The 68,237-nt window shown below is 42.7% G+C and overlaps 3 protein-coding genes across 7 annotated transcripts in view; all 3 read right to left on the minus strand.

Annotated features, from left to right (window-relative positions):
- tmem154 (transmembrane protein 154) overlaps window positions 1–5,497 on the minus strand; it is an 8,784-nt gene extending 3,287 nt beyond the window's left edge. For all 4 annotated transcript variants that reach the window (XM_063218398.1, XM_063218397.1, XM_063218400.1 and 1 more), the window contains exons 1-7: window positions 5,337–5,497; window positions 4,333–4,413; window positions 3,959–4,009; window positions 3,695–3,769; window positions 2,703–2,849; window positions 853–907; window positions 1–17 (exon numbers count right to left, since the gene is read on the minus strand). The exon at window positions 1–17 is cut by the window's left edge and continues 60 nt beyond it. In XM_063218398.1, the coding sequence (XP_063074468.1) occupies window positions 1–17; window positions 853–907; window positions 2,703–2,849; window positions 3,695–3,769; window positions 3,959–4,009; window positions 4,333–4,413; window positions 5,337–5,394 (484 nt within the window). In that variant the 5' untranslated portion in view covers window positions 5,395–5,497. The remainder of the gene's footprint in view (window positions 18–852; window positions 908–2,702; window positions 2,850–3,694; window positions 3,770–3,958; window positions 4,010–4,332; window positions 4,414–5,336) is intronic.
- Window positions 5,498–9,914: 4,417 nt separating this feature from the next.
- On the minus strand, window positions 9,915–13,531 carry tlr2 (toll-like receptor 2). Its single transcript, XM_063218378.1, has 2 exons — window positions 13,295–13,531; window positions 9,915–12,838 (listed from the first exon to the last, which is right to left on the minus strand). Exon 2 carries the CDS (start codon window positions 12,818–12,820, stop codon window positions 10,439–10,441), a length of 2,382 nt encoding a protein of 793 aa, XP_063074448.1. The 5' UTR covers window positions 12,821–12,838; window positions 13,295–13,531; the 3' UTR covers window positions 9,915–10,438.
- A 53-nt stretch (window positions 13,532–13,584) lies between these two features.
- Window positions 13,585–60,010, minus strand: tmem131l (transmembrane 131 like). Of its 2 annotated transcripts, none has more exons than XM_063218374.1 (34): window positions 59,790–60,010; window positions 59,013–59,083; window positions 56,949–56,992; window positions 41,608–41,679; window positions 39,280–39,403; window positions 38,775–38,891; window positions 38,434–38,538; window positions 35,768–35,845; window positions 33,717–33,873; window positions 32,094–32,149; window positions 31,902–32,007; window positions 31,696–31,789; window positions 31,399–31,546; window positions 30,276–30,446; window positions 29,739–29,808; window positions 29,498–29,621; window positions 28,732–28,801; window positions 28,373–28,482; window positions 28,200–28,269; window positions 27,907–28,037; window positions 26,848–26,990; window positions 19,949–20,135; window positions 19,582–19,767; window positions 19,269–19,409; window positions 18,526–19,102; window positions 18,177–18,307; window positions 17,585–17,736; window positions 16,883–17,080; window positions 16,265–16,310; window positions 16,037–16,149; window positions 14,888–15,017; window positions 14,672–14,748; window positions 14,424–14,566; window positions 13,585–14,104 (listed from the first exon to the last, which is right to left on the minus strand). In XM_063218374.1, the coding sequence occupies exons 1-34, from the start codon at window positions 59,911–59,913 to the stop codon at window positions 13,814–13,816; spliced, it is 4,557 nt and encodes a 1,518-aa protein (XP_063074444.1). In that variant the 5' UTR covers window positions 59,914–60,010; the 3' UTR covers window positions 13,585–13,813. The 2 variants fall into 2 exon arrangements, with proteins under 2 accessions (XP_063074444.1, XP_063074443.1); XM_063218373.1 differs by having other exon boundaries at window positions 16,265–16,343; window positions 59,790–60,008.
- Between the last annotated feature and the right edge of the window lie 8,227 nt (window positions 60,011–68,237).

The raw sequence follows: 68,237 nt of genomic DNA on the forward strand, positions 1-68,237 counted from the left end.
CATCTTCAAACATTGGCCTGGAAAAACAAATTTGTCCTTTAAATTGGTTGAAGTGTGTTATATACTGTATGTTATGACATAAGTATTGTGTTTTCGGATCCAAAAATATAACCACTGTATCTTGCTTTACATTGGACATAGTTTATATGAACATGCATGCAACCATTTTAAAGAATAAAGTCTTTTCCCAAAACTTGAGGCTGACCATTGAGATACATCAAAAACATGTTTGCCACAACTGGGGCCTATACTACAAAGCTGGTTCAGGATAAGTTAAGGTTAAGTTAAGAGGTAAGTCATCTAATACAAGAGCTTTTCTTAAGAAAATGAGGACCAGGCTCTTCTATCAGATGATTTACCTCTTAACTTAACCTCAGCTTGTCCTGAAACAGCTTTGTGGTATAGGCCCCTGATAAAAATGTCTACACATACTGACTGAAAACCAAAACACACACTTCCTGTTTGTGGCATGTCAATTCATGAAGCTGTGAGTGTGTTTTTCCACTAAGGAAGATTGTTTTCAGTTGATATACAGTGTCAGCTTTGGCTCCAAATAGACTTTCCTATTTATCATGCTTTTCAAGACTATACATGACTGTCCCTCATGTGCCATCATTAAAATACAGCCTAAAACAGTTTGTAAAGCAGACTGTAAGAACTTTAAAAGTTGGTGTATTCACAAATGCAAACTGATAATTAGAAATTGCACTTTATTCAGCCTGTCTGTAACCATTAATACAAGTAGAAAAATAACTATTCTGTGTCTGTATGCAGTAATAGAATCATAGTTAACCCATTAAGTATTTTAATACAGTGTGGCACAAGGTTTAGCTTCTAACTGATGATACTTACATTGGGACCTTTTCTCCCTCACAAGCATCCAAGTACACATCATGATGCGGAATATCTGAAACACATCAAATGGTGTATTGTGGGGCACATATAATCCAAGACTGACACACGCACGCACGCACGCACGCACGCACGCACGCGCGCGCGCACGCACACACACACACACACACACACACACACACACACACACACACACACACACACACACACACACACACACACACACACACACACACACACACACACACACACACACACCAGAATTCTTGTTCTGTCAGTGTTTCTGTGGAGAGTAATAACGATGCTGCCTTCATTTTAAATTAAATGTAATCATCTACAAACCCCAACTCCGGTGAAGTTGGGACGTTTGGTAAACAGTGAATAAAATCAAAATGCTATCATTTTCAAAACATTCAATCTATTCATTAGATGGAGAATAGTGAAAAGACAACATATAAAGTGTTAAAACCGAGAAAAAATATTGTTTTGGGGGACATATGTACTCATTTCTAATTTGATAAATCCAACACGTCTCAAAAGAGTTGGGACGGGGACAATAAATGGCAGCAAATCTCGAGGAAGACTAAAAACAAAACTAAAGACAACACTTAACAGTTAAATACATTAACCGATGAGATGATTTTATATAAAAAAAACAGTGTTGCTTTCAATCTTGGACATGATTTCACCAGCTTAAATGGTGGGTGTATTCCTTGTCATGTTTAGCAATGTTTTCCTTTCTGTAGTGCTTACAGTGTGACAGGTCTTGACCAAAAGCCCACCATTTTATCACCTGCTGGTCCTTATGATGGAGCCAAACTGTTAAAACATAGTAGAGAATGCAATTTGACCTTACTATGTGGCAGTAATCGAAGATCTCCCTTCAAAATATAATGCATGAGTGGCTTTTCATGCTGTTTAAAACCCATTTATACCATTCAGCACTGTATTTAACTCTACAGATGAGTGAGAACATCTTAACCAATGCACTACTGCACCCGCATGCCATCATGGAGGCTGACTTTTGAAGTTAGCACTAACACAAGTTGGATGGTCCATTTTCACTGTAGCACAGGATGTGCAATGCTCTATTATTGTCAAAAAGAATGGACTTCTACAACTTCTGCTGACTTCTGTAAGCAAAGGACAGTTTCCCATGTCTTCTGGGTCTATTTCAAGTGAGCTCAGGTGCTTAGGAGAATGTTACACCCCAATATCATTTGCACGCATTAAGCATTCTTAATATGGTCAATTTTCAATAGCTCTAGCACTCCAGGAATTAGAGTGAGACTACAGCCAATATATATTTCATGATGTCATGAACCTATACAATGATTTTAGTAACAAAAATATGTCTTATATACACTCAATCGTGGTAAATCAAAGGGAATTCAAAAATATATGTAATAACTATGGTAATTATTCCCTTTGCATCTTTAATTCTGAGTGACTCAGCCTCTCTGTGATGATCTTGTACCTGGACACCTATATTGTCCGTCAGTACAATTCATTTTGAAATGTTCTTCTTTGTTGTTTTATCTTATTTGGATGTTTACTAAATTTCACTGATCCCCGTCCCAACTTATTTGAGACGTGTTGGATTTATCAAATTAGAAATGAGTACATATGTCCCCCAAAAGAATATTTTTTCTCGGTTTTAACACTTAATATGTTGTCTTTTCACTATTCTCCATCTAATGAATAGATTGAATGTTTTGAAAATGATAGCATTTCGATTTTATTCACTGTTTATCAAACGTCCCAACTTCACCGGAGTTGGGGTTTGTAGAAGGATTGAGACAGAGGTTTTGTGACATTGTATGTATTGTTGTCATGCATCTGTATTTTACCAGGACTAGGAGCTTTGCTTTTCAACCGACGGCAAATCATCACCAATGCCACCACCGTGGAGATGATGACCAGAACCAGGACCAAGGGAATTATGATGATGACTGGGTTGGGGAAATCTGGGTCCTCTTCAATGCCCATCGGATAATCTGTTAAAACCATCAAAACTTGATCATATGCAGAAACTTTCTCACTTTAAAGTAAGTTTTCCTTCTAGTCAAATACGTATGTGAACTGATACAAAAGATGGAAACCGGTCTATTGTGTTTTCTGCTGCAGGAAGTTTTTCACCAGAATGACAGTCAATGTGCCTGTAGCAAGCATAGAAAGTACCCATCAGGCAGTTATTACAGAGTAAAAGACTGACGATTCTAGACAGGATGAGTACTGTACATGTGACCCACATACTGTGCACAGTGAGACTGCAGACAACTCAAACTGAGAAAGGAAGATGCTTCAGTTTGCAAAGAAAGATCCACCACACCACCATTTGATTCTCCTCAGTCTATTCAATAATGGCAGAAATCGTATGCAGTAGGCCTACATTGACATCTTCACTGCAAATGTGCTTATTTGCATTTCCAAAGTCAAGATGGATTGCTTTATCTGTCTTTATCAGCGGAACAACCACCAATTATGTTCTTTGCATGTCAGCAAATATGGCTCTGTGGCAGTGTCAGGTGAGCTACATAGAGCTGCACATGCAGGCTCCAGTTTGAAGTGGAAAGGGCTTCTGTGGGAAAAGCCATCCCTCATGCTGACTCTCAGTAAAGAGTGTATTCCTGCTGTACTGGCATGCCAGTTACCCGCATCAGGATTGAATCTCTCATTTCAACCATATCCGCGCGGAGCAGTCAGCAAGGGCATCGATTACATACTCTACACATATCCATTGCACTTAATAATAATAAAATCTTAACTTGCATCTATGCTTTTGTGTCAAGATTGTAAGTAAGGCGTTTGCGTGGTGGGGGTGCAACGCAACACACTGTACCTGCTGAGCCTGATCCTGATCCCTCCTCTGTGGTCCCCTCAGGCAGCAGTCCTTCGTCATCTGTAATGGATAAATCTTTTCCACAATATGTGAATTAATTGTACTGATACTGCTATCTAGCTTGAAATGTACAAAAGGTTCTATTTTACAATGACGTTTTCGTCCTGAGGCAGTAGGCCTATATGTTTGCATTCACGACTAGTTGGACTACCGTTTGGAACTTTATGTCTTCTTCTAGGGACAACCAAAGCTGATTTTGCATACCTAGCGATTCTGTTGGTTCAGGTAGCTCTGTTCCTGGTAGTGGCGTAGTCTCTGGAGACATTAAGGCAGGATTAGTTAGGTGTTACATCTAGAAACATCAAGAGGTGTTATAGAATGTTTACATGTGTGTGTGTCACTTAAGAATATGCAGTTATGGGCTTCTGTAATTGAAAGAGAAAAAAGCACGAAATCTAAAAACATCTGTTTGAGTCATGCTTTGAACTCGTAAAGGAGTCTTTCAAAATGCCTTTTAAAGCACCAAAACATATTCTATCATTGATGCTTTTAACATGAAAGCCTGTCCTCTGGTCAATTCACAAGTGGTACACATGGGACCAGGAAGTGAGATATTGTAGGGAAGATAAGACTCTCACCGGTTGTCTCTGTTGGGGGCACTGCTTCATCCCCTCCTTCCCCTCCATCATCTCTATCATCCCCATCTTCCTGACAAAGTGCTGGAATCAAATTTGCACAGCATGCCTTTTGAAAGTGTTTCTCAAAAAGTAAGATAGATGCATGCGGAGGGCACAACTGTCTCAATAGGGGAAGTGATATGGCTAGTTGACATAGGCCGGTTTGCAAACGTGTTCTACCATCTTGCCTGGCTCTGTAAAAGCTCTGTGGGGAGATGTTATCTGTCCTAGCTTGCTTCAGTCTGGTGGCAACATATTCTGAAACACGTCTGAACATAAATGCATACTTTGTACTAAAATGAAACTGACATTTGTATGAACAGGTTTGAGGTGAACATAATCAACACTTAGGTCGATTAGATACATTTTTGAGGACAATACCCATAAACAGAAACTGCGAAGGTAGGTGGTCATAGATCACGCACTTGAGAATTTGAGTAAGAAAGCCTCCAAATGCAGCATCCTGAATTGTAATACCACAAAAAGTTTTCCCTTGAAAACAGGCTGACATTACTATCATAGTATGTATTGTTGGACATCATAAATTACTAGCTGTTAATTTCATATTAATTTATGAATCCTACAAAACAATTCAGAAGTGTTTAGGGTGAGAAAACTATTTTAAGTATGTTTCCCCACAGAACACTTACATAGAACAACTCATTCAGAGCACAATTGTGTAATCTTTCCTCATGCAATTACTTGGTCATGTGTCATCCTATGTGTTATCTCTTTTAAGAGAACTGAAAGACTGTTGTAGCTCAACCTCAAGGACCAACAGGCCTTTACAGTGGGTAAATTGTTTGTAAAGATCTTATTAGACAACCAACAACACACTCCACAGTAACTTCTGAGTTCAACAATCCATTTCTTCAGCAGATAAAGAGGAAGAGTCAAGAAAACAGAAATCCTTTTTCTCTCAAAGGAAAAGGAAAAAAGCGTTTAGTCTCTACTCACACACCCACCTCTCCTTGTCAGGCTGGCTGTCACTGCCAGGAACAGTAGTATCTGTGCTGGAGTCATTTCCCACTGGCCTTAGTACTGTTTATTGTCACCCACACTGGCCAAAGACATGAAGAACTGCCATCGCTTCACACTCTTTCTTTCTCTCTCTCTCTCTCATGACATCCTGCTTCCTGGTTCAGCTTTGACTCACCTACAGTTCTTGGGAGGGGATGAAATACTTCCCTCCCTTCTCTCTCTCTCTCTCTCTCCCTCTCTCTCTCTCTCTCTCTCTCTCTCTCTCTCTCCCTTGTTCACAGGTGTGATGCAATCAGCGGAGAGCTTGTAGCCACAAGTCTAGCAATTCTCCAGCTAGCTGTGAAAACAAATTCCTCTTTTAGGTATGCAGACTGACAAAAAAAAAACCTAAGGGCAAATTGAATAGTGGAAAGGAGCAGACCAAGAGGCGTTCCTGTATTTTACAGTCTTTGAAGGTTTATTAGATAGGGTCATGAATTAAACATGAAATGGCAAAAAAAAAAAAATCACGCACCATAGTCATTACTACACCTCATTGCCCACGTGATACAAAGTACCATTTTGGCAGGTCTGCCTTTGTTCATATTTACAGTACAGTAGGCCTTAATGATTAAAGCATTTGTAAAGATACAGTTTTAAAAAGGAAATGTGATTTGATGTAGATTCAGTTGAATTAAATGTATCAAATGGATTTAACTGGCTCATAAAAGAAAATGTTAGTAAAAGATAAATTGATGAAGATTATTGATAAGCAAGCTGTTGAGTCTGAATGAATTTTATTTGTGCCAGCAACACACACTGTATGTCACATGCTTAATATGTGTAGGTTTGAGTGGTTCATTTCCAGTAGAAAACAATTAATAATACGTAATAAACCTATTTTTCTCTAAGTCAATGTAATTATTGTATGCATTCAGCATTCCCCTGATGGCTATTCGCATGTGAATTGATTATTTATGAACATGTACCAAATATAAATGTATTTTGTTAGAAAATATGCATCATATGTATCTATTTTGTCCTGATAAGATGCAAGAAGATGGATCATCATCTCCATATAAACATTAAAAGACCCAATAACGTACTAGAAGAGTGAAAATGAGTGGAAATCGACATTAAAATGAATGATTCTGGATTATTTGGTTTCACACCCTCAGACAGCAATGACAGCCTCAGAACGTTTCTTGTATTCATCGATGAGCTTCTTGCACTTCTCTGGTGGTATTTCCCCGCATTCTTTCTTTGCAACCTCTTGAACAAGTACAGGATTCTTTCTCCTAGTGACAGATTTAAAATTCCCCCAATTTTCAACTGGATTTACACCTGGAATCATTGCTTGTCATTTAAGAACAGTGTTTTCCCTGTTCCAACCATTTCAGTGTGCTTTGGGCTTGTCTTGCTGGAGCAAACATGATCTTCTCCTCAAACCAAGTGTACTTACACAGGGTTAAACATTTTTCTGTAAATGGTGATACCTGTGATATCTGTCATTATATCTGTGACACGGTCAAGGCCTCCAATACTAGATACAACAAGTAACACAATATAGCCTGATCTCCAAAAATTCTGTGCTCCTGGACACGGATGTTAAGGACACGAAATCCGTGTCCAGGAGCACAGATTTTGCCAAAATTCCGTGCTCCTGGACACAGAATTGTTTTCCGTGGTGGGCACACGGAAGTGCTTTCCATAGGCTATTACCACAGCACTGTGTTAACTCTATCATTAGAAAATACATACCAAATGCTAATCCTAAACAAAATAATGCTATAGCAATTTAAGGTGTGCCCTGACCAAAACATTCCCTAACCTTAACCTGTCATTAAAGACATTTTTGAGAAATACCTTTTCCAGTTGGTTGCTAGGCTATCAAATTCATATAATGAATGAAAGAAAACTAGCTGTGCCCAGACCAAAACAATGCCTAACCCTAACCTGTCAGTAAGAAATGTGGGTTTTTTTTAGAAAAAATATTTGAAATTAGAAAAATCCTGAGAATAGAAAACACAAGACTGTGGAAACACAGAGCGGTGGGAGTATAGAGAGAGCACTTCTGTGTTAGCCTGGGCGAATAGCCGACTGTTGACTCCGTCAATCAGTCTGGCAAAAGCCATGAGGAATCCGTCTCCGTGGACGATGGGAGATGGTCTGATCTTACTCTATCATTTAAATTAATTGAAGTTCCAAACTCAAATTAAAACCCATATTGTGCTTTATTAGCATGCCTGTAACGTTATAGCGTCGCAAAAGCATACAAATAACAAAACGAAAGTGTGAATATAGTTACCTTAACCAATCGTAACGGAGCTCGCCAGTGAGTTCTACGTCACCACTCTCAACTGTTTGCTGATTGGCGAAACACTGAGAGAACCGAGCTGGAAGCTTTTGCCCGACGATGTGCGGAGCCAAAATCTTTGGGTGGAGTACAGAGGATGGCGTCGCGAGGCTACTTCTGTGTGTCCATCACGGAAAATAATTCCGTATCCAGGAGCACGGAATTTTGGCACAGTTCGTGCTCCTGGACACGGATTTTGTGTCCTTAACATCCGTGTCCAGGAGCACGGAATTTTTGGAGATCATGTGTTGCAGCATATTATGGACCGGCATCATTCTTGCTTTTGGTAGGGTGTTTTGCTGAGCATGCAATCATAATGTTTGTGTTAGTGTAAAGGATTGTACTGTGTCTGTATTCTCTCCTAGGAACATCAGGTGTCCCCTTTTCCATCTCCATCCAAAAAGGCCTGCGTTGTGTAGCGCTTGTCGAAAGAAATACCCAAGACTGAGTTGGTTCAAGTTGGACTTCAGGTCTGTAGATGTTTTATCCTGAAGGTTTTTCCTCCATTTGCACCAGTCTTCTATCATACATTCTGTCCCTAACCCCTCTTCCAATGAGGTTCTTTACAGCTGCTGTATATGAACTATGTAGGCCTACGTATGTGAACTATGTATGAGAAGTATGAACTATCTGACCAATAACTATGTATATGATCTATATGAGCACACCACGCAAGATTTGTTGGAAATCTGTCCACAAACAAAAAGTTGTCATTTTGAAAGTGTTGGCCTCCAAAATGTAATTGTTAGGACACAAGATACGGTATAAATCCATTCGACCACTCAACAGTATGCCTCTGGCCCAATACCTTCAGCGGGCAGAGGCAAAAAAAACAAAAACAAGAAGAACTTTTCATCCTGTCACCTATTCTGAAATGTGGTGGTTGTTTGTCATTGACAGCTGTTGCCCATTAAGGGGATACAGAGTTTTGAAGTCTCGCATCCCTGAAATGTGAAATTCCTTTGAAGACATTACATGTAAATTTACATTTCTATCCAGTTTATCGCAATATTTTTTTTCCAAATAGGTGTACCATAGAGATGGATACGATATTTAAGCACTGTATGTTATAGTGTATCTTATTAGAATGTTGCTGCTACAATTAAATTTGAATGTTACTTGCCCAGGGGTCACATTGGCCATACCCATTTAAATATTTACTTGACAGACTGTGTGATTTGCTGCAATGCTGGCTGCAATGCTGGCTGCAATGCTGGCTGCAATGCTGGCTGCAATGCTGGCTGCAATGCTGGCTGCAATGCTGGCTGCAATGCTGGCTGCAATGCTGGCTGCAATGCTGGCTGCAATGCTGGCTGCAATGCTGGCTGCAATGCTGGCTGCAATGCTGGCTGCAATGCTGGCTGCAATGCTGGCTGCAATGCTGGCTGCAATGCTGGCTGCAATGCTGGCTGCAATGCTGGCTGCAATGCTGGCTGCAATGCTGGCTGCCCCTGCGATGTATCCATCTATCCTCTGTGACATGCACCTGTGCTGTTGCTATGCTAGTACTACTGCACTGCAGTAAGCCTACAGTAGGCTAACAAATGAGGCAACCTGTTCATAACCTCAAACTAAGAAATTATGAGGTTATATCCATGCTGTAAAGTATGTCATATACAGTAACATATGTTTCAACAGACCAATGAGCCTGACGTGCCAGACCAGACCAAAACTTTGACATTCAAATGGTCTTACTCAGACCGATAGACGGACCTACAAGCACAATTCAAATGATCTGGCATGTCAGGCTACAGACTGATAGACAGACCTAAAAATCTAGGAGATAGCAAAACTAGCTCAGTTGTTGAATCACCCCTAGATCAATATCAGTGGATGTAGTCATACTCATTTGCAAATGAGGCTATGCTAACTGCGAATGCCACCAAGCCCTTATAGATATGCATCTCTGTATAATTTCAAATGCCCAAAGCTGTTTTTTTGTGTGGGATGTTCAGGCTTGTCGCAGCTTTGCAACAGACTCTGTGTGTCTGCTTGTGACATCTTAATGGCAACCCTGCTCCTAGAGTGACAAGTGGACCGAATCATTGCTCATGTGTTTTGGAAGCCACTAGAACAAATTCAGTTCCTCTCAGCATATCATTGTGTCAGCAGAAACCCTAAGTCACGTTGTTCCCAAACATTGTTGGGATTTTACATTCTACATTCACATTGGAACTCTTGTACTTAAGACTTCAGTAAAGACAAATCAACAAGTCTTTCACAAGTTTATCCAAATCAGCGCAGACAAAATCAGAGCAATCAGAGCAGCTACTGAGCGTACTGTATATCAGAGTAGGGGAACCTTTTTCATTCGAGGAGCCACTTCAAATTCCTCCAAGGGCTGTAAAAGTTCTCCAAGGGCCGTACTATGAACACAAACCAGGCTTTCCCCGTGCACTTTTGGCCTATATTGAAGGAAGCCACCTTTAAAACCGACCCCACCTTCTCTAGGCCCCCTGAAATGTAACTTAATTGTATTGCAAATGTAATTGCTAAGATTCCTTTACAAAACATGTCACATTTCATGTGACGCAGCATAACATTAAAATTATATCGGGGGCCGGATAAAAAGGCCTCAAGGGCCATGAACGGCCCTCGAGACATAGGTTCCCCACCCCTGCTGTATATACACCAATGCTCTCTATGTACAAAGCACATTTTCATTTCATTTCATTGCATTTGCATAGTTAAGACAAAATTGTAGCAGTTGTAGTCAAATCTTTGCAATACTTGAAAACCAACCAAAGATGACTAACGTGAACACAAAGTGTCTCTGAGAGATTGCCAGAATCTGGGTTTGTCGCTGTCCTCCTCTGGCCATTCCAGATAGGTTCTCGAGTTCATGACCTTGCGCAGCTTGCAGAACCTTTTGGGGATTGTGGAGTCGGGGATGGGTTCCAGAAGGATGAGGATGGCTGCATCACTTCCTGCGTCAAACAGGCGGAAGTGGGAGTAGTCCAACTCATAGCGGCACCAGTCACTTTGGACAAAGTGCTGAGAAACTATGAACAGAGTCCTGTGACTCTTCTCTATGGCTGCCATGATGCTGTCTGCAATCCAGCCCCCGGGCAAAAAGTCTCGCTTGTGCAGACAGAGGCGGAACGGTGGCTCAGCACCCTCCAGTTGGGGCACGAGCAGTTCCTCCACCCACTCTGCATCCATCTCACTGTAGGACACAAATGCATCGTAACACACTTGATCCTTACTTGGCACCGGTCTCCGCTTGGCTTGCACCCATGCCCATGTCATCTGTACATACCATATGACGTGAAGCTTGTGGCACAAAACCATGCCACCGATGACGAGCACGAGCACAGTGGCACACAGGATAGAGAAGGTCAAAGGTGCTTGGCATTCAAACACAGAAAGTTTGGCGGCATCGACTGCTTTTCCTCGCATTGCAAATGGCGAGTCGCAAATGTAAGTCTGCCTCCTGTCTTTTAGACTGAAGTTCAAGTGGTGAAGTTCATATTTGAAGAAATATACAAATTCACAAGAGCACACATAGGTGTCTGTGCCTGCCTCCACTGCCCGAAGACTGCTGTAGTTGCTCAATTGTTTGCTATCAAAGGATGGGAAAGGGTTCCCCTTGACCAGTAGCACTTCCAGGTGGGCAAAATGCATTCCACCTGGTATGGCCCTCAGTCTGTTTCCAGACAGATGAAGCTCTTTTAAATGTGTCATATTACTGAGATCGAATGTGGTCAGGTCATTGTTGCTCAAGTCCAGAACATGCAGAGTTGCGGGGAGACATGCTGTTACTTTCCTCAGCTGACAGGAGGAGAGATTGAGATAGCGGAGAGCCTGTGGCCATGTACAGTTGCATAGGGGCATGCTGTGAAACACATTCAGACTCATATCTAGGGCAGTCAGCTGCTTCATTCTATTGATGAGGTCAATCAGGATGTGGTCAAAGGAACGGATGTAATTACTGCTGATATTAAATGTCTTAATAGAGGGCAGGGGGATAAATGTTTTCTGATAGCAAAGAGCTTCCCGTAGTGTTAAATCAGTGAGTTGATTTTTGCTCAAATCCATATATTCAACCTTGCAAAGAAAAACAGATGTTTGCCATGGCATTGCAAACACATTGCTATCAATTAAAGCTATTCTTTTCACAGTCATTAGGAGTTTTTGCAGTGGGATAAAGCCATGGAATGCTGGAAAGTTGTAGAACTCATCTAGCTTTACATTGTTTATATAAATTTCAGTTACAAAGTCAAGGTTGGGGAAATATATTGCTTGATAGGGATTTCCATAAAACTCACAATCTTCCAATCCAATAAAAGTCAATTTAGAATGTTGGGTCATCCAGAACAAGGAGAGTATGGTGTCAGTGCTGCAAATCAGATTTCTCAGAAGGATCTTCCTGAGGCCCCTTCCGAAGATGTCTCCAAAAGGTACCAACAACTCCCTGGCAATAGTTAAATCTGACAAGATAAGTTTTGTTTCTGGGCGTGAAAGGTCTTGGAGGATTTCTGCTGTGAGGGTCATGTTTCTGTGAAATGTACCATTGATGCTAACAGTTACTTCATTGATGCAAGTAATTTGACTGAAGCTACCGGGCTGGTAGTGCATCAAATTGCTGCCATTAAAGACAAAACTAACACAACTATGATTCATCCCAATAAATGTATTTTCATTAACTGAATCAAGAAATTGATTGCCTATCATTAGAGTGCTGAGGCTTGTCATGGAGTCAAATAGAGGCTCCCTTCCTAGTGTCCGATACCCATTTCCCAGAAGATTCAGATGTTTAAGAGACGAAAGCCTCTTGAACCAGGTTGCAGATAAACTATTTAACTGATTGTTTGACAAGTCCAACACTTCCAAGTTGCAGAGAGTTGAGAAACCCTTCTCTGCTATTGAAGAGATGACGTTGCTCCTCAGGATCAGTATCTGTAGATGAGTGCAGCCACCAAAGTCATCCTCTCCTATAGTTTTAATCTTATTAAAGGACAGGTCGAGGCTCTTGGTAGATGCAGAGATGGCGGGGACCTCTTGTAGGTTTAAAGACGAGCAGTCACATGCAAAGGTCTCATCACAGACACAGCGGTTACATTTCTCTTTTGTTTGAGGGGAGCCATCATTCTGATCCCAACAAAGGATCAAAAGGACGAGAAGGACAAACATTCTCTTGCCCCTGTGAATCTGAACATAAACATAAGCAGTTACTGTTAATCACACTACTGAATTCTTATTAGTATTGACATGTACATGTGAAACACAGATGCAGTTTGGTGTTACCAGGAATGACAATAATAAATATGTTTTGACCTAATCAAAACCAAACCAAACCAAATAACAGGTCATCAAGGTTGACGGAAGCAAATCAAACTTCTTATTTTGATTTGTTTTGTTATTGCAAACGGAGAGAAACCGTTGAGGTACCAAAAAGGGCGGCCAATTCATCCCACTTTCAGACTTAACGTTAAGCATAGTCCTATTTTCGGCTTAGCCCATGAATTCATTCCTGATAAAGTCACAGTTAGGTTTTAAATTTACATAAAATCAGCATACACACACTACCATACCCAACACACCAACTACCTGAAACAATCACAAGTCCATGGTGGCTATGCACAAGATAAATGTTAAGGCCATTACCTCTTTTAGGCTTTACTTTGTTCTCTGGACAGGAGCAATTCTTCTGATGTCTCTAATGTCTCGAATACCAGTCATGCAGGGTGCAGCCTTCTTATTCAAAGTGAAATAACCTTAGTAGAATAGTTACCGAATGGCAGATGTAATGCTCGCTACAGTGGTTTCATAGCTCTCATGGGAAAAGTCCCTGCCTTCTTTCCGATTTCTCAAAAGAGGAACCTATTCAAATTGGTGCACATAAATCCAACACCACTTCTCCAATGCCACAGTAAACACACAGCTAGAAGATCAAGTAAGAAAACATTTTTTTTATTGTTTTCTGAGTAAAACTGCAAAACATCTAGAAAAATATACAACATATGTTTAACTTCTCACAACACTGAATGTTTGAGAATAAAAAAGGTAACATTAAAAGAACAAAAAATAATATTCACATTTTTCCCCATTATTGATAAGAGCACATTCGTCTTTTGTCTTTGCCATCAAGAGTTTTGCATTGTTGTCCTTTTATTCCCTAACTTTTCAAATGTCACCGCAATAACCCGAGTCATTGGAGAGCTGGGAGTTGGAGCCGCGGCTGGACGAGGAGTTCCAGATGTCTAGGTTCATATGGGGGCCGAAGGGGTTAAAGCTGGAGTACTGCTTGGGAGGACAGCCACTGCCAGGCTCCCGGCAGAAGGAGGCGTGTGGGGAGACAGGTGCGGAGCGCTCCTGGTGGTGGAAGTGGCTCTGATAAGGCTCGCTTTGAGGTGTCCAGATAGACCCAAACAGGCTGGACATGGGCGAGAGGCTACGTGTCCCTGGGAAATATGGCTGGGAAAGACAGGGCGAGGGGAAAGCAGAGGAACAGAAAATGTTTAAATGAGAAGTACTGTGAAACAGGAAACATCTGTTAAGTTCTCATCTTAAAAATAGATTGGCTTGCTGAGTTAATGAAAACAGTTATGCATATTTAGCAGGAAGGATAGATGGTTCATGAAATACGAGACATGAGATATTGCCTATGCAATTAAAACATCATAGCATGGAACATGTATAACATTTGGCATGTTTCCTCAAATCTGAGATTATTAATACACCTGCGTACAGATGTACACATTTCTATGTTGTGAAAGTGGCTGTGAAATCTCACCTTGCTGCCAACACATCCGGTCAGGTCCCATGATGGCTGTGGCTGTGTCTCCTGAGAACTGTCCTCACCCCATGAAGGCTGATGATTGAAGGGCACTGACTGGCTCTCTCGACAAGGGAAAGTGCTCTTGAACTGTGTACTCCCTGTGTGGCCAAAGATAAACGCAAAAACATGTAGATGTGAGGAATGCATACCAGACAGGCAAGGACAAAAGCAGACCACGCACTCCTCCACGGGTGTTCACCTACCTCCTGACATGTAGTTGCTCTGGTTGTTGTATGGATAAGTGCTGTTGCATTGGTTGTTCATGCCATTCCATGGAAAACTAGAGAAAATAGTACAAATATAGTCAATAACTCTGATAAACGTGCAGTAGTGCAAAACCGAAAAGATACATATGGAAAGTTACACTGGATTAATAAATGCAATAAAAAAGGAATTAAAAACAGGAAAGGGGAACTTACCCATTGTAAGGAGAGATGGCTGGGCTTCGAGGTATGAAAGGAAGTGACTCAGTCATGTTGTACCTGAACTCATTGGTCAAGGGAACTGAGGGAGCAGACCACGTCTGCTCTGGCACATAATTGGGTACATCTAAGACAAAAATACAGTCCTGTAAGTCCATAATCCAGAAGTACTGTATGCTCCAAACATTACTACACAGTTCATATCTAACAATGGTAGCACTTTTAGCGTTGTGAATGCCTATACAAGTAACTTGTAAGGAATGTACTAAGCAAAATCAAACATGTGTTAGGCATGTATCTGCAAATGCCTTGTTCATGCACAATTAGGGATTTATTACCAATATAACCTCAGTAAGGGCCAGTAAGCCTAGATTTCTAAGTAGTAAGTGCCAGAATACAATGTGTGTATGCTACCGGCACAATGTGTGAACAAACCCTGAACAGTGTGAAAACAGATGTGGAATAAACAAAAATGACAAACCAACCTCATCGCTCTGGGTCAGTGGCAAGGCCAAGCCACCTGGTCTGGACAATGCCAAACTTTAGAATAGGGAACCAATTCTCAACCAATAAGTAAATAATTTGTGCTACTGCTTGCTCTCATTGAAGCAGTGTCCACTTCAGAATAGGGAACCTAAGTTCCAGTTGTTAGTAGCTGTTTGCCACTGACCCAGAGTGATGAGGTTAGTTTGTCATTTGTGCTTATTCCATATCTGTTTTCACACTGTTCATGGTTTGTTCACACAGTATACCAGGAGATTATACACATTGAATTTTGGCACTTACTGCTTACCGGTACTAATAAATAGAAATCTAGGTCTACTAGGTCCTTACTAATGCTATATTGACAATAAATCCCTTATTGTGCATGAGCAAGACATTTGTGAATACATTCTTTAGAAATGTTTATTTTAGCGTTACATTTATTAGCATTAATATACAATATTAATGCCTGTATAAGTAACTTGTAAGGCATGTACTAAGCTAAATTAAAGTGTTACCCTAGCGATGAATAAATACCAATGGATAAGACTTTATTTTCAAGATGAATTTTGAGTGATGCTCTACATTTCAGCCAAATCAGCATTTATGAAAAAGTATTTTTCATCTGGGTTTAGAGGTTAGGTTACATTAAAAATGTCTCACCCATATTTCTGTCTAGTCCGGCTGCCACAGCAGCAAAGCTTGGTGCGAATGCAGGCACTGGAGGGGTAGGGTCTGGGCTTTGGCACACCTCTTTGCGGTACAGGCACTGTACGCTGCAATACAACAGAGGAGAGGTTAGCTTCTAATAATGATTAGTCTTCTGGCATTTTTTTTTTCAATAAAAAAATCATTCTGTTGAAGATTTCTGACTTAATAAGAAGATCTTACCTCTGAGTTTTACAATTGGGATTGATAATCTGATGGCTCTCACGATCTGTTGAAGGAATACTGTTTAGCATGTTGTCTCCTGCAATGTAAACACAAAGTAGGGAGTCAGATTGTCCTTCGTCTGAAATACAGCATCGAGTAAAGAACCAAAGCTGCTCAGGCTATACTGCTACAGAGTTGTAGAGCCCTTAATCACATTTAAAAAAAACTCATGAGGACAAAGTGAGATCAGAAGCACTCATTAATGAACTGCATCTGAAGACAAGCTCCTTAATTATCATATCTTATCTCATTGGCAGACACTTGAGAGTCAACGTACCACTCAACTATGACTACCAAAGATCTGCTGTTTCAGTTACCGGTAGACTGAAAAATGGACATATGAAAGATGACAAAATGTATGTATTGCCCTTTTTAATTCATTTAATATCTTTGTTACTGGGACTTTCTATCTGATAGTAGTTGCTTAACTCCGAAATGATCACATGTCCATTCCTTCCAATGAGGAAGTGTTAATATGGTCAAGGTTGGAGGGAAGCTTCACTTCTCCATTTTGGTATTGCTGTGGTGTCGTGTGTGTGTGTGTGTGTCATAGAGGAGGGGAATTGTTAAACTAACTTTTGCGTGCTGGGTTGGCACAGTGTTGGCGCGTGTTGGCGTCCTTGTCTCCCTCCATGCTGCTGGTGCTGCTCCAGCTCCCCCAGCTGCCTCTGCTGGCCCGCACGCTGCCCGAGGAGCTGCCCGAGCTGTCCGAACCCGACTCCCACTGCGGCTGCCGCTCCGCACACTTCCTGCGTAGCCGGGCTGGACAAACACCTGACACACACACACACACGCACACGCACGCACACGCACACGCACACGCACACGCACACGCACACGCACACGCACACGCACACGCACACACACACGCACACACACACGCACACACACACACACACACACACACACGCACACGCACACCATGAAATAGCAGCTTCCTATTTCAGGCAAACGGATGTCACCGCCTTCCCCAACTCCATTTCATGTCGGTCTAACTCTGCTGGGCAATTTTTGGCCATATTTCTTAAAAACAAAATACAGCAATGCTTAATGACTCAATATACGTTCCAAGTTGTATGGGATGGAGAAAAAATGCTGAGGCAATTACAGTGCTAAGTTTAGTTTTAGTGAGAGTGTGAATGACTCCAGCCCATTACAAACTGGCTTGACCACATTGTTTACATGCACTGGGCTCGATAGAGGTTTCATGCAATTAGGAAATGAAAAGGGGAGACCAGAAGTGACAGGGAGTCTCTGACATGGATGTGGGCGACGTACCGTTCTGTCTGAGTGGGCTGTCCATGTTGGGTGCTGCCTTTGGTATGTCTGGTTTGACACTGGAACAGTGGTTTCGTACCCTGGGGACATTGCGAGGCTCTCTGTGCTCTGGCTCCCTCTCGACGAGGCCAACCAGACCCCCATCAGAGACGCTGCTCGTGGGACAGAACAGACTGCGTTAGTTGGATGCCACAAATCTGCTCAAAATCACTTACGATATGAGTACTACCGGTTGTGGAAAGAGCAGAGGTCCGCACACTGTTGCTCCACTTCGAAAATGTATTCAGGTCATACGTTTCAACAAGACCTGAATACCTTTTCAAAGCGGAGCTACAGTGTGCGGACCGCTACTCGTTCCACTGTCAGATGCGCCTTTGTCCTGCGCCAGGCCTCAGAGAGGTGGGATGTGCATACTCTTACTTATATGAAGTACTACAAGGTTGGCCACATGACAGTGAGCTGAACAATCCACTTCTCATAGCTCACTGCTTTCATATGTCATTTAAGTTGAGACTATACCCAGTGCATAATTTGTGTAGCACTCATGTTCATGTGCTGTATAGCATGTCTGCCCCCCCCAATGTACACTCACCCAGTGGCTGTGTCAGTGGCTTTCTTGCGGCCCTTTCCAGAGCCCCTCTTTCCACTCTTGCCATTTGCTGCTGGAGTACCTAGATCTGTCTTTTCTGCTCTTTTTCTTTGGCTGCCGTGCCCATCTCTTGGCTATGAAAAGACAGTCACAGATTTTAAGATATATTTTCAATGTATTTACAGATTAAAATGAACTGCTTAATTTCCTCAATGTCTTGGTCACTTGAATTTTTTTTTTATTGCTGATTGTCAAAGGCAAAATTTCCACTCTTATTTTCTTATCCTGTTTATTATGTATTCCATCACACTCAATCATTTAAACTTGATCATGCCTAGCAGTTAGTACTTACCTCAGCTTCGGCTGTGTCCCTTTTTTCTTGTTCCCTCTTTCCTGATGGCTGGCTGTCTGTGGCCACTTCCATGAGAGGGCTGGCTTTGAATACGGGTTCGGGGCAGGGGTTTTCTGGGAAGACAACATGCGTTTCCACAGGAAACATAATGGGCTCTTTCTCCCTAGGCGAGCTTTTCTCTGCTGTGCCCTGCAGTTCATCCAGCATGTGATGGCTGTAGAGGATGCTGTTGTTGTTGCGGGAGTCTAGGCTCTGCTCAGAAGACTGGTCGTCTGGACGCTCCTCATCCACAGGACGGCTCGGAGAGACCGGACGAGGGGAGGGGGAAGAGGAGGGGGAGGGAGGGCTTGTGGCTGTAGACGTGTTCAAGTGGGCATTCGTGTTGACTTTGTACCTTCCATAGAGCACTGAAACTTTGCTCTGCTTCTTCTGGGGCTGGGCTTGGCCTGCAGAACTCTTCTTGGTGGAGGCCTGGCTCCTAGTAGAGCCATTGGTCATGGCTAGAGTGCCCCGCCCCTTCCCTTTGTCAGACGTTTGGCATGAGTCTGTGTACGTTTTGCAGCTGCCCTTCATTTTACTGAAAGAAAGAGAGCTGTCGTCAACTCATGTACATTTCTCTTTTGTTTTGGCAATGACACAGCTCAGCTTTTGACCATGTGCTTACATAATATTAACTTCAGCCACAATCAGAATGTGTCAAATTACCCAGGACCCCAGACCCCAGTGCATCGGAGCTCATGTACCTGACACTGTTGGATGATATATTGCTGATGACTCCATTCTCTCGTGAATGGGAGTTGCTCCGGTGGCTTGTGGAGTAAAACTCGCCAAGAATGTACTGGGCTTGGTGGAAGGCCATCAGACACACACCGGCCAGGGAGAAACTGAATGAAAAAGAATTAATGAGACATAAAAAAAGACTTAATACTTCATCATTTACCGTAAATAAAGATAAAGCACTTCAATAAAAATAATTGCAATTATAATCTTTATAACTATATAATTATTTGTGCTGTGGAGGCACACTGCGACAGACGGTAAAAGGGGGTTACTGACCAGGTGAAGACGAGGGTGACAACCCAAAAGGACTCCTCCCAGCTGGGTCCTGGCACCACCTGGGCACAGAGGGGCAGCATGTGGTGCGGCAGCGTCACGTTGAGGGTGAAGGGGAAGGAGGAGCCTCGAGCCGTCACCAGCGTGAGGTCCCTGATCACCCACGAGGACGTGAAGTCAGGAGTAAACCTGCACAGACAGGAGACAACAATGTGGTAAGATACACAGCACAGGACAAAAATACACTCTAGATTTTCCTTTCATACATCTTCATACTTGTCAACAGATATTTTGCTCTATGTATGACATCATGAGAAGGCCATTAAACAGTGAGTAAGTTTAATATGAACACAAAGCAGGGCATACGTACGCTATGGTGATTTCTGAGGAGGTGTTGTAGTCCAAAGTGAATGACCTACACTGGAGGACTTCAAAGCCAAATCCCTGGCACTTGTAACCATTAATATTCATGGACATCACTGTCAGAGGCAGCTCGCCAGCATTCTCCACCTTGAAGCTTTTGCGGATGGCAAACAAGGGCTTGTTGGAGCGCACTCCTAGGAATGAACATAGGGATTTATAAACATCAAAAACCATCACAAGCAGGGCATGATAACTAATTATTATTATTATTATTATTATTATTATTATTAAGCGGGCTTGCGGAGCAAGGACCATGCAGAGCATGGCCCTTGCAGAGCAAGGCCCGTTTATAGTAATCTCTAAGTCCTGTTTCTTCCTGTTTTTATTATTATTGGTCTTGTGCAGGGCAGCAGTAAAATAGAAAATGGATCTCCTCCTAGGCCTTTCGAGATAGAGACACCGTTCAAACACTAAAACGACCGGCTCGGCTTGGAGATCGCGTACAGTTATAGGCTTCTCCGTGTCTCTTGTCGTTTTCCCGTTTTTGGCGATTTTGTGAAAGCCTGGGTCCCCATTGAAAATAGTGGTGGAACCTCCATGAACCAAAATTCCGCCACTCTAGAGATTAGAGTGTAGGAGGCTTTTTCGGTCATAAAACATCAACACTTTCACCTAGAAGTTTAGTTGACGCGTTGTTAGCGAGCTCTATGGGATGTCTCCAAATTGTCAAAGTTTCATCTCCCAACTCCCAATACTTTTTAAATGGCAGGTTTGTAAAAAAAACAGACCTGGCTCTATGGAGAATCCCAGTCTTTGGAAAAGTGCATTTTTCAAGAGATCAGCGCATGTCCCACACGGAGGTCCATTTGTGCCTGAAAAATTTAACCTATAAACTTCATTCAAAGACTGTTAGAGACATCACAAGCATGACTCCGATCTGTGAAAAGGACACGTGCCAACTCCTTTTAGTTTTTTTACAACGATGTTGTAAAGACAAAAAACTCATTCTCATTTTCTCCCCTGTTAAAGGCTCAATACTAACTGTCTTTCAGTCAATCACAACAGGTGCAGCCAGTGAAGGATTCCATTTCAACTGTCACTGTCTCAAGATTCCATTCTTAACGAGCAGGTGCGAGCAAGCATTCTAGAAGTCCATTGTTCAGCTCTGCAATGCAATGTAATATAGTCTTGCTGGACTATGCATGACAATTAGCTGCTTGGCTTAGTGGTAATGCATGCTGCTGCATTAGAGATATGGAGGTTGAGGGTTCGAAACCCACACGAAGCAATGTTGATTTTCTAAATTATATCATATGCAGCGTTCCTTGGCCGACTTAAAATGCCATACATGTATATCATTTAGTATGGATGGCAAATGTGCTGAATTACAGATATTGAGGTTGGGGGTTCGAAACCCAGTCAAAGCCATGTTGATTTTCAAAATTACATCATATGCAGTGTTCCTTGGCCAACTTAAAGTGCCATGTATGTCATTTAGTATGCATGGCAAATGTGCTGGATTACAGATATGGAGGTTGGGGGTTCGAATCCCAGTCAAAGCCATGTTGATTTTCAAAAGTATATCATATGCAGTGTTCCTTGGCCAACTTAAAATGCCATGTATGTCATTTAGTATGAATGGCAAATGTGCTGAATTAGGGATATGGGGGTTGGAGGTTCGAACCCCAGTCGAAGCCATGTTGATTTTCAAAATGATATCATATGCAGTGTTCCTTAGCCAACTTCAAATATCATGTATTGTATGTCATTTAATATCAATGGCAAAGGGGTTGGATTACAGATATGGAGGTTGTGAGTTCTAATCCCGCTCGAAGCCATGTTGATTTTCAAAATTATATCATATGCAGTGTTCCTTAGCCAACTTAAAATACCATCTATGTCATTTAGTATATCCCCAAAACGCAGAGCTACAACACTTTCAAGATGGCTGAATCCAAGATGGCTGAATTGTTTGGCCCATAACTTCTGACTGGGTGGATGGAGTTTTTCCAAGATTTCTTTTAGCTTTGTTTTCTCAATAGTACTTTGTTTCATCTCTGCCCCAAAAGGCAAGCCCGCTTCCAGCATTTTCTGTGAGAATGCATTTCTAGTTAAGCGGGCTTGCGGAGCAAGGACCATGCAGAGCATGGCCCTTGCAGAGCAAGGCCCGTTTATAGTAATCTCTAAGTCCTGTTTGATTATTATCGTTCTTGTGCAGGGGGACAGTAAAAATAGAAAATGGATCTCCTCCTAGGCCTTTCGAGATAGAGACACCGTTCAAACACTAAAACGACCGGCTCGGCTTGGAGATCGCGTATACTAATAGGCTTTTCCGTGTCTCTTGTCGTTTTCCCGTTTTTGGCGATTTTGTGAAAGCCTGGGTCTCCATTGAAAACTATGGTGGAACCTTCATGAACAAAAGTTCCGCCACTCTAGAGATTAGAGTGTAGGAGGCTTTTTCGGTCATAAAACATCAACACTTTCACCTAGAAGTTTAGTTGACGCGTTGTTAGCGAGCTCTATGGGATGTCTCCAAATTGTGAAAGTTTCATCTCCCAACTCCCAATACTTTTTAAATGGCAGGTTTGTAAAAAAAACAGTCCTGGGTCTATGGAGAATCCCATTCTTTCGAAAAGTGCATTTTTCAAGAGATCAGCGCATGTCCCACACGGAGGTCCATTTGTGCCTGAAAAATTTAACCTATAAACTTCATTCAAAGACTGTTAGAGAGATCACAAGCATGACTCCGATCTGTGAAAAGGACACGTGCCAACTCCTTTTAGTTTTTTTACAACGATGTTGTAAAGACAAAAAACTCATTCTCATTTTCTCCCCTGTTAAAGGCTCAATACTAACTGTCAGTTAGTATCAGAACAGGTGCTCCCAATGAAGGATTCCATCTTAACTGCCACTGTCTCAAGATTCTATTCTTAACGAGCAGGTGCGAGCAAGCATTCTAGAAGTCTATTGTTCAGCTCTTCAATGCAATCTAATATAGTCTTGCTGGACTGTGTATGACAGCTAGCTGCTTGGCTTAGTGGTAATGCATGCCGCTGCATTAGAGATATGGAGGTTGAGGGTTCAAATCCCATCCGAAGCCATGTTGATTTTCTAAATTATATCATATGCAGCGTTCCTTGGCCGACTTAAAATGCCATGTATATCATTTAGTATGGATGGCAAATGTGCTGAATTACAGATATTGAGGTTGGGGGTTCGAAACCCAGTCAAAGCCATGTTGATTTTCAAAATTATATCATATGCAGTGTTCCTTGGCCAACTTAAAATGCCATGTATGTCATTTAGTATGCATGGCAAATGTGCTGGATTACAGATATGGAGGTTGGGGGTTCGAATCCCAGTCAAAGCCATGTTGATTTTCTAAATTATATCATATGCAGCGTTCCTTGGCCGACTTAAAATGCCATGTATATCATTTAGTATGCATGGCAAATGTGCTGGATTACAGATATGGAGGTTGGGGGTTCGAATCCCAGTCAAAGCCATGTTGATTTTCTAAATTATATCATATGCAGCGTTCCTTGGTCGACTTAAAATGCCATGTATATCATTTAGTATGGATGGCAAATGTGCTGAATTACAGATATTGAGGTTGGGGGTTCGAAACCCAGTCAAAGCCATGTTAATTTTCAAAATTATATCATATGCAGTGTTCCTTGGCCAACTTAAAATGCCATGTATGTCATTTAGTATGCATGGCAAATGTGCTGGATTACAGATATGGAGGTTGGGGGTTCGAATCCCAGTCAAAGCCATGTTGACTTTCAAAATTATATCATATGCAGTGTTCCTTGGCCAACTTAAAATGCCATGTATGTCATTTAGTATGAATGGCAAATGTGCTGAATTAGGGATATGGGGGTTGGAGGTTCGAACCCCAGTCGAAGCCATGTTGATTTTCAAAATGATATCATATGCAGTGTTCCTTAGCCAACTTCAAATATCATGTATTGTATGTCATTTAATATCAATGGCAAAGGGGTTGGATTACAGATATGGAGGTTGTGAGTTCTAATCCCGCTCGAAGCCATGTTGATTTTCAAAATTATATCATATGCAGTGTTCCTTAGCCAACTTAAAATGCCATGTATGTCATTTAGTATGCATGGCAAATGTGCTGGATTACAGATATGGAGGTTGGGGGTTCGAATCCCAGTCAAAGCCATGTTGATTTTCTAAATTATATCATATGCAGCGTTCCTTGGCAGACTTAAAATGCCATGTATATCATTTAGTATGCATGGCAAATGTGCTGGATTACAGATATGGAGGTTGGGGGTTCGAATCCCAGTCAAAGCCATGTTGATTTTCTAAATTATATCATATGCAGCGTTCCTTGGTCGACTTAAAATGCCATGTATATCATTTAGTATGGATGGCAAATGTGCTGAATTACAGATATTGAGGTTGGGGGTTCGAAACCCAGTCAAAGCCATGTTGATTTTCAAAATTATATCATATGCAGTGTTCCTTGGCCAACTTAAAATGCCATTGTATGTCATTTAGTATGCATGGCAAATGTGCTGGATTACAGATATGGAGGTTGGGGGTTCGAATCCCAGTCAAAGCCATGTTGATTTTCAAAATTATATCATATGCAGTGTTCCTTGGCCAACTTAAAATGCCATGTATGTCATTTAATATGAATGGCAAATGTGCTGAATTAGGGATATGGGGGTTGGAGGTTCGAACCCCAGTCGAAGCCATGTTGATTTTCAAAATGATATCATATGCAGTGTTCCTTAGCCAACTTCAAATATCATGTATTGTATGTCATTTAATATCAATGGCAAAGGGGTTGGATTACAGATATGGAGGTTGTGAGTTCTAATCCCGCTCGAAGCCATGTTGATTTTCAAAATTATATCATATGCAGTGTTCCTTAGCCAACTTAAAATACCATGTATGTCATTTAGTATATCCCCAAAACGCAGAGCTACAACACTTTCAAGATGGCTGAATCCAAGATGGCTGAATTGTTTGGCCCATAACTTCTGACTGGGTGGATGGAGTTTTTCCAAGATTTCTTTTAGCTTTGTTTTCTCAATAGTACTTTGTTTCATCTCTGCCCCAAAAGGCAAGCCCGCTTCCAGCATTTTCTGTGAGAATGCATTTCTAGTTATTATTATCGTTCTTGTGCAGGGCAGCAGTAAAATAGAAAATGGATCTCCTCCTAGGCCTTTCGAGATAGAGACACCGTTCAAACACTAAAACGACCGGCTCGGCTTGGAGATCGCGTATGGTTATAGGCTTCTCCGTGTCTCTTGTCGTTTTCCCGTTTTCGGCGATTTTGTTAAAGCCTGGGTCTCCATTGAAAACAGTGGTGGAACCTCCATGAACCAAGGTTCCGCCACTCTAGAGATTAGAGTGTAGGAGGCTTTTTTGGTCATAAAACATCAACACTTTCACCTAGAAGTTTAGTTGACGCGTTGTTAGCGAGCTCTATGGGATGTCTCCAAATTGTCAAAGTTTCATCTCCCAACTCCCAATACTTTTTAAATGGCAAGTTTGTAAAAAAAACAGTCCTGGGTCTATGGAGAATCCCATTCTTTCGAAAAGTGCATTTTTCAAGAGATCAGCGCATGTCCCACACGGAGGTCCATTTGTGCCTGAAAAATTTAACCTATAAACTTCATTCAAAGACTGTTAGAGAGATCACAAGCATGACTCCGATCTGTGAAAAGGACACGTGCCAACTCCTTTTAGTTTTTTTACTACGATGTTGTAAAGACAAAAAACTCATTCTCATTTTCTCCCCAGTTTAGAGCTCAATACTAACTGTCTTTCAGTCAATCACAACAGGTGCAGCCAATGAAGTGTTCCATTTCAACTGTCACTGTCTCAAGATTCTATTCTTAACGAGCAGGTGCGAGCAAGCATTCTAGAAGTCTATTGTTCAGCTCTGCAATGCAATGTAATATAGTCTTGCTGGACTATGCATGACAACTAGCTGCTTGGCTTAGTGGTAATGCATGCTGCTTTATTAGAGATATGGGGGTGGAGGGTTCGAATCCCACCCGAAGCCATGTTGATTTTCTAAATTATATCATATGCAGTGTTCCTTGGCTGACTTAAAATGCCATGTATATCATTTAGTATGGATGGCAAATGTGCTGAATTACAGATATTGAGGTTGGGGGTTCGAAACCCAGTCAAAGCCATGTTGATTTTCAAAATTATATCATATGCAGTGTTCCTTGGCCAACTTAAAATGCCATGTATGTCATTTAGTATGCATGGCAAATGTGCTGAATTACAGATATGAAGGTTGGGGGTTCGAATCCCAGTCAAAGCCATGTTGATTTTCAAAATGATATCATATGCAGTGTTCCTTGGCCAACTTAAAATGCCATGTATGTCATTTAGTATGAATGGCAAATGTGCTGAATTAGGGATATGGGGGTTGGAGGTTCGAACCCCAGTCGAAGCCATGTTGATTTTCAAAATGATATCATATGCAGTGTTCCTTAGCCAACTTCAAATATCATGTATTGTATGTCATTTAATATCAGTGGCAAAGGGGTTGGATTACAGATATGGAGGTTGTGAGTTCGAATCCCGCTCGAAGCCATGTTGATTTTCAAAATTATATCATATGCAGTGTTCCTTAGCCAACTTAAAATACCATCTATGTCATTTAGTATATCCCCAAAACGCAGAGCTACAACACTTTCAAGATGGCTGAATCCAAGATGGCTGAATTGTTTGGCCCATAACTTCTGACTGGGTGGATGGAGTTTTTCCAAGATTTCTTTTAGCTTTGTTTTCTCAATAGTACTTTGTTTCATCTCTGCCCCAAAAGGCAAGCCCGCTTCCAGCATTTTCTGTGAGAATGCATTTCTAGTTATTATTATAATCCCCAGTGGCCAGCAGGGGGCTCCTCACCATCTCTGCACTCCATAAGTGTGGACTGGGGGACGTTGAAGCGAAGGGAGGCTCCAGGCCCGGGCAGCTTCCCGCCGACACGGAGCAGCTCCTTGGCCCCAAGACCCTTCACCATCACCATGTCGAATATGGTCAAGTTGTTCCTATAAAACAACACATAGACATGCACACAAAACATTAACTACAGTATCAGCTACGCACAACACTAGTGTAACATGGCACTTGGTGCCACTCATCTTGAACGGCTCTGGCATGATATTGGGCTGATTTTCAATAGGTGCACTTTAAAATCCTCATATAATAATTTTCAATATATCACAAGAAACTGATAAGCTAAATGTTAAATGGGACGGGATGGGCAGCCTGGTCCTGACCATCCCATAATACTAATGTTTCATTTCGTATTCATGGTCTGGCATTTGTTTGCTCTGAAGCGATTGTAGGAAGCAGGAAGTTTGCACTCAGTTATGGTTTGAAATTATTGGACACCTCTCACCCAATCGCTGGCAGTTACTCAACAACAATATAGCGCAGACCAATGGCTCTGGCGCAGATGTGTACGTCATTGTCACGAGCGTCCTCCCCTTGTCGCCCCCACGTGGGGGGCGTATTCGATTATTGGTTGCGATCAAAATTCTACTGCTCCAGGCACTCCACAGAGAAGCACGGCCAGACTACAGTAGTGGAGCCAATCCTTTGGCGGAAGTACGTAGGATGACTCACGAGGCAAGGGATGGGCAGCGTTATGGCTCTTCTTCCATTCGTCTTTCTCAGCTGTGTCATGTGTTCAATGTGAATGGCTGAAGTGGCACGTCAGTAAAAATGACGGACAGAGTAATTCATTCAATCACATGCAAGGATTTTTGTATAAGGAGCCGCTTTCGAAAACATGTCGGTTGTGGGGGGGTTCCAAGATTGTATGTTGAAGAGGAAACATCATCACAGCTGGCGAGAGTCGGGTTAATGCCTTACTGGACCTAATGGAGGACCTCTCACAATGCCCACCCTGAGTGCTTCCCTATGTAACTGGGTGTAAGGAGGCCTAGAGTAGTGTGCTACCTGATGAGCAGCAGGGTGGTGACAGGCTTGTGTTCGGCAGGGGTGAAGACCACGGCCACAGTCTTGCTCTCCCACGGCTGCAGCTGCAGGTGGAGGCTTCCCTCTGCTCCCACCTGTACACCCTCATCACCCTGTTGGGAACAGCAACAACAACACTCAAAACTCACACAACTCACTTCATGCACCATAGCTCACATTGGCATGCATAAACGAGGGCAAGATTTTTTTTTAATCGAATGAAACAGAATAACATGATTATACATCCTCATCATGAGAATTAATCTTTCTCCTACCTTGGAGTCAGTGGGCACGAGACAGAATTCCGAAGTGCTGATGTTCACAGACAGTGGGCTAATGTTGAACCTGAAACAACATAATACAGTATGACCATAAGAGTAAGAGTTATTCCCGATCTCTACGTGTAATGCATTTCTGAATTCCTTGCTTTGGTGGAAACATTCCGTACCATTTAGTGAGGAGATCTAAGGCATCCAAGGGAGCAGGGTAAGAGGAAAGTGCTCTAATCTCCATGGAAACAACAGAGCCAGTGGGATTCTTCAATGTCAGGCTCTTCACCTGTGAGAGAGATCATTTGAAATGAGCAATATTTTATCAGATAATTACAAGACCATTCAGGTTAATTACATTTACATTACATTACATTGCATTTAACAGACGCTTTATAACCAACGTATAACCAAACCAAAGTAAAATCAGTAAAATACAGTGGGGGAAAAACAAATCCACATCATAGCATATGATTCTATTCGTCAATACACTAATGTACTAAAATACTTGAAGTAAAAGGTGAAAGTAGTTGCTTACTTTGCTCTCATTCACAGGTGTGGCCCCGAAGTCCAATGGGGCGCCTGCCTGCACCAGGAGCCTTGGCCACCTTTGGCACACAAAATAAAATGCACTTTAACATTGGGTTGGGTAGAAATAGTACAGCAAATATTGTGGGTATTTCTCAATGTGACGTGTCCTAGCCTTGCTAGTGTGAGTAACACCCAGTTTTCATGGATTCCGGGTCTACGCGGCTCGCCAAGTACTGTTCCAAAGTAAAGCATGCTTCAAATTCGTAGCATTTAAGGCTACACTTGCTGCATCCTTGCCGTGACAAAGTACTCAGGATCCTTCCCGCTCGCACTAGAGATTTTTATTACAGGTGTTTAAGCACAATATGTATGCATGTTTAAGCACAATATGTATGCTATGTTGTTGTTTCCAAGATGTGAATAGCTTAAAACAACTTAATACAACTTGGTCATTGTTTGTGCCCATTACATTTGTGTTGCGTTCCACAGCTTTTGGCAACGGACAATTTGTGCACTGCTACGAATTGTGTCTGTGTCTGTGTCTGTGTCTGTGTGTGTGTGTGTGTGTGTCTGTGTCTGTGTGTCTGTGTGTCTGTGTGTCTGTGTCTGTGTGTGTGTGTGTGTGTGTGTGTGTGTGTGTGTGTGTGTGTGTGTGTGTGTGTGTGTGTGTGTGTGTCTGTGTGTGTCTGTGTGTGTCTGTGTGTGTCTGTGTGTGTCTGTGTGTGTGTGTGTGTGTGTGTGTGTGTGTGTGTGTGTGTGTGTGTGTGTGTGACCTGCAGGGTAGCTGGTCCTTGTTATTCTGCCAGCGGGAGCAGACAGCGGAGGCCAAGGTGCTGTCCACTCTCCAGAGGGCTGAGGCCGACTGGGGCAGGAGGGTCTGCTTCCACTCAAGTTTGCCTATACGATTATGAAGAAACACATTTGTTGGTAGCACCCACATAGTAGCACCAGAAACCCAAACATAGGACACAAGTTGAAAAAGCTAGACTGATCACATGCTAATGCCATACTTACTTGCTTTCGATAACCTGAGAGGACAAGGGAGAGCACACTCAGCCCCCGTCTCAAACAGAACTTCACCCAACTGCAGAGAGAGAGAGAGTCAGAGTAAGAGACTTTTCTTACAATCAATTAGAATCAATTGAGGTGGATGTTTTAAGATAAGTGTAAAAAGACAGTGAGACAAGAAGTAAGGCAGCAATCACACTGGACGCGAATTTCTGCTTACAATCAGCATTGCGCGTCCATCTGATTTATCAATAGTCATCAGACCGAGCACGGATCCGCTGTAGGTTTGAATGCGGTGACCAGACAACGCAACGGCTGAGTTGTCACGCGCAACGTTGCCTAATCTATGGTGTTGTGTTATTTGAGTGTGTTGAACTTTTGAATCTGCAATCCGCCTTGTGCTGATATTCAACGCGGAATACGCTAAATTTCATTAACGAAAAAAAAAAAAATAATCTGCCTCCTACTAAAAAAAAAATCCGCATCCAGTGTGATCGCGGCCTTAAGGTGGAAGTTATAGAGAAAGAGAGAATATCCTTCTACCTGTGATGCAGTGGACAGGACATGCAGTGGCACGACGAAACTGACACCGGCCTTGGACTGCAGTGTGACCGTGACGATAAGGCTGAAGGGCCGCGTTCTGTTGAGGAGCTGAAGGGAGAGGAGCCTCCAGCAGCCGGCAGCCACCGTGATTGGCCGACTGAAGTTCACCACCTGAGCAGACACATACCACACCCTCTGCTCAAAACCCCCTCAATAAAACACAATGTAAAGATCCTTTCCCAAAAATTTGAATATCATGGAACCTATTGTTTATTTCCAATATTTACTTATTTTCACAAGATCCAATCCAAGATCCAGACAGAATTTTAAAAATTTGAATACTGTGACCATTTTCTTCAGAAAAAAAAGAAAGAAATTCACAGCATATTAAAAAATAAGGTACTTTCTAAACTATATGTCAATGCTTGATTAGGAATCTCTTTGCCTTAATCACTGCCATGATGTGCTATAGCATGGAGGTAAAAGGTAGTGGCATTGCATAGGAGTTATGGAAGCCCAGATATCCTTGATGCTTGCTGTCAGCACTTTCTTGTTTTTGCATCTGCTGACCCTCATTCCCCTCTTGATTATACTCCAGATTGCCATACCAGGTTTTCGTGCTTTGGTTGTGTGGACATCTAACTCACCAGACCTAAAACCTCATTGAGAATCAATAGGGCATTATCAAGAGGAATTTGATGGACAATTGACAAAAAAATAAGAGAAGAGCTGACAGTTTATCTTGGGTTCCATAACTCCCATGCCACAGATAGACCACAACTTTTAAGCATTAAACCAGGTTTTATAAAGTGAATGGCCATTGACTCCTTTTCAGTATTCTAATATTTTCCATTTTAATGTTTTTTTAATATTCTAAAATTATGGCTTTGTGTTTTTTTCTGAGCTCATGCCTAAAATATAAGTTTTAAAAAAATCTTGTAATAGCTCAACATGGGGGGAATGCATCTATAATTAGAAAAGTTCTACTTTTTGACGGACTTGTGGAAATAAATAAAGCCATGATCATTTCAATTTTTGAAATGGATCTGTAAAGTAAACATCTCAAACTTTGAAAAGGGCATAAGTAAAAACTTGTTAACATCATGAAACGTGTGGCAACTACCTTCAGCAGACCCCGAGCTTCCTGTGAGATGGAAATGTTTGTGATGGTGAGAGGAAAGCCAAACAGGTTGGTGAACCAGAGGTCAGCATGCCCAGTGCCTCTCAGCCGCTCCCTCAGCTGGAATAGCGCTACAAGGTCAATATCAGACCTTGTGGGAGAGACAGTCAGACAGAAAGAAAGGGAAATAGAGGGGAAAAAGGAGAGCACATTTAAGAATGGAAAAAATGTCCCAAAGAGTGAAAACTGTGACCTATAACCAGATGGACTTAGTCAGGAGTCAGTTATTTGAAGACTGACCTGTGTGTGTAAGGCAGGCCGCTAATGGAGGAGTTGCCCAAGAGCTGCAGGCTGATTTGGCTGGAGCACGTCTTGGTCTGAGGTGGAGAAGACCCTGAGACAAAGGATGACACACGAAAACTCAGATCGGTGGCGACATCGACATTTCTCTTCAGGATTGCTCAAAGTGTTAAAAGGCAGTGATCGAGGAGGACCCTTTGACTCACTTTTACAGGACAGCGAGGACACATGAGTGAAGTTTGCTGCAGAGGTTCTCAGTAGAATTTGGTTAATCTCCAGGGAATTTTCTACTTTTGGCATGAGCTGAATATCCTACAGAAAAAACACAGGCGAAGTATCTTCAGACATTTGTTCACACATTTGTTGTGGTTTTTCGGATTTAAAAAAAAATGGCCTACCTTCACAAACAGCTTTTTTGTTCCGGAATTCAACATGTAAATGTCTATTCTGGGAGCTGTTTAAAAAAAGAGGTAGAGAAAAAGAATTAAATTTAACATTGCTACACAGACAGCACAAGTGTCAGCATTGGAAAGCCATAGTGGCATTGCAGTCCTTTTAGCCATCCACAGATGGCAGCACTTGCTTCCTGAAGCGCCTTCCTCATACCAACGTGTCAGAACACGTAGCACTTTCTGACATCACAACATTTTTTAATGCTCCCTTGCCAAATCAGTGATCTATGAGGAGCCTCCACCCCCCTCAGCCATACAGGCAATACAGCAGAGCATATATAAACATGTCAGCCCTGCAGCCAGAACAGCAGTACAGAACACATACCCCATGCAACATTAACACATATTGCATCAGAAGACAACACTGATATATGCCCAAGTCAGGAAGTTGATCATGTCGAGGAAAACAGATCAAGCTCAAAAGTCATGGCCATCAGAGCAGTGATTCGTTCTTCTAACCCACTGGCACTTCAATATTTTCTCTGAGATGCACATTTTCCCGAGTCACACTTTTTTCTGTGTTTGCTGTGTACAGTAAGTAACTGGGATGACGTCATGGTTGCCGGGACTAGCCTAGTGCAGGTCGGTACTGCAGGCGGTGGCTCTGGACGGGGAGGCGTTTCACTGGAGGCCCAGCGACAGGGCTGAAGCTTGGCTTGTGGGGAATGCAGCATTGCAGTGGTCCCGTCTGGAGAAGTGCTGAGCTGTCAGCTAGTGCAGCACAGCCAAGATGCAGGTGAGTGCCTTCAGTGCATCTACACCAGTCTGCCCTGTTCAACTGGCTCCTCCAGTGGTTTAGGGAAAGCAGCAGAGCAAACAGCCATGGCTGAAGTCACACGAGAACAATACATTGTTCTCACGGCTTGTTTTTGTTTAATCGCCTCAACTATTCCTTCAAGCAAGATGCTTCCAAATGCAGCTATATAGGAATATTTCTATTTCTGAGCTCAGAAAGTGACTTTAGAACTACTCTACTCTCACGTTTTCAATGCAGATACACAACAAGTACAAGCACCAGGGATGGAGATGGAGATGGACATGTCAGCCACCAGCCGAATGGTAGCAAAATATATGTGAGTGACAGGTGAGTTTTGTACACAAAATAATTCAGTTTAGTTGCTTGCGAAACCTCAATGTTAAACTGACAGTGGATGTTTAAGATTCACAGTCATTTCCCTAGTTTCCCTAGTGTTGTACACATACACACACGCATTAACACACGCACACAGCAACAGATGGGGATTCGAATATTCAAAACATTAACACTGACTGGAAGTCTTTGTAAGCTAAGTAAACCGGTTTAATATTATCATTGGTCTACATCCATTAACTTTCTCAATAACAAATTGGACTTCGCAGATGTAATGAAATGACACTCCAGTGATACTCAAGAGAATAATCACATCTTGGTTTCCAGTGACGCATGAGGGGCAGGTTCCCTTAAGACCTCAGACATCTACTCATGCAAACAAGGCGACCATTATGTCTGCAGACGCACGGTGGGCGTGCGCTACCCCACTACACCCCTACAGACACAGTGTGTCCTCCTGGGCAGGTGCTAGGGAGTACCTGTTGTGCTGCTGGGACCTGGGAGGAGGAAGAGCACCATGAGGTTCTCGATGACGTAGGGCTTCAGCTTGTCCAGGTGGGCCTGCTGCTCCCCTCGCTCAGTCAGGCTGATCTGCACCGAGAAGCGCTCCGCCTCTTCCGTCGCCAAGCACGAGCCCTAAAAACAGACAGGGTGACTGTCAGAGTCGTTATCTGCTTAGGCAGAAGGCAGTACCCACAAGCTGTACGGTTGCTTTACACCAGGCTCACTCAAAACAACCTAATGTTAAGAAACAACCTGGGGTTTTCGAGATGAGCATGTCTGCAAAATGAATATGTGTAAACAGACGTGTGGGTGTAATTATTACACTAACTAATGAAAAAACAGATGCGCAACATATTGATTGGCAGGAGCCAGACAGCCCAGAGGAAGCCTAGGTGACCTCATGCAGCCAGCTCATTCAAATGCCAGTGGGTGCACTCTCAGCCTTCACTATCCGTCACTGACACCCGCTCCAAAATTGATGGATTACCCATGACAGTGCAAAGCCAGCTGCCACCTTTGCTTGCACAGAGACTAAAGTGTGACTTCAAGTCAAAGTGTTGACGCAGCACCAAATCTGCCTGTGCAATTACCCAAGAGCCAGGATGACACTACAGGATTATCTTTGCCCACACAGGGCACTTCCTGGCCTCGTGAGCAATAGTTGTGAAGGACTTGAGAAACTAGTCCACTGTAATACCCAAGAGATCCACGACACTTTGAGGATCAGCTGTAAAGGGTGGTTTATGCCTCGAGATCAGCGTCACTGCATCATGATGCAGTGAGCCGCGCAGTTAACGTAGTGAAGCCCCCCCCATCACGCAGGTACTCTGGGGCACCTCCCCAAAATTGTGTCTCGACGCAGGGAGCGACGGCGTGAAAGGGCGAAAATAGGTCTCTGATTGGTCCTCTCGACCAGCCTGCTCTGTCCTCGAGTCGAGAACAAGCGCTACTTCCTTGTTCTAACCTTCGTCGGTCTATGGACTGTGAGCTCTTCATTAAATAAGTTGCCCGTGCTTTGTTGTTTGATTTATTTACACGAACCAAAGACAACACATGCGCTTGCAAGTTACGACGCTGAAGTTATTTGGACAGTTGAACAGTGGTTCCGAGGTCGAGGAAACATTCCGCTTCGTCCTCGACAAATGAGCCACTTCTTTGTTCCAAACTACTACTGTGGCTGCCAGTGCGATCAAACATGCACGTGATATAAAGATTTAATGTTTCATTTTCATTCTCGTCGAGTCTGTGATGCTAAAAAACAACCGACACGTCTAGTTTACTCTTTGTATTGAAGGCAGTTTCAGCGTGGAATGACATCGCGCAGACCGTGCTTCAAAACAGGGCATAAACAAGAATTAACTGCATCATGGCTGCGTCAAGCTCACTCTGTGGCACAAGTAGGAAGCATAACTGAGCCTTAAGTCTCATGTGCAACAATGAAATAAGCTTATTTTACACCTCTCCTTGAGTTAAATGATTGGGTTTTACCTTTCTCCTGTACTTCCTGCCGTTCTCTCAGTACGACAGTACAAAGTTTACCTCCAAGCTAGCAGTTAACATTGAGTTCTATGAGACCAGCTGGCGGCTAGCTGGTCTCATAGGACTCAATGTTAACTGCTAACTTGGAGGCAAAATTTGTACTGCCATACCCAGAAAACGGTTGAAAGTACAGAAGAAAGGTAAAACCCAATCATTTAACTCAGGGGAACATGTAAAATAAGCTTATTTCCATAAATGGGACAGGATCACTTTAAGAAAGTGGAAATTCCAATCCTCCAGTAATTCTACTACATAACCCTTTTGGGGAAGACCAGGGAAAATCAGAAGCTAATGTGATCATGCTGTGGGGTTTTACGACACTTTAAGGAACTGCCAACTTCATGTCATATTGCAAAATACGGTTCCACATTGCAAAACATCCATAATTCAATTATTTTGACATCAGTTTCAGACAACTTAAATTGTTAATGACCTTGATCATGTGAAAATAGATTCAAAATACATGAACACATTACTCAAACTATACCTGAGGATGGCTGTACACATGTTTGGGTAAACTACAATCTATGAGAAGTCCCAGTATGGTAATATTTGATGCATCTTCCTGTGGGAAAAAAAGAACAAAACACATGTGACATAAAGAGATGACATTTGACAAACAGGCAGTGGAGTTGAAAAGTAAAACGTGGTCTGCAGGCAAACATCTCAGAGTGTGAGAGTACGAGTGTGAGTGCGAGTGCGTGTATGTGTGTGCCGTGCACAGACGAGTGTGTGTATGTGAGTGAGTGAGTGAGTGAGTGTGTGGGAGTGGGGGGGGGGGGGGGGGGGGGGGGGGGGGGGGGGGGGGGGGGGGGGGGGGGGGGGGGGCCCCGGTGGGGGGGGGGGGGGGGGGGGGGGGGGGGGGGGGTGGGGGGGGGAGTGAGTGAGTGTGTGGGAGTGAGTGAGTGTGAGAGAGTGCTAGTACAAACTACAAAGACTTTTTGAGCACACCTAATTTGAATATTCTCTGAAGAGGAAACCATGTAACCAAAAGTAGAACTGGAATGAAACTGACAGTTGTCTTAGCTGACACACAGAGCAGGCCTCCATCATGAGATCACCGGCTCGATTCTAATGACCACAAAACAGTCACCATGGACCTTCCATCTAGGATGTGCTACCCTTTCTCAGAATTTCATTTCAAGAGCTGGTTAAGCCTTTGGAAAGACAATCAAGCATGTGTTCATCATACCGATCGCCACATGAGAGTCTATGAGACCAATATAGCCACTTCCCAAATTATCAGCAATCAGCTTCCACCACTTCCACAAGAATCAGCAATACTGGTGATCATGTCCTATGTACACCTGAGGTCTAGTAATACATGGGCATTGGGTTTATGAGCTCTCAGAGCTGGAATGTGTGCAACAGCCAGTGAATATAATGTAAGGAATCAGAATCACCAAATCAATTCATGATTAATTACACTAATTAGCAGAGTGAGTACGGTCACAGTTGCGACTACGTACTGTAAACCACAGGAGGAGGCTGGAAATCCTTCCCTTCCCTTCTTTGGGGATTTGAGATATGTGGCAAATATTTACACTAAGTTTCACCTGTGCACTTGCCATAGCACTAACATAGATATGTGGCTGTGTGAATGCTTTCACCTTGGTACAGTCGGAGTACTCAAGCTGTGACATTTCCATTGCAGTCGAGTCTTTTGAACAGCGCAAAAGCTCAACTTGAATGGAGCTTGGGTGATCTCTATAGTTAAACCTAATATACTCACAAACTCAAGCCCAACCACAAAGCAACAGAATGTAGACACTACTGCATTTGAAACAAACTTTGCAGTATTAGTCAACTCATGTTAAGTAAATATTGACAGCATCTGCAATGCATCTGAACCAAATTATCCTCTCCCTCTCTGAAGATGAGCAAATGTGTCCTGACTTGGCATGGACATGGCCTTACTCAGGAGTCTAAATTAACTTTTGGGGGGACAGGACAGTGAAGGAAATGACAGGAAGCGAGTGGGGACAGAGAGACGGGGAAGGGTCGGCAAATGACCCGGGCCGGGAATCGAACCTGCGTCGGCCGCATAGCAGACCGAGTGCCCTACCATTAAGTATTTTTTTTTCATCACCTGCCAAAATAGCTAGTAGACGTTAATCCTACTAGCCAAACACATATTACCTAATGGGTAACCAAGTGGCTAGTAAATTGAGCTTTGCTACCAGTCAAACTGAATTTTCACCAGCATTTAGCTGGTTGGCTGGTGTTCAATATAGGGCCCTGGCCTTTCTGTAACAGCGCTGTAGTCCCCTAGACATTAGAAGGGTACATTCTGTTCTGTAGAAGATGAGGCAAGCAACACGATATACAGCTCTGAAGCATTGCTTCAAACATCTGACATTTACCAACTGCCACTCACTTCCTGTTGGGGAAGTGCCTTGCCACCTAGCCACAATTATACATTCTTGTGCATGTTCTTGTGCTCGTTTTGTGCATGTTCTTGTGCATGTTCTTGTGTGCGTGCATGCAGTATATGCATGATTGTGTGTGCAACATGTGTGCCATGACCATGACAACGCGTGATGCTATTTTTTTACTGGCAGTGTCAAAGCGTAACTATAGGTGTTAAAACCTCATTTCCTCTTTCCCTTATATCATATCAGTCACTGAGTGTGGGCTTGTGTGTCTGCAAATCTATAGGCATGTGTCTGTGTGAATGCAAGTGTGCATGTGTATCAGTATGTGCAAGTGTAGATTTGCAAGTATGTGTTGGTGCATGTGTGAGTGTGTGCGTCTGTGCATGTATGAAAGATGTGCGTGGGCCTGTAACTGTGCATGTGAACCGGAGATGGTGGTATGTGTCAATGCCCTAGGCTGTTAATGTGTGAATACAAGTGTGTGCGTTGCATAGAAGAAACGCTTCTCTCCCTCTTCCTTTACCACTTTGGAACAAGAGTAGCAGATGGAAGGTGGGGGATGTCTGTGACTGCTTCTGTTCAGACATTGGATTCAAGCGTGCCACCACACACACACACAATTTACATAAAATACACATGGCTACACATTTGAAATATGCACACGCAAACAAGCGTACCCTGTAGTACTAGCGAGCATATTCACACAATAAGGAGCCATTGCATATCAGGCATGCATACACAGAATATCCCATGAGTACAAATGATAGCTCAGCCTTACCTGAGTTTGTGTAAGCTTAATGCTTTTTATGTGAGGAGAAATCAACACACTGTCTTTTAGGTGTTCATCTTGCTTTGAGCTCCATCGGACACCAACACCAAACACCTGCAGCATAATGTTGGAACATAGTCAGTCACCATCATATTTCAGTTTGGAATTTTGGAATTGGACTTAAAAAAATGTGTCATTTCTGGTGTAAAAAAGTTATTTTCAAAAAAGAATGCAGAAATGTGATGCAGGAGTTAATTCATCTGGAAGTTGCGGCCTCAGCAAGACCATGAGCATGCTACCACAATGCAATACTGTCCATTATCATATCTAAAAAACATAATGAGGTATACCTGATATGATAATACACCATGTGACGATGTATTTATAAATAAAAAATTCTCTACGTTTCCTTCTTCAGTTGGAAGGAAAATGAGTTTAAATGAAGTCTTCCCTCGGGGTGGAATCACCTGACATAAAACAGACATAAAAAAGCACATGCCATTCAAAAATCTATAATTCAACAACAATCTGTAATTTCCATCAATTCTATGATGCGAAAGTAAAGAGATCAGTAGGATGTCATTTGGTACATCCTGTTTTGGGCAGTCAATAGTTGTGAGAAGACTATATTTGGGAGGTGCTTCAATTTAAAGAGACATGCACATTGTTTTAAAAAAGAAAAACTATTGCTGATGTCAGGGATATGATATTATAGGAGGGGAAGAAGAGAGTGAAAATGAAAGGAGGGAGAGAGAGAGAGAGAGAGAGAGAGAGAGAGAGAGAAGCAGAGAGGAGAGAGGAGAAGAAACGGAAGAGCACTACAGCTGAGACACCAAGGGGTGGCTGCATACTTACCCTTCGATGGAATGAAGGCATGTGAACATGTCTACTAGATGTAAATATTGACAACAGAGTCACTGGGAGCTCTGGGCTGGGGTTGTGTATGTATACAGTTTCAGCTCTTGGCAGCCCCAGCGGCCTACAGAAATACATATGAAAGGTAGTTCACAGTCAGAGGAGCATCGTGCGTTGTGGGCATAGACCAGAAAATCTACCCAAAAAGCAACCCAGCATAGTGCCAGATTCCATTGCTTAAAGAAGCCTAACTGACACGTGGACACCACATTGGCACGGGAATGTAAATGTGACACCTCAGCAAGCAAAGAGCCGAATGCTCATCACAATTGAATCATTCAGACTGGCTTATATATTGAAACAGGTATTAGGAGCAACAAGCTTTAGTGGGGAGACCACACTGCGCATAACCTGCTCACTTTGTAAAACTCCCACTCGAAATAGCTCGGCAGCAGCAGCAGCTTGCATAAAGAGAGTGAGTGGGCTTTCAGATCTGAGACCATGGACTAGAACATGAAAGGAAACAAATGTCATGCTGCAAACTGAGGCCACAGTACAACAAAGCACAGGGTGCTAAAAAAAGCCGACCGATGACATTTGGGTCGGGGTGCACCATTTGCAGTTTGGTCCTTCACTTTTTGCTATTGTGGAGGTCAAAGGAAGTCATCAAAGTCAAAGAGGTGTTTGGAAGTCTATGAATGGCTCACACAGTGCAGATCAAAATGTAATCAATCTATTCTGCACAGTCCAGAACCACAGCTGATTGGTCTTGAGACTGCAGGGCGAACATATCAGCGCTCAAGTAAAATCATGTGGGATTTTGCTTAGGCCACCCAGGCAACCCCTTGTACACGTTTGACAGGTAAAAGCACAAGCCCTGAGTCGTTGATGAACAAAAAAGTAGAATTTTGTCTGCTATAAAGGGATATCTCTGCCCAGGAAAGGTTTATGGCCAAACACCCATCTCCTTCTCCAGTTCCACTAACGACTGGCAAACAGGCAGGAGCATGTGGCTGAGAGGACAAATGAACTGATGTAATTAGTAGATAAGGTAAATAAAGGCCTGTTTGTTCTCTGTGCTGGCTCAGGGTGGAGGGGGCTTGCACACACATACATATACACACAGTCATATCTGTGGTGAGCGCAAAACAGGGCTGTGCAGTCTGAGATGACAGATTTACAGCTTCAGTTGGGGGCTCAGAGAGACAAAACAGGCCTCTGCACAGGCTTCCCCCGGCGCTCCTTTGGGCAATTCCTTTAAGGGTTAGTCCAGATACCACCAGCCTGGTGCTGTATGTGCGAGCTCAGCTGGCAATAATCTGAATGATGTGTATAGTCTGGATTGTTAAAGCTACAGTTCCTGTTCACAGAATGCTATTTTAGGCCAAGCAGCAGTTGGGGGAAAGTAGCTGCTGTGACATTAGCCATCAGTGGTCAATTAACAAATACAGTAGATTTGTCCTAATTCATCTTCCCAAATGGTACAAAACTGACCCCACACAATATGTCAGAGGTTTAGAAAACCACCTGCCTGTAGACTAATGGCCAATGTTGACACTACAGGAGGAAAAAGACAATAACAAATATTTTGTCATCTCCGGAAAGTTATTGCATCATACAGTTCATAAACAAAGCAGCAGTACTACTCTGGGGAATGAAGCATTCAAAATAAAACCACTGGGAGTTCAACTGACATGCCCTTTCCCGTATTCCTTTAATCAACAACCCCTTGTCATAAGGAGGAACACGGAGAATAAAATGGAATACACTAAACAAAATTATCTGAATGTGCCATAGTGATCTTTATAAACACAATCAGTACATAGTAGCAGACTGCCATCCAAAGCCAGCAGAGCTCCTGCTACTCTGGTTGTTTTTGGAGCCCACAGGAAAACATTGAAGTTCGTAACCTTTCGCTGATCCTCTCCGTACAGCCCATGAGAAAAGGCATACTGCCATATTTGGCAATCCCATCTGCTGTGACATGTGCTTCAAGGAAAGCCATTCTCTGCAGCCCTTAGTTATAGCCATTGGTCTACAAGTTTACCATGCATCACCACAGACCAGGCACACCAGAGATCAGGATACTATTGCTTTACATCGCAACAGATATAATGCTACACAAAGAAGTGACTAAGCTGGGAGTGTGACACGCATTTCTCATTATACTAGGCATCAACCAAGAGGTCATTTCTGAATGCAATTTAAACAAATTAAGAGAGCCGTTTCAATCAACATATGCTTATGATCACTACATCATCATTTCAAACATTATGAAAGTCAAAAAAATGATCACGTCAGGAAATACCATAACAATACTGTACTTACTGTGTCCCAAACTCCAGATCAGGAGGCTGGAATCGGAGAGGTTTTCCACTCTCCAGCCTATAAAATGAAGAGCTGAGAGAGAGAGAGAGAGAGAGAGAGAGAGAGAGAGAGAGAGATTGTAATTAGAGCAATAATTACCTTCGCCAAGACAAAGTCGGCGAAGGTTATGTTTTGACCGCTGTGTATTTATTTATTTATTTATTTATTTATTTATTTGTGAATATGTTTGTTTGTTTGTTTGTACTTCGTATAACTCAGTCAGAACTGAGCCGATTTTTATGAAATTTGGTGGGATGATTGGTCATGACCCAAGGAACAATCGATTACTTTTTGGGAGTGATTGGGTCAAAGGTCAAGGTCACGAAAAGGTCAAAAACGTAAATTAAGCCAATTTTTATGAAATTTAGTGGGATGATTGGTCATGACCCAAGGAACAATCGATTACTTTTTGGGAGTGATTGGGTCAAAGGGCAAGGTCAAGGTCACGAAAAGGTCAAAAACGTAAATTGAGCCGATTTTTATGAAATTTAGTGGGATGATTGGTCATGACCCAAGGAACAATCGATTACTTTTTGGGAGTGATTGGGTCAAAGGTCAAGGTCAATGTCATGAAAAGGTCAAAAACGTAAATTGAGCCGATTTTCATGAAATTTACTGGGATGATTGGTCATGACCCAAGGAACAATCAATTACTTTTAGGGAGTGAATGGGTCAAAGGTCAAGGTCAAGGTCACGAAAAGGTCAAAAACGTTTTTCTTTGCCAAGCACTATATGCCAGAACAACGTGTGCATGCTGAATTGAATAAGAGGTCAAGACTGGGCCAAAAATGTACTATTACGATATTCCGGTCCGATTTCAATGAAACTAACACCAAAATTTGGAGAAAGGTATGCCCCACACTCTGAAGATGGCCAGAAAAACATAAGTGGCGTAGGCGAAGGTTTGCGCTCTACCGAGTGCCCATTCTAGTTGTGTTTGTGATTATTATTAAAGAGATTTCTAATAAAGACATCAACCCACAGCACAGAGGCCTTCACAGAGTCAATGACGTGATCATTTCTAGAGTCCACATTAATCAAGTTTATTGGGGTTATCTTGGGTAGAAGACAGTTCCCTGGAATTAAAAAATGGATACTGTTGGTCCTAACAAAGCCTTCCAGTGGAGAGTAGTGAATTAGTAGCTTTGGCTCTGCTGTTGGACTCTGACCTCCAACATAAAGTCTCGTCATCCACCTGTGCACTGATAAGGGCTGCAGCCTTCCTACAGCAATGACATCATGGGCGCACATGACCCACTGTACACAGAAAGAAGCCAGAAGCAAGAGCGGTGATCAGCTCTGGTGCAATATGTATGTGGTGTGCTTTTGAGAAGACACCTTGAGTTTCCTGAGTCTGTGCTGCTCCTGTCAATTTGGGTTCCTAAATAATAAAAATTAGCCTGCTATTATTCACACACACTCCTGCTGACACCAGAAAACAATCCAGTTCAGGGGGGATTGGTGTGGTCTGCATGCATGTTCGTTACAGTCAACGTGGGTATAAAGGCAGCTGCAGCTGGTATTGATGCATAAATAACATGGTGTCATTCCAAAGTGTGTACGTGTGCACATGTGCTACTATAGCTGTTCTGTCTGTGGAAGGGTGATAAGATTTTGAAGGGTGATAAGATTGGGAAAGTTAAGTATGAAATGGTATTGTTCTAGCAAGCATCATCACAGCGAGACTGCTACATAGGCCAAAAAGGACTTGGACAGCAAGACCAAGATGCAAGGTCATTGAATCAAGATTGTCAGGCTACAGACAATCCCAATGTTTCCACTTTTTGTGCTCATGTGTACTGCTTCTTGGATGTAGTACATACTAAACTTAAACTGGTAAGCACGCAGATATTTATCCGTGTTAGGACAGCTGGTCACATGAACAGTCAAATCCACAATACCTGCTAAAATAGAGAAATAAACTCCATGAGTTGTGAGAAGGGACTGATCATTTGGAAACAGATAGGCCGTTCGTTCTGCTGCCACACCCCATCTGCTGCTACTCCAGGCTGCAGAGTGCCATGAAACCTTGCGAAAGGCGGCAGAAGGCGTGCCAATCAGCTGGAAAAGCATACCAGCATCACATGGTGACCCCGGTCAAAGGAGGCACCATTTAGTGTCAGTGAGCAGGCATGTCCCCCACTAAGAGTGAGGGACCAGGTCAGACAGGCACTCATACACTGACAGCCTGGCCAAGACCAGCGTAGTATCTGAGCTGTGCTGATGGAAGATCACTTTTCCGGTGGTGGAAAGTTCACATCCCAACTATATCATCTGCAGCAACCACAGGCAAAGTGGGTAATGGATGCCCCGACACTGGCAGTGTGACGGATGGCAATTAGTGCAGAATCTTCTGCACTTCACAACCACTGCAGAAGCACAAACACAGCCCAGTGTGACACGCCCAGGGAGCAACTCCGCTAAGGCAGTCACACTTCATACATGATAGGACAAAAGCCAATAAACCATCTACCTTTTCATTAGCACTAATATAGAAGTGCATACATGCAAGGAAGTAACTTATTGATTTGATTCAAGACTGTTGGATCTTAATTTTTGTACACTGCTGATGTCTTGATCTTTTACAAAAATAAGTGGGGGAGATAGACACTGCATTACATTAAGCCAGAAAAGCTAAATTAAGGCAACCAAAAACCAAAACAACCAAAAGCTGGAGTTCTGTAATCAATGTAGAACGGTGCATTTCCTCTTAGCACTGCGCACACTCCCGCTCCAGGATCCTTCTTCACTACAAATGTATCCAGAGCATTATGCTTGACGCCACACAAGTAACTATTAGACTTCTCTTAACGTAGAGCATCACTACTATCTGGTGATACCATTGACTGTGTGTACACCATTATTGTGCCTCTGCCTGTCTAATCTGCCTGATGAATGATTATTCAAAACATTCGTCTTTACATGCATCTTTACATTCGTCTTTACATGCATCTTTAACCAATTTGCTCAATTTGTTAAATTCAAAAGCTGTAAGCCACCCATCCCCCCCCCCCAAAAAAAAAAAACAACAACAGGGAAACAGGGAATTACACCTGCATGCAGCTAACCCCAAAATTACTGCTCCTGTATTTGTTTTGCAACGAAGAAGAAGAATCCTGAATTAAATACTTAGTAGTAGCAGTTTCTACAAACAGACCCTAAAACAGACACAGAAACCATAAAAGCCATGTTACAGATCCACATTGACACAGTGTAGAAAAGTGTGTCAATGCACAACCCTCAACATGTAAGTAATTTACTTTCCACCCCCCAGTACTTGAATAGGGCAAGAACATTTCTAAGGTATGGCATGTCCATATAACATCAAGACACTTGCATTGTACATACACTGATCAGTTCACTTGCTCAAACTGTGGCTAGCATGCTGTGTGCTGAAACATATAGTTTCTTGATCAGTTTGGTGTTAGCATAGCACAACTTCATGAGAACTAAAAGAACAGAAAACATGTTGGCGCAGCTCTCAACATCCTCAGGCTAATAGCTGGCATTTTTGCTCTCGCTTAAAATGCATCAATAAATAAATCATCCAATCATAAACAATGAAACCACCTATTCATGTAGTTATAATCATACACCTATTCATGACAGCACAATATTAGGAGTGGTGTACTCCATAAGTGGATGCATGTTCTTCAGCTGAAACAGTTTGGTAAACATAACATTCCATTTGTGTTATTGCTCGCCCTTCCCCATTCACACACTCACTCAGCATCACACGTCAGCCTAACCCTCCCTTTCTGCCCTTCACTCATCTCACAACCCATCATCACCTTCTGATCTTGGTGTATTTTTTTTATTGCAGACTGTTTTCTTGCTCGGTCTATAGCATACCAGTTCACATATCTAAACATTAAATGTAGTTCAGCTGGCAGACGATAGAAAAACGTTGAAGATGACTTTAAATGCCACGGGGTGGCTACTTCCTGCATTGGTATAAAACAGGAAGGCAGAGGGCCATTTGAATACAGCAGGGAGTGGCCACGCGCCAAGCTGCCACTCATACTGCTCGTCCCAGCTCTTCGTGCGAGGGGTAATCTGTGCTCTGATCTCAGCTAACCAGCTCTATCGCATTTCAGCTGCCTGACCAGGGTCCGCGTCTGCAGATGGGCCAGATGCTGCTTCGCCCTCAAAAGCTGCCGACATACTGAACAAGTAGCAAAAGCAACGATATCCATCATTTTGACCTGGTAGATTCATCTGTGATTTTTACTGCTTTGTAAAGGACACATAACACCTTAAAAACCCAGACGGCTTCATGAACTAACATACACTACACAACAAAGGGTCCGTTTATCCCAGAAACAATGATATCGACTTTGAGACTTTGACTGTTTCTGTATTTGGCAATTGTTTCAAATGCTATGCATTTTTCTGTTTAAAAAAGTGTCCAGTAAGCAATACTGACATACATACAGACAGCACTGAAGCTGCGGGACACAGACGACTTCAATTTTCCATGTTTGCCTTCGTAGGTCCAGACTTGTAAAGTATGTAAACATTACAAGCAGAGGCACAGCGGGCAGTGAGTTAACCCTAGAATCAATCAAACATGTAATTATTGTAGACAAGGTCAGATGGGGTCAGTACTCCACATGCCTAACTCACTTCTCTCCAACAATTCCATATTCCTACTCAAACAATCACCTGACAAACGTATACCTTTATACCATTATAACTAGGGCTCTGAGTAGGCGGCCGATCTGATCTCATGGACATGAAAGTAATCAGGTGTGTGACGCTTGGTGGGCTGGGCGCAGCTGTCCCTTAATCACTGCTCTTGAAAAAAGGTGAAGACTTCTATAACTCCCCATCCCAGAGCAAAATAAAGGCTCTCATTTGGCTCATAGCAACTCCCAAATCCACAACTGCCGTTTGTTTCACGTCCATTTCCAAGCTGCTATCAGAAACCTCAGTCATAAAACACTGCTCGTGCTGCAGTGCAAAGTAATGGCATGGAGAGCTAAGTAAGATCAGAACAGATCCAGCCTGTGCAAGTGAAGCCAACAACAATGATCTCATTCAAATGTTAGGAGTGGAGGAGAACACAAAATAGCAAAAAGGCATAGCCCAGAGAGAGTAAGTGTAATGGTCCAGAATGTTTGTCCAGAACTATTTTCTCTTGGTAAAACTGTTCCTGCATTATTATCCACCATGGCATACAATCAATAGCATGGTTAAAGGGGCATCAGAGGAGGCTTGTTTATCTGTAGTCCAGGACAGGCTAAAGAGAGAACAGCCGAGTTCAGCAATAACAGACTGGCGATAAGAGATCATCTCCTGTTGAGCACAACATGAGCTTTGATCTGTCAATGCTTTCTGATTGGTTGCCTTGCAGACCAATCCATTATCAATATGCTTTCACTGTAACAATAGGTGCATGACTTTGTGAAGACGGTAGCAGTCCTCTCTACAGTCAGGTACACTTTAGGATCAAACAAGTATGTAAAATTGGGTCAGACTGAGTGACAATGTCACGGAGAGACAAATCATGCTATGCCTGCAGGAGCAAAGTGCATACAGACAGACTTTTGTAGTTTCTTGAATACACTGCAAATTGCTATACCACCTTATTCAGCTCAAGCAGCTTTGAACTGGTTGGTCAAAAGTTCAATGACGTCTGGTAAGTTTTTGGGCACCAGTTCAATTATTTTTTTGTTCACCCCACCCCTACTCATCCCCCACCCAAGCATAACTACTGCATCATTCACATGCGAAGTGATTTTAAAAGGCAAACTCTACTTGACCCAATATAACAAGCTCACATATTCACAAAACATCATCATCAAAGAATCTACCACACTATGCATTTACATCCCCCTCTGCCGGTCAAAGTCATTTGTTATTGAGACAAAAGGCTCTCACAGAATGAAAGGATATAGTGGTGTCTGAAAAATACAGGGAGCCAAACCTCATTATGCATCTGCATTATGCATCAATTCCTTTCCTAGTCTCATTCAGTGCTTTGCACCACTCAGGGAGAGGCTTTGAGAGGTGCAGACTGATTCATTCTGACCTAATGAAGAATGCCTTACACCATCACTCACCCTACGGGCCCAACAGAGTACATTATCACCATCATCAGCCACCACTGCCCTGTCAGCTCACTGGGCATTGTCAATCCCACTGGCGACGCAGCATGATGAGATATAATGGGCACATCATATAAATAAATACCTATTGATCAGAAACACAGGTACATGAAGAGACTTCACTCAATCTCGATACGCCTCTGATGGACTGACTGTTGGAATGGAGGCCTTATCAACACCTGGATTGAGGTTCAATAGACGCCATAGGGCCCCATGAGGCAGCAAATGCTCAAAATCCAAAAATGAATCCATGTGTTTAGAGTAGGTATATGGCAATCATCCATGTATGCAACCTGTTACACATCCCACATAGCTCCAACAAAGAAAGTGACCAATCTGCAAGCGAGTTTCCACCAAGCCTGCATTGTGCATGTTCAAACAACAAGAGGCAAGGCATGGACCGACTTGCCTGCAGTTTCGGTGCTCAGCTCACTCCGGCAGGCCAGAGCAAGAGAGGCAGGCTAAGCAGCGAGTCTGGAACTGCTATTTGCGGATGAGTGAGTAAGACCAGCTCTTGGCAGCGGGCGGTGGGCAGGGAGAGGGGGATATGTGGGCGGTGGGCAGGGAGAGGGGGATATGTGGGCGCAGGACAGCAGGAGGTGTGAAAATTAGCACTCTGATGGCTCATCTGCCAGCTTTGCACCACACTGTAGCAGAAAGATGTATAGACAGAGGTGTGATGTATAGTAGATTGACAAAGGAGGGATATTTACTGTATATAGTGGGGGTGGGGGGGAGAGAGACTGGACCAAGGACTACAAAACATAGATACATTCTGAAAGTAAAAGTGGAGGAGTGGGGAATTTAGAATGACAAATATACATGAATGAGCTTAAAGGGCAGATTAGACTTCAGCAACTGCACGCGTCAAACGTCGCTTGGGAGTGGCCACGAACCAACTTTGCCTTCATGTGTCTGCGCCCGAGGTCTCGTCTCGAGCCACATTTGAAATAGCGCGATTACCTTCACTACATTGCAAGCACTGCGGTCATTATTAAGCAATGTTGCTTTCTAGCCCAGTTAGATAAGTATTTTCACACAAACTGCAAAGGCAATGTACTGGTATCATTATTTGTGTGACCAGTCTGTTTTCACGTGCAGAAAATGCAAGCAAGTAAACAGTTGCCTCTGCCTATGTGTGTTTACATTCGGTGGAGGAACAGACTACGGTAGTAAAACGGCAGGCATTGTGCCACAAGCAGGGCAGGAATTTCGTGCCCTCCCACTTTGGCCTTGTGCCCTTGAAAAAAATATCTGTCATAAGGCCACAGTGGCCTTGATGCCCTCTCTGACGCCTAATTGATTAAAATGCATGAAATTGCATCTAAGAAATACACATTTTCTTGGGGGAGGATCCCCAAACCCCCCGGCCAAAAACATGTCCTCCTTTTTGCTGGCCCGAACATGGTCACACTACCCTTCACACAGTCTTGTATTCTGCACTTCATTTTCTCTGAATTAACTATTGTTAATTAATGTTTTAATCTATGGCCTTGGTGCCCTCGCTTTTGGCCTTTGTGCCCTTAAAAAATTGACAACTCAAAAGGGCAAGTGGCCTTGCCCCTAAAATGACGAAATTCCAGGCCTGGCCACGAGTGTTCAACTGATGCATTGTTTGTTACTTAGCTTGTAGCTTCATGTATTTACACACATTTACACACAAGGCATTAATATAGTTTTTAACAGAATACAGCTTTGCTCTCACAAACTACCGGCATTGCGCTGCCACAAGAATAAGGAAGTAGCGAGACGGATAGTCAGGATTTTTTCAAGGCGCTCGTCGACAGCCACAGAGACTCTGCGCGGGGGGCGTGGTCACGCACAGACACAGGAGGGACTGTGTGGCAGCTTTTGTGATATGCACCGGAATTCTCACCCGCCCTGTATCTGCTTGTAGACCGAGTAAAGTTAAGTACAGGGTACAGTTGGGGTAAATCAAATATACCTGTGTAACAACAAGACTCTGATCTAATTCCAAAGTGTAGGCATAACATAAATGACAGTCCCAAAACAATTGCTGACCATATCGAAGATTGTGTAGGCCTAATCTCTGTTCATGTTGACATTCGGTTCCTGCCATACATTTGTCCCACATCGCTTGCCATAGCCTCGTACAAGCAGAGAATTCCGGTGCATATCACAAAAGCTGCCACAACGGACACAGAGGCTATGCTTAGCCAGAGAGCGCTGTATGGTAAGCAATACAATACATGATAAGATACAAACATACATCTGATGCGAGAGGACAGACAGGGTACATCCTGTGCAAATAACCTTTCGTACTTCCAGTGCAGTACCACTACAGAGTACTGCTAAACATGCACCACATAGGAGTAGACCCATACTGCATAAACACACTAATCCCGCATCAATAACTGAGCTCATCAGACGGACTAGTGCAACACAGGGCGTGCTTTTAGCACTCAAAACAAAACAAAGCTGAGTGCAGCCAGAAGTGTGACTGAGCATATCTGAGACCGCTCCTCTCATCTGCATTACAAACTGACTGAGTCAGCGTGGTGATAAACTCGCACAGTGCACATAGCAGCCCAGGAGCCATGGGAGGAACAGGACAGTTGCCAAGCCAAGTGGTAGACAATTGCTCAGGTTGTCTTATGAACTATAGGCTCCTGTCCTGGGCCACTTCTTGTCCTTGTGATTTGGTGGTGCATTTGTGTGGGGATAAAACAAACAAAAGGAGCAGTGGATCATGGCCAAAGAAACTTTGTAACAAGAGAACACACTGTACACCCAGTACAGCTGATGAGGACTGTACTTTGAAAGGAGAATATGTATTCCATAAGGAAAGGATTTGGCAAGAGGTGTCTGGAGCCAACTGTATGAATGACATTTAACATATCAATCTAAATAAAGTATAACCAATGATACAGAGATAATCAGCGAGTGGCCACAGACTACAGGGAATTGAAAAAAATCAAATCTGTCTAGCCTTGACCTCTGCTCCCAAAATGCAATCCCAGTCCAAACTGCTCTCCAACATTGTTCCCCAATGATGAAGAAGCTATGAGCTGCAACAAGAGTGGGGTCATCTCTCTCAACGTTCAAGAAACATGGAAATACTTATCTCTTCTTTTCCTGCCTCACAAAACGATTCATTCTCATCTGCACTCGCCTTCATATTTTACTGTATTTATTCCTGTATTTTCCCCAGCCATAAATAATGTTATACGTTGCTACTCTTGTCCACTCTCGTAAGTCACTTTAGATAGCGGTGTCTGCTAACTGTAATGTTAAAAAAACACCCAGCCACACTCAACAGGAAATGCAGCTATTGTAAACACAGAAATGCTTGCAGCAGCAACTGAAAACATAATGCTGATTCTGAACTGGTTTGAACATTTCATGGCAACATGCTGCCCATTCACCACCATGACACCGCCAACATTATCCAAACTCTTCTAGTAAACCTGATAGTGACTTATATGGCTACATGTCTTACTTCCTCTTCCTGCCACCACTTCCTCTATTGTGGAAGCTGACATACAGGAGAAAGGAGGAGCAAATGAAAAATAGATTATCCTCCCCTTGTGAACAACTGAAAAACAAGAAGCAAAAAACAACAAATTTGATTTCACACTCTAAAAACAGGCATATTCAGCATAGACTTACAGTTCTCAGTAAAAACTGAATCTACGTAGATCTCAAAAAACTGCTGAGCACAAAAAGTACTTGAAACTCCTATAAGCACAAAAACACAACGACTTCTGTTAGTGGTGATTAACAAGGTGGGCTAGAAAGTTTTGAATTGTGTCTGTAAACTTCATACGGTTTTCTATGTAAGCTTTAGCTTGGTGTTAGTCACGGTCATTGTTACATAATAGCAGTGTGGCACTGATGATCTCCCACTGCTAGGAGTGCTGGTCGATGCTGAAGCTGTCAGATAGCATCACGTCCCCCTGTGGCCTTAACTGTGCTGCCCCTATGGGCATGGGTCTTAGGAAATATCACCTGTCCATGAGCAGTCAGCTAGCAACAGACATGCACCCGAGCACAGATGCACAAATCACAGACATGCACAGAAGATGGACAATAGCACACACTCGATGAGTGGTGGAGCTACTGTACATTAAATGTTTATTGACCAGCTGACGTTCAGAGGCAACAGGGGGACTGCACTATAACAGGGGGACTGCACTACTGATCCAGCGTTTTTCTTGTCAATTTCATCCAGTTTCCAAAGAAACAAAACATTAGTTGGTGGCACAATAATGGATCTAGGATTCCCAACCTCGAATGAAATGCGTAAGGAACACAAAAGAGAAAATGGATTTCATTAGGCTATAACCAGAAGTAAAAAATTTTAAAAAAATGCAGAGGCTTTCTTTTTTTTCATATTCTATGGAGAACATTATTCTATGACTTGACAATATGGTTAAATCATTGATGTGTGAATTATACTACAAAATGTTCATGCTGCACACCTAGAAAGACCAGGCTTCCCACTCAAACCCTGTTTAAAGCACTTGCCAGAGATGTTTAAAGACCCTTTCAAAGGGGTTACTGTTAATACATGTGCCTAACAGTGAACCTATGGAGCAGGATGGGCAGTGGGAGTGGAGGTTGTGTTAGTTTCATAACACATGGCCTGAGGTCTGTGGCATCTCAGGCGTGTGGGAGAATGAGGTAACACAGTAAGGCAGTGTTCCTCGCCTGCTGCAGCTCACTCAAGTACCCTCGTGTGTTTGGTCAAGACCTAGGTAGGTGTGTGTGTGTGTGTGTGTGTGTGTGTGTGTGTGTGTGTGTGTGTGTGTGTGTGTGTGTGTGTGTGTGTGTGTGTGTGGTGTTAGAGTGAGAGTATGCGTGCTGTGTTGTGCTGCAGCCATGAGTTTGTTTTTAACGGTCTAGGGGAAATCCACCACTGAGGAGGAGAGCATAACGTTTCTACTGGCCATTCTAACATTCAAATATATCTATAGAAGAGAAGCTCATCCAAAATGATAAGCTAAAGTGCTTATTTTGACAAAGTTTTGTGAGAGCCCGCACACCTCGAAGGCTTCTTTTTCAGCAGGTGCAGCTTTTCAGGGTGAAGAAGCAGTGTCGCGCTCTTCCTTGTGAAAACTGATGAGCTAATGAGCTCCAGCATAAACCAAATCACCAAATCATTATGTATCTCCACCTCCTTCACATAGCATGCCTCAAACCCACTGTTTCGCCCCCAGCGGCTGAAACACTAACCCACGCATCACCTCCAGACTTGATTACTGCAATACTATCCTCCTGCATGATCTCCCCTCGAATGTTCATCAAATACATGTCCAAAACTCTGCTGCTTGACTGCTTACCTAATCATCACTTCAATCCTCCGTCAACTTCACTGGCTTCCGATGAAACAGCATGTACACTTCAAGATTCTCCTCATCACCTCCAAAGCCCCCAATAACCAATCTGACAGACTGCCATCCTTCAAACGCGACCTCAAGACACACCTTTTCCAAACCACATAACACCTGAGGCCTTTTTTCTCCAGCACCACCAATCACCACCTCCCTATGTTGTTGTTGCCTTTTTTGTACTGGCATTTTCTCCCTACCTCTGTTCAGTCTCTACTAGTGTATGTATTATACATTACTGTATTATTACCCTTGCGTGCATCATCCTGCACAACTAAGAGACTAAATAGCACAAAACAAGAAATGCATAAACTCCTCCCAAGTATTGCCAGCATGGTGTGTAAATAAGACGGTAGGTTCATTGCTGACGAGAGATTAGAAGATATTAAAATATTAGTATTCTTTGCATACTCATGAGGGAACTTAATAAAGTCCAAAGTCGGCAGAAAAGTCCTACTCTATCTTTTTTTTCCTTTTTATTTCTGCACACTCTAATGGTATGTATAGGTGTTTTAAGCAGGTAAGACACTTCAAAATGACACCAATAACGCACATTGTGCCTTTAACCTTTATTTTACAATGACTAATCCCACTAAGACTCAAACTTGCTTTCTCGTGGAAGTTATTTCCAGGATGGCATCTTCTATAGTTCAATGATTGAAAGAGACGATTGGACCAAGTCCTCTGAACTATGGATAAAACAGTTAACGTCGCAATAAAAAACACGTCTCCACACGCCATCCCTTTAGCTGGAAAATGATACAATCACTATCTCAAAACATACAGGCAAGCTGGAGCCCATTGCAGCAAAAGTTTAGACTAAAGAGTGTATGCATTTCTTTTAAATGCTTTGCGTCTGGTGATAGTCATCTGAACTCCCAAAGACATTTAAATCCGCAGTGCTAGAGCAGCCCATGGGAGAGTCTGATTGCTGAGTCATTACATCCCCTCATAGGACTCACTTCCTCAAGACTTTGCCATTGTATACTGACATCCTATACATTTACTTTCACTTTTATTTAAAATCTTCATTCCGGTAAGTATGGTACGTACCACATACATGTATTTTCAACTACCGCCCAAGTTCACCTACTTGACAAAGCTTCACATTCACCTGTAACACTGATCACTTCTTCTTACCCAACATTCAAGTAAGCAGAGACCTTATTTCACTCAGCACACAGCTGGGTGCAGAAGATAGGAGGGGTGGGAGCAGAGGACAGGGTCTGGAATACACGGTTGAGCAAAGCCAACATGTGGAGGGCTGATGCTACGAGAGCGGACACTCAGAGATAAGGAGGGTCACATAAGACACAAACAAATATAAATGCACAGCTATATGATGCAACATCACCGATGTGAAGAGCCCCAAGACATTACCAAATGCAGTGCTGGAAGCTGCTCTGTCCAAGTCCTTTCTGAATAGCCAAGATGGCTCTGGGAATGTGGGGGGAGTGTTGGCAGGCAGTGGAGGGGCTGATAACCCCTGCCTGAACAGGCAATGCCTCAGGGGTCGCCAAGCTCCACTCCACTAAGCTCCACTATCCACTAACAATTGAGGCCCTGACAGGAGTGCAGGGCCACTCAAGAAGATCACTGCAATTAGCCCCAAGGACCTCCAAATGAACCCCATTACAGGATAATGACCTTGCTGCCTAAGAAGTACACATGCTTTGGGCCAATCATTCTCTGAGAAGGGATGTGTTGCTATATTTTTGTGACCATTACAGTGTTATAACAGGTGCCTGCATAACTGTCTTGAAGGTCCAAGTCATCCAACCAGCTAAAAAAAACCCAGTGACGTTGAAGACTTTCCCGTGCTCCTTTTTAGGCACTTCAACAAAACACAGAAGTGTGCTGCGTCTCGTCGGGAGACAGAGGACAAGGCACAAGCAGACTTGTGCACACACTACATCCCAGTTGGGGTACTTTAAATAAGTTGACGCAAACCAGGGCCTGTAGTGACACTAGTCTGCTAGACCTTAGATGGGGAGGTTTAGGAACAATGGATGAACATGAAGTATGCAGGAGCTACAGTTATTTGTTTGATTTTAAGTGCATACATTTTCAAAGCTTGTAAAGAAGAAAACAAATGTTATTGATTACTTCATTTTGAAATTATGAAATAATTAAATCTGAAAATGTCATGTATAACACTCAGTGCTCATCATCATGTTGTCAATAGTTTGGAATTAAAATCATTCTCCGTCAAGTTTACATGAAGCACTTTCAATTAATGCCGAATAAACATCAGGATCAGAAAGCATCTCCATTGGTCTGCGTCGTTGCCTCAGCACATAGCAACGAACATGCATGGGAACGACCGGAATTGTTTTTAAAGCCGAATTCATGTACGATAGAGGAATAAAGTTAATCGGAATTAACAATGGAATAAATCACCCCCTTTATTTGGAATAAAGTTAAATTCCAAATGGCAAAGTATTGACATGATGTTGTCAAAGCGGAATTCATTTTTATTTGGAAATAAATTGAGTTAATTCAGAATTAAAATGTCCCATGTAAATGAGGCCATTGCTCAACATCCATCCCAGCTATCAAAACAACAAGCATGCTACGCATGCACTGGCGTGAAAGTGAGGACTTAGAACACATTTAAGGTAATGGAGGTAGGTTTGTTACGCCACTAGAAAAACTCTGAATGGTTCTCTTGAAACGATGTACCATTGTTGTAATGGATGGTGCAATATCTTGGAAGCTGAATTTGTCAAATCCAGAATAAACAATTGTCCTCCTGGTGCACGTTTAGTAGGTGCTAGCAGAAGGTTGTTTACCAAAGTATGAATGGGAGTCCTTGTTTGATGGGAAAACTGCATCCTATGAGTGAACCATTCCCCTGGCCTGTCAGACCTCCTCTCCATATTCTTTCAAGGAGTTCTAAAATTAGTCACTAGTCTGGAATGTAGAGCTGTGCAGTAAACCTCTCTGTGCCTCCCTCTTTCTGGCGCTCTCCCTCTCACTCACACTCACACACTTCCTCCGAGTTCAAAACACACACAGACCCCATAGCGCATGGCAGTCCAGAGGAGAACTAATAGCATGGAATACAATGTTCACTACCATGTTCCGAGCACTCTTCATTGTGGGCAAATAAGCATACCACAGTGATTTTATGGTCCTCTCATCACCACGTAATAGTTTGCTTATTACAACAAGTCATCCAAACAGCCAGATGTCTACTGATCTCGGGCAGGGTGGCACTGACATCTTATGATTGCAATTATGAATAAACTTAATGCATAAACAGGGGCCCTTTATGGTAAACGGCAAGGCATGATGGCACGCAGGGAAAGTGACTATGTGAGCCTTTAAAGCAGAGCTTAAAATTGTGTTTGACCTTTGTCAGTCCCCACTCACCAGTACTTTCTTTTTACAGAAAAAAAAAGTGTGTGTATGTGTATGGGGGGTGGCATGCATGCACGCACACGTCATAAATGTTTTCCACCAACCACAAAACAGTCTGCCACTGTGGCATTCGTCTACTAGGTTCACCTATGCGTGTGTTTTTTTCCCCACATATTTTCGCCTGTCAGTCAGTCCTTGCGCCGCCTCTTTTCACACACAGGGTAATGCCATGAAGCCAAGACTCTTAATCAGCTTTGTGTCAAAACGCTCCAGTAAAAGGATGCTTCACACATGAACTGAACTGTCTTGTGTGCACTCTAGTCTACACACAGCTGACTGCAAATCAGCACTTCCCTGTGACTGGCTCAGGCCTGAGTCCTGAGAGGCTGGTGCCGAGTCAGTTGGGAACAGCTGGAGCACAGGCAGGCAGCACATAGGGGCCATCTGTGGGGAGCTCAGGTGGATAATGAGATCTTACCTCTCTTCCTGCGGGAGGCTCTCTTTGCTGTGCTCTTCCTCCACCTGGGGAAAACAATACCATGAAGCACAAGTTTAGGAAACAGCAATTGGAAGTAGTAGTAGTAGTAGTAATGTTCATGTGCAGTTCCTGCACGCAACCTCGATATTGCTCTTATTGCCTTTTGCATGTGGTACTAAAGCTACCCTCTGAATCAGACTGACCGCTGAACATCTCAAAGGCCAACATGTACCAAAAAGTTATGCAGCCTGCACTTCATTAATCATCCATGTTACCAACTTCGACACAGCATACTAGAAGTGTTATGTCAGTAGAAAAATGCATCACCCTGCCACTCTCTGCATTATAATGCCTTTATCAGAATAATACTGGTCAGTGCATGGCCTGAGGAACTACTACTCACTAAGTGCTTCTAACATGCCTTTCACTAAAGCTCTCTACGAGACTATGGCCACTGTGCTCCGCTATGGAAACCATCTCATGCCCAATGGCTATAACAGGTCTCCATGAAAATGGGGTTTGCACAGTCATCAGAAGCCTTCTTATGCAACCAGTAGTGCATCTCTATGGGCCTACAGTGGCATGTATGTGGGAGGGCTTGGATTTAAATAAATTACTTCCTAAGATGCAATGAGTCTGTGTCTGTGTGTGTGAAGGCTGTATAACGTTCTGCTTTTATGTGCTAGCAAGGCCTCCCTTGTGATCCTCTCGTAAAGATAATCTTTCTGAACGTTGTGAGTTTTTACACCACTAAATGACAGCAAGCTGTAACCACGCATAGCATCGCATCATCATCTACTACTTCACAGAACACCCAAATCAAGGAACAACACTAAACTGTTCATCACACAAGTGTCATCAACTGCATACGATAATGTAAGAAAATGGGGCACCTATCGAGGTTTAACAAAGCCATACACCATTAAGGCTAAACAACCCACTGCTTCTATGGTACGTCTAGGAGGGGTGTTATGTGATATCAAACAATACTGGAGGTAGATGTTCCCCAAGATCATTCAAGACAAGTTGCAAATGCCAAATTCGTTTTAAGGACTCAAGGGGTCTGGCATTACGACTTGTCCTCAATTAGGGTTTACCTACTGTAGATTTGCATTTTTTGACTTCAAAGCAAATACACCTTCCTTTTCAGTACACATACAGTAGACTAGGTAATAACATTGTAACTCTGGTGACTCATGCATGTAAGTGGTGTCAGCTGTTAGCTAATCTGACTAACATAACAAAAACCAAGCCAAGGTACACAACAACTTTGGTATTCGTCTATTCAGTCCACTACAGTGTACATTTGACATCAGGGTAACGCTTCTCCCCATACCGCCACAAACGGAAATTTCCGTCACCTAACCTAACACAGAGACGGTTTAGATCTTCCTATCAAAATCTCTGCCTAACATGAGCACCTGAATGGGCAACTGCACTTCACAAATTGAGCTCATCAGCTGTAGCACTTTAAACACGACAACATGTTGGCTGTGCTAGCATGCAGAGGGGGCCAGGGATTGGATTTCGCCTTCAGACCAAATGCACTAACTCTTCACAAAAACAATAACAAAGTCATGTGTGCAACTACGGAATACAGTCGTTGGCTCTAAGGCTCATCGATGCAGCTTAAAACAACAACAAGAAACTTAGAACTACACCAAGTGTATCTTGGTGTACCTTGGCGAATCTCACATAGAACAAAGTAGGCTACCATAACGCAACCAACCACGAGGACTGTCTGTCAGAACTACTAAGTCCATATGGACATGGTCGCTTCCCGCCTCGGGGAGGTTTTGTATTGTAATGTGCAATCACAAACAAAACCTTTTCTTCACGCATACTTCTACCAACAATCCCATTCGCACATGTAATGCCAGAGGATACTATTTCGAGACCACTTAATTGTGGCCAAAATGAACTGTACACTCTTCAAGCAATGCAAGTAAGCAAAACAACGAGGGCGAGTTGTCGGTGCGCATGCAAGGCATGAGTATGACTACTACAGACAAAGGTTTGAGCGAAATAATGTTACGCTAGTTGGTACATTTGCTTGCCACATACCTGCGTGGGGACCAAAAAGTCCACATCTTCTGCCTGCAATACCTCCACCACGCTGGACACCGGAGTGAGGGCTATTTAATAAGCAAAAACGGGGATGGAAGAAGAAGGGTAAATGCAATGTAAACACATGGTATCAGAAGATAGCCTGAACAAACTATAACTGTCACCCGTGCAAGTAGCACCGATGTTTGAAACCAACAGGGGATTTATTAATGTGTTCTAGGTCTGCAAGTATGATGGAGCACGTTATGATACGTGTGGCCCGGGCTGCTCAAGGATGACAAAGGCGTGTAGCCTTCACCTAAGCAGACTCCGACTACGTTAGCTTTGCTAGCAAAACATATCGCCTATAACCACACAAACTATATCAGTAACTCCGACAAAGAACACAACTAACATAATACCGACTTCCCATGTTGTTAACACTACAATTGACCATGCCAGTGGCAGTACTTCACAACAATAGTTTAGGTTGACTGTTTAGAGAGGTACCCGAAATAAGCTGGGCATGTTAACAGGAAACTAAAAAACGGTCTGCTCGAAATGAAAGCTAAGCGTGTTACTATTTAAACACAACGACCAAATCAGTTGCCGAACTGGATGGATGCTTGTAATAACTCAATTATATTGTTTGCATAGTACTACTAGTGTTGTGGAAAGAGCTTCCCAATTTTCACAGACTGACTTGGTGCATGTCAAATTTCAAGCCTTCACTACTCTCCGACATGTTCCTATTGGGTTCAACATTTTCTGAAAAACAAAACAGCCTAATCAGACCTGGCAGTTGTGCACTTCCATACTGAAGACAGGACAATAACAACTGTAGAATCCCAAGTAGTATATTAATCCACGTTTTCCTGTGGCAGTGGCTGCCTTGTTGGAAGTCCTTTTGCCCCGCCATGCTGCTGCTACCTCCAGCTAGCAGCCTAGTTCTACCGTATGTCCGCTAGTCAAGCTGCTTTCTCTTTCTCTCATTCACTCCTCCTCACACACCCTCCGACGTCCTACCTCGCCCTCCTCCTAGTTCCGTGGAATCGGCGATGATCGCCTGCACGTGTGCTGCTGGTGCTAAAACAATGGAAGATAGCCACTATCTACTCTGTAGGCCTACGCAATTTAACACTTAAGACTAATTCACTGGTTCTCAAAATATAATCTGTTCATTAATAGACTGTAGGCTAGCCTATTCATATTTTGGAAATCTTCAGGAAATAGCCTACTTTTTCACGTTAAAGTCGGGACATCAAGTCGGTGCAATAATAAGCCTATCTAGTAGTTATTGTTACAGTGTTATTAGATTAGACTACTGTCCTACAACAATTGCACGGTTATGCTCAAACTGTATTGGTTTGGCTTGATGGAAGCCATTCTAAAAGGCCCTTACAGGGTTCATTTTAGTGCCCTAATTAGAGAGCAGAGTGCACAGACAGACAGGTACTTGGGCAGGTGCTGGGGGGGGGGGTCCTTAGGCCTAGGCGTACTGGGCTATATGGCTATGTTATGATATATGATATGATATATTGAACATAGTATATTGTGGGGAAAAAAGTTTTTTGTAAAGTAAATGGTCCGGTGCTTTAGCACTACTTTCTGTGCACACCTGTGAGGGGGGGCGAAGCGTCATGATGCATGCTGACGCAGACAGGTTTTAAAAGGTTAGGCTCAGTGTTGGAGCACCTAGTCTATCAGGCAGATGTTTCTGTCCCTCCTGAGTCCTGGTATCATGTAGGCCTATTGGCTTACAATGAGAAAGAGGCAACGTGTATAGCTTCACTTATACTGCAAAATATTGTAAAACGTGATTCTACACATGTCACACTACACATGTCACTGAAAAATGCCAAATGTTTATATGCCTAAATGCACAATTAGCATAGGCCTATGAAAGATCATGGCAACCCCATGCATATTAACAGAATTCAGAATTATGGAACATATGTGGGCCTAAAACCAATGTGATTGTCATGGCTACCATCAGGAGACACTAAAAAAGATGTTTTGGCAAGTTCCCCTTGTGCTCTTGTGTAGACGTTTTTTTTTAATTATTATTATTATTTGTTTTTTTGTTTTTTTATGGGGGGGAACACTGATGTTCTCTTCCACTCTGTCACTGCAGTTTGCTAAATGTGTGGTGCAACAGCTGAGAACACATGGTACAGTTTGCAACTTAATAAACATTTGAGATGTTCAAATGGGTTTAGAAAACTTTTCTCCTTGTCGTGTATGCACAGAAGGTTAGTTACTGTATTTTGTTATTTTATTTTCAGCTTTAATTTGAATCTCACACACCTCACGTTATATTCAAGAACTTGACAGACACAAAAACAACCACAGCCTTCGATAGCGCTGCATTGAACCTCTCTTCCAGAGCATCACCTTTCACAACAGGTGGCCTAAAAGTCAGGCCCCATTGGAGTGGATCGGATAGGCAGGTCAGGGGTTAGCACAGCACCTTCTCTAGTTGCACATTAATGTAGTTTCCACCTGTGAGGCTTCTGCTGCAAACATCTGATGGCATGGCAGGCAGAACAGAACCCCCAAATCCAGGAAACTTCAGTGGGACACTTGCTGTGAGATGAAACTGTTGTAAAAAATATTGGCCTATCTAGAATGACAGAAACATTAGAATACAAGATATTATAAAAGAGCAAGCTGTATACAGTATGTGCAGCAGGCAGCAAACAAATTAATACTTTAAACTGGTTATGCCACCTTAAGGCACAAGAAGAGCTTTTAAGCATACTGCATTGCAAGCTTGCATTGCGATACCACTTTGGAATACACCTGCTGGAAGTGCAAATGCAATAAGTGTAGGCACTGAGCACATATTTCGACAGTCAGTTTGTGTTGAAACCAGATATCATAAACGTACATGGTGCTTTGGTCATTGCAAAACACTCGTCACCACCATGGCTTTAGGGCTTTTCACACTGTCATAATCACCCCAGAGTCACCAGCAAATGTCACATGGCCCAGACACCTGCGCTGCCAGTGCTGGTCGAATGGGTAATAACAGGAGACCCGGGTTCCTCTTCACATGCACGTACCATATGCATGCAACACACACACACACGCACACACACGCACGCACGCACGCACGTGCGCACACACGCGCGCACACACGCGCGTGCACGCACGCGCGCGCACGCGCGCGCACGGCTCCAAAGTGCACCATTAATGGAGCATATTAATGACAGGGCTTAAGAAGAGTACATGGAGACAGCAGCTACATGTAGTCAGCTATCTGAAATGAAATTTACCTGATACCTGAGACATCCTCTTTGGTGGAAGCATGTTCCTTTGCCATGGAAAATTAACAAGAGTAATGCATAAAAGCGTAAAAGTAAAATTGCAAATTAAACAGCTTATGGTGAGTGCGCTGTTGGTGGTATGTGAATCTGCCCTTGACATGTCAACTTTAATCATTTCATTGTTTCTTATTATGCAGCAGGATATACAGGTGGAGTGAGTAAGCCATAATTAGGAGACATAACATCCACATTGTTAATGGTTATGATAACATTACTATCATGACTACTTGCATGAGATGTAGCCTATACATATTTCAAGCAAGAAGAGAGAGGACCATAATTCATCTACTTTTCAAAAGTAAAAACAAGCACCAAACCACAGCCATTAGCAGGCTCAAGTCACCGCTTCTCGTCCATTAGGCTCTGGAAATGCCCTGAGGTGGAAAGATGGCAGCTCAATCTGCTCCCTCAGTGAAACTCTAAACTTCTGCCTTCTGCCAGAGGACTCCCCCTTGGCCAGAGGGCAGCACAGGCTATCTCAAATCTATGTTGGCTTGGCACGGCTTAGTTTTAGAGAGTGTGGGGTAAGGAAGGAGGTGTCCTTCCTTTATACAAAAATGGTGTTTATTGGGTGTGTGTGGGTGAGATATCACCAGCATCTGCCTCAAGCACTCCATTTGTGTTTCAGATAGTTCTCAATGCTGTGGATGAGTGCATATGCAACAGGTGCATTTCAGTTCCTGCTGAGGATCGACAAATCACTGATCTAATAAATACTATGATTTATCACAATTTTAAACAGTGAAGTCTGTGTTCTGCAATAATAAAGGCAGGGAAAATATAGAAGCACACAACAAATTACGCATGTTTACAGACTATACAGTCATTCACAGTCTAAATGTAAAAAAAAGAACTAATTCAGCATATGAAAGCTGGTTCAAGGCTCTCCAGAAATGTTTTCTTTTCAAAAATCAATAAATAAACAAATGCACACTACTGCCAAGTTTGGCTTTGACTGTGATTAAGCAAGTGACCCGGGCTTAGTCGTAGGTCAAGTTTGTGAAATGGAGAAGATTATCTCCATAGCTGCCGGCCTGAACGTGTGATGGTAGCAGCCAGGCCGCTCCAAGGCAGTCACAGCTGCTGGATGTGAGCGAAGGTGATGAAAAGTGGATGTTGGCCCCTTTCCACACACAGGGGGGTTCCCACTTGCGTTGATAGCTGTGGTGACACTGCCCCTCTGAAGCAGTCGCATCAGTGGACAGGTCCTGAAAGGGTGAGCCAACAGCACACACACCAGGGCACCACACTCAGCAGTCTATGCAGCATCTCTACCTCATGGCACACGTAGACATGCACACATAGCCTACTGTATGTCATGGGGCAGTCATGGTTGTTAGGGCGTCAGACTTGTAGCCCAAAGGTTGCCGGTTTGACTCCTGACCAGCCAGGTTGGTGGGGGGAGTAATTAACCAGTGCTCTACCCCATCCTCCTCCATGACTGAGGTACCCTGAGCTTACCCTGCTCCTTCGGGGCACCATTGGGGGCTGCCCCATTGCACGGGTGAGGCATAAAATGCAATTTTGTTGTGTGCAGTGAACACTTGTGTGCTGTGGAATGCTGTGCCACAATGACAATGGGAGTTGGAGGTGGGCTTTCACTTCATGTCGTCTGATATGTGTCTGCTCTTGGAGCAGAACACGAGAAACTATCTATCTGTACAAGAGTGGGAAACTCAAGAGGATGCCCCTAAACTAAATGTAACATACTGTAGCTATGTGCATGGCCATACACTCCCCTAACCATAATAGTTTGGAAATCATTATAAGATCATTAGAATCTGAAAGGATGTATTCGTCAGTTCTAAAGGTCATTGTTACTCATGGCCACAGAACAGTAGTGATTGAGTCAGAGCTCATGTGAAAGCCTTTGATGTTCCGTAATCCTGACAGCGCAGTTCTAATATCGCTGCAGCACAACTCTTGTTTCTTTCTGGTAAAAGATCTCCTGGAAGAAGGGCCATAAGTATCAAGTAAATAAACACATGTGAAGACATACACACAGGGGTAAGTTTTGAAGGGTTAGCTGCCCATCCCGGTGGAGTTAAAAAAAATACCAGTCAATAAATTAGCTGCGAAAAGGGCCTTACTGCACTGTGACAAACTGTTAATCTGGGCTGTTTGGGTGGTTCCGTCCACAAGGTCAGCCGCAGCTGAGCATAACGTGCCGGTCGACACAGTTTTTATGCTGAACTGAGCTGAGGGCCATCTGCTCTAGAGAAACCTACTCGACAACAGACACCTGCATCTGACTGAAATTGCAAGGGCACACAGTTGGCCTGTTAAAACATAAGTGCTCGTGGATATCTTTCCATGTGTGGTCCCAATTAGTAAGAAGTAGTATACTTAAAGTTAATTTTATAAAGTATTGTATAAGTATACCAAGTACGGTACTTCAGACCATGTACTTACAGTTTACTACAAAGTATACGGATTTAGAACATTTTAAGTAAAAGTATACTATATAGTTAATGTTAGGTATAGGCACTGTAACTACACTTAAAGTTCAACCCCTAGATTAAAAGGCTATGACTGCCCTCAAAACTCTGGGGAAAAAATAAAATGACACTTCAAAAATTTCAATTTCTCTGGTTGTAGGTTACAATTCCTTATATAGGTATAGGATATGTTTGAATAAAATGAACATCTTTGTTTCATTCTATAAATAAACTAGAACTGCTTACCTGCTTCTGTTCAGTGCCTAGAATATTATCTGAAAAGAGATGTCAAAGGGTTAAGTGCTGAAATTCTCATTCTCATTGATGTCACTATAGAAACAGACAAATCTTGTTGCTGTTAAAAATGGAAAGGGGTCCTCCTACAACAACGCCTTTTCTACTTTAAACGCTAATATTTCTTGAGAGGCCCACTCAGCTTGCTGCAGAGCTATGTCCTTTTTTCCCATTTTCACACGGTGTCTGGGAAACTGCACGTTTTACATGATATGCAATTGCTGTCATAATGTAAGAATAGCATATATTACTCACAAGTCCATGCAATAGTTATTAAAGGAGCACTTCTGTCAATTTCAATATGCTGTTGTATTGCTCACGCAACCCTTGACTTGTCAGGTGATGCTGCATTTTTCGGCTCAGCCTTTTCAGAGATCTGAACTATTCTAGTGGGGGCAGCCTTTGTTTACATTAAAAACCTTCTTAACATAGGCCAACTCAAAATATTATCCCAAAAAGTATTGCAGTTTGCTAGTTGTCTGATGATTTTGAATAACCTTTTGGATGTTATTGGGAATAGGCCTAAATCAAGATTTTTTTTTAAAAATGTAAACAAACTCTGCCCCCATTACAATGGCCAGGATCTCGGAAAAAGCTGAAGAAAAAAAAACTCTCTGGTACTGACAAGTTCAGGGTAGTGTGAGCATTACAACTGCATGTCGAAATTGGCTGAAGTTATCCTTTAAAGCAGTGATTCTCAAAGTGTGGTCCAGGGACCACTAGTGGTCCGCGGCAGAGCTCAGGTGGTCTGCGAGGGGATTTCCATTTTACCAAGAGAAGATAGGAGTAAGCTATATTTGTAACATTATTACAAAGCTAAACATAGCATTTTCACTACAATAAGACAGGCTTGTAAAAAGTGATCTGCATCGAAATTAGCAGTGTCAAATTAGCACCCATCAACTGTCAATTCAGTTGGTAGGCGGTCCCTGAACATATTTGGGGGGACAAAGTGGTCCTCGGTCTGAAAAAGTTTGAGAAACACTGCTTTAAACCCACACATCCCCAATCCAAAGCCATTACTGCTGTTGTCATAGCAACAATGAAAAGTATGCCAGAGCAATGCATTTTATGTTGGTCCCCATAATGCATCCTGAATTCACCCTTTCATGATTCCATATTTTAGATGGAATGGGCTTTCCATTTAAAAGATCACAAGTTCCTAAAAATGGATGAGATCATTGAAATCTCTGTTAGGCCTATGCTTAAATAAATGGTAGTCATTATGAAAAGTGATTTAATGTTTACGCTTTTCTTTTGCCATGTCTGGGTGTAAGGCTTGATGAAGGCTGAAATAGCTCAACACACAGTAATAAATGGATAGCATAAAATAAAAAACAAGTAGTGCCCCGCAGGTTCCTCAACATAAGAAAGTCACATTTTGGCATTTGTTTAAAGGGACACTGTGTGAGATTTTTAGTTGTTTATTTCCAGAATTCATGCTGCCCATTCACTAATGTTATATTTTTCATGAATACTTACCACCAGCATCAGTATTCATTATGACTGGAAAAAATTGCACTTTTCACACATGCAACGGGGATCTTCTCCATGGTCCGCCATTTTGAATTTCCAAAATAGCAATTTTTAGCTGCAAAGATGACGGTACTTGGACCATTCTAGAAAATATTTGTTTCTTACTTAGTAAACTTTCATGTAAAGATCAAATTTGGCAATAGGCAGCCCAGTTTCAATGAGCAGCATGGTTGCAGTACCTTTTTTGACCATTTCCTGCACAGTGTCCCTTTAAAGTAAACAAGACCATGTTTCGCCGTGCAAAAAAAGAGACCCATGTGACCTGGTATTGACCAAAAACTTAACAGAATCATGTAGAAGTCATTGCCCAAGACTTAAACTTAATTGGGCATTTTTGACAGCCATGGCCAAAACTATTGTGACCTATCAGCTATTACCTTAACTTGGCCTAATGTTAATGGTGTCGTAAGTCAGACTGTAGCTTTATGTTGCTAACAGACAGAGAAACAATCAAAATAAATATTAGTGCAATCGATGACTTGGAGTTCCTAAATTCTTATCACCGTGAGTACAGGGCATCTGCGTGAGAACCACGTTACTTCCACCAGTCCATAATGTATATCTGTAAAAGCAACAATGGCTTTGTGTGCAACACACTATGCAGTCTGTAGAGACAGTATATATGCCACAATAGTATATATATAGAAAGGGGAAATGCTACCTGCTTCTCTAGTTCCTCATTGCTGTACTTGCAGAAATGTTAGTGAACACAAGGGAAAGGCCGGAATTAGTCTGTGACGCCCACATACAATAATTCACTGACATCTCAAGTGTGGAAAATAATGTCCTGCGACTGGCAGGGAGCTACACTAATGAGGTTATGTGTTTAGTGGGAAAAGGCGCTTTTGTCTTGACCAGAGACTTCAAGGCCATCAGATAATCAAGGTCATCAGACTGAGCAGTCGCACCCAGAGTACACCATGCCCTAAGTCAGGCATGTCAAACACAGGCCCGGGGGCCAAATCTGGCCCGCAGGGTCATTTTATTCGGCTCGCATGATCATTTCAAATGTGTATTACAGTTGGTCCACATCATTAATGTACAATGTAACAACACTTGAACACTCATATTAAGTGTATGCACGCACAATTTTAGTCCATCTTTAAAAATAAATATTTCGGCCCGCGACCTCGTTACAGATTTTGATTTCGGCCCTCAGTCAATCTGAGTTTGACACCCCTGCCCTAAGTGCACGCAGTCTACCTATCCCACTGTGAATCCATTACTGTTTCACTTCATCATCACATTCACCATATCATACTTTTTCACAGTGATTCACTCATTCTTTTAAACTGGAATGCAAGCAGAAAAAAACAATGACTGAAAAAGGAAGCGAGTTTGCGTGGATTTCATGGTGTATAATTATACTGCATTGGATCCCACCTCAAACTGTCCGTTAATATAAATGATGTAATCATTATGCTTGTGCTAGTTCCACACTGCATTTAGTTAGGAACAGAACATTAGAAAAAAAAGAGTAGATGAATAATGTTCAGACAAGTAGCAGTGGCACCTATTGGCTTAATTAGGCCTATGTATGTTTACAGCTTCATGTTACAGCTTTATAAAATTTGCGTTTTTGAGTCGATAGTTCTTCTGCATGTTTCCTCTATGCTATTTGTGAATTATACTGCTTTGAACAGACC

This window comes from Engraulis encrasicolus, chromosome 16, assembly GCF_034702125.1.
Source record: "Engraulis encrasicolus isolate BLACKSEA-1 chromosome 16, IST_EnEncr_1.0, whole genome shotgun sequence".
NCBI classification, from domain to species: domain Eukaryota; kingdom Metazoa; phylum Chordata; class Actinopteri; order Clupeiformes; family Engraulidae; genus Engraulis; species Engraulis encrasicolus.

Excerpts from the sequence above, each read along its gene's own strand:
- tlr2 (XM_063218378.1), bottom strand. The coding sequence starts at position 12,820 with ATGTTTGTCCTTCTCGTCCTTTTGATCCTTTGTTGGGATCAGAATGAT.
- tmem131l (XM_063218373.1), bottom strand. The coding sequence starts at position 59,913 with ATGGCGGGGCAAAAGGACTTCCAACAAGGCAGCCACTGCCACAGGAAA. Across the intron at positions 38,892-39,279 it reads TGCCTTCATTCCATCGAAGG|GTGATTCCACCCCGAGGGAA; the intron begins GTAAGTATGCAG and ends GTTTTATGTCAG. Across the intron at positions 16,150-16,264 it reads CCCAATTGTAAAACTCAGAG|CGTACAGTGCCTGTACCGCA; the intron begins GTAAGATCTTCT and ends GTTGTATTGCAG.